We start from the raw sequence: 71,883 nt of genomic DNA, 5'->3' as shown, positions 1-71,883 counted from the left end.
GGTGTGCGAATTTTATTGTAATCGGTTGAGTGGTTTAGGAATCCATTGAGGACAAACATTGTGACACGAGATTTATATATATTAGATATATTCCCGTGCTCATTTTATTTTTACACCATTAGTACATATAAATATATTTGTGTCAGGTTTAAAGAAAAATATCTTATTGTCAGCCTCTTCCAGGTAATTTATTTCATTAATAGGATCTAAATATTTTGTGTTCCATATTGTTTTAAAATAATAAAAATTACTTTTCAGTGACGAGTATTCGCCTTGTTTTTGTTATGCAAAAACAAGAGCCCTCAGAGCGACGTTTGTAGTCGTGAATAGCCAACAATTTTTGTTGACGTGCGCATCTTTGCTTGGTGATGAATTCGATACTCCTCGCTAAAAACAGTTATAGCCAATTTATTATAAATTTTTGTGGGGCAGTGAGGACTGTTGACTGATGAACGGAACGAACTTTTTCAGGCACTACTAATAATTATTCTCGTTATTTTGGGAAGGTGAGGGGCTTACCAAGATCCCACGACCCAAAATCGACGAGCTTACGCCGGCATCCTGGTGCCTGAACATCGGATGCCCCTCCCTCGGCCTGAGTCCTTTCCCAGGACACAGGCACGAATACACCGACGTAACAATATGAAAGCGGATGGATTCCCTCCTTCGTTTTGGGACGCCTGAAACTGGCACACAAAATTGGCGTAATCATCCCGACCGCCTTGCAATGTCCTAGATTGCAAAAGGATCCGAGGGGCGTCAGAGGGTATAGCATCCTTCCTAGCTCGGTACTCTGTGCTACCAGCCGCCCGTTCTGGCAGGACACCTGGTTGGATCATTGTTGGGTACACATCCGCACCCAGCACAACTGATGTCCCGGACGGCCGGTGAAAAGTCGGGTTGGCCCAGATGATGTTGATGAACACCGTTCCTGCGGAGTCAGGCAGCTCACGGGCAGAAGTCCGCATCCGAAGCTGCTCCTCGAGGGGAAACATCACCTTAATCCGTGGCGTCTCCATATCGGCCAATGATCCGTCAATGCGGCTTAGGGTAGAGCATGTATCGACCATGGCCCGTACATCGAAGCGTTTAGCGCCGATGTCGAGCCGTAGGTTGACGGTGGGCAGATAGCCGTCGCGGTTGCTCGACGCTGGTACTCGGCTTTGGCGTCTCGTGGTTCCTGTCCGCTCTAGTGAACTGACGATGGAGATGCAGCAGGGTGTGATGTGCTTCCCCACTTACTCGGCAGCGACACACACTTCTGCACGACCCTTTGGAGTGTTGGTGTGCCAGACAATTTGGGCAGTACTTACTAATGAGTACCGCCCGGAGCCGCCGTTCGGTATCTAACCGGAGGAACCGCGAACAAGTCCGCAGAGGATGTATTCATGACAGACGCGGCATCGTGACGATCGAGTTCCTCGAGAACCGCATAGACCCTTTGTACGCGTCCTAGCCTCCACCCGTACGTTGGAACGTTGACTTCTTTCACGATGACCATATCGCCTTCGGCAAGACTCCAGGTTGGAATATGCCGCTTGCTCCTTAGAAACTCATCTAGGTATTTCCATCTCAAGGCGATAAGCTAGCTAACAGCTATGAGTCTCTGCCACCGGTTTAGGATAAAACTGGCTTCGTCAGAGATGGGAGGATCGGCGGGGACGAGTAGAGGTCCACCCAACATAAGAGTCCCGGAGAGAGCGCGATGATATCAGTGAATCCTTTGACATGGCGGGGATTGGGCTGGAGGTAAGACATGTCGCTATACGACACAGTAGAGTGGATAATTCTTCAAGGGTATATTTATAGTTACCCGTCGTCTTATAGAAGTGAGATGGAAAGGACACCCTCTTCTAGCCGCGTACCTTGAGAAGGCTCCGAGAAATTTCGACGTGGTCAAGTCAGAGGCCTCGAAATAAATGATCTTCGTGCGAAGACGCACACATAGATAATCTTGAATAGTTTGGAGTGATACGCAAAAATAATAGGACGACGTTCATTCTAGGATTACGACTCAGATGCAGTCAAGCGACCGCATGACCTCATAACGCCATCAGAATCCAGATATAACTGGACGTGGGAAGCTGTTTCTTGGATTGCAAAAAGTTAAATTCCTCTGAATAGTCGGAACGTTGAGTTTGCCTAATAACTACGAGTTAATTCTGTGCGATTTATTTACTGATCAAGTCGGTAGGATAGGACGTAGAGATACATCTTCACCGGTTGATAAACCATAACTCGCAGCATGCGATCTAAATTTGAAAACCGCTCTAGGAGGTCCCTAAATGGGCACGCTAAATGGCATCGCACAGATATTTTTTCGAGATCAAGGTCTGACACTGCTTCGGAAGACGCAGGCCAGGAGACTTGTGGCCTAGCAAGGCCATGCCGCCCCAGTTCACTCTTCAGCCTTTATTTCATGACTTGCTATATCTGCAGGGTTGTGCTCGGAACGCACATGCGACCTTTGGCTGAGCAATGTTAGTCACTCGATTTGCTACGAAGGTTGTCCATTGACAAGGTGGCTTGTTCAAACATGCCAGCACAATAGTGGAATCAGTCCAGAAAAACGATTCTTTTCGACCGAAAGGGATGTGGGGAAGTGTTTCAGTACGCAGGTCTGCAAGAACAGCACAAAACACTAAACGCGGGAGCGAGACGGTTTTGACACGGGCGACTTAGGTCTTTGACGTTAGAATTTTTGACGAAATGCTTATGTATTGGATGCGAACATAATTCGCCGCACCTTAGGCCTTCTGGGACGTGTCACAGAAGCCATATTTGAACTTACGCTCCCGGTCGAAATTGCACCCAACGTGGGACGCGAACTTTGTGGAGAGAACTATTGCTGCGAAGAAGGCTGCCAGCGTTGTAGTAGTTCTATAGGAAGAAACTCCCATCCTATCCAATGTTGGCCTCAACCACAAATACGGACAGCCATTCAGCGGAATCGAAAAGCTTTGCGATATTCACTCATTCGTACTCCCGCAAGCACATTATCAACGTACATATAATTCGAAATTATTTGGCGTTGACATTATCAGATAACTGCTGCAACGTACGTAAAGCCAGAAAAGGGTGGAAAAGTAGTGGATCCGCCAATATTCCAAAGTCTTCCGAGAACGCTGCGATCTATTATATTCGTCGGCAGATTCCCGTCTAGATTGGGCAGCACCTTCACACTCGTGTTGATCCTGAGAATTGGCTTCGCCGGAGTGCCCATCTGAATGTATCAAATTCTTTGCGAGACACCTGTTGACTTGGTTAAGCCCCGGGATTTTTTGAAATGGAAACTTGATTCGAGTCGCAAGCTTCTCGGAGATAAAGGTGCCTTGGGAGCCTGAGTCTGTCAGAGCACGTGAGGGAAAGTTTTCTCCCAGGTGACAGACTTGGACAATAGCCGTTCCTAAAAGGATCCCCTGCCGATTGGAGGTAAAATGAACAAAGGTGTTCGAGATGGGCTGTTCAGAATTGTGAGCCTCCGCTGCGCTAATGGAAGTATAAGCATTTTCTTTCTTTTGCTCATGCACTCCCGAAGATTATGTCCTCTAGCGAAACAATTGAGGCATATTCGCTTCTGCTCATATATGATGCTCTTTGTGGTTGAGGCTCTGAAGAAAACGGAGACAAAGCATGACTGGGTGAGGCTCTTTGGAGCAGAGATCACTGGAGCGGGAACGTGGGGCGTCATGCGTCTGAAACGAGTTAACCCTTTGCCGTTCTCCCCAAGAGGGGTATACCGACACCTAGGAAACGGCGAATGGACGATGTCTTCAAAAGCACTTTCACATGATGCACCTCACAACTATTCTGTAGACACCATACTACGGATGGCTTTCCTTGCGTCATTGAACCTAGATTTGCAGACGTCCAGGCTTGACGTGACACTAGATCGCTATGCAAGCCTCCTTGCGGCACTAGGCATCTACATGGGATTACTCACAACATACCGTAAAATTATTGCGATCAAGTGCTTAGAATTACGTGAGTACCTTGAGTTCTTCGTTATCTCTGATATGGCTGCAATAGCCACCGCACTAGGTAGAAGGGTGGCACGAAAAGTTGGACGTTGGAAATTTTGTTATGTTGGAAACTTGTGCAAAAGTTATTTCAGTTTTTTTTTAGGTTTTTTTTAAAACTTTTTTTAGGAACTTTGTCATAAGTTAGGCATTTATCAAATCAAGATCACCAAATAATAATATTGGGCAATCGCAGCCATATTTGTACCCCAGTTAAACGTAGTGTCAAATATTAGGTCAAGTAGTCAGTAGCACTAGATCGCGAACCAGTTACAGTTTTGGAGAACATTTGGAGCCTGCGAGCATACTGCATCCCGCGACAATGAGGTATACTCGATTCCATTACAACTCTCAGAGACCGGTAATCTGGTACAATATGATGGACCAGTTAAAGGAGGGTGTGATATGATATCCTCCGATAGATTAGAGGTGGAGACTCAACTCGTTTTAGGGAATAAAACACTTCAAGCAAAAAAGATGTGCACTTGCCCAGAATCAGCATCCAAATTCACTGGAGAGTTGATCAAGCGTACTACACATTTCGACATATTTAAATGCATGCAATAAACTTGCTTACTTTATGAAACATTTGGTATCGCAAAACAACCAATTATTTGGCATATCGATTTTAAAAAATACAATTACTTTGAAAAAGGGTCTTCTTCAGACGAACATGAATATATAAAAGGATTTACATAAGAAATGTATGTACAGCTTGTGAAACGCTGCATCAACGCCTTATCTAAAAATAAACAACGCCTGAGCGTTAGGATATAGATATCTGGGATAAGCAACGAACTCCTGCGTGGGTTTCATCCCTTAAATAAAGATGCAAGCGATCACGTAGCATTTCCTTGAAGATAAGGAATATCGTGCAGTGGAAAATTCCTGCACTTGATACAGTTTCCACATCTGGGGAACAGATGGCCACTGCGTTGGTCTAGTTAGAGATAAGATTAGAATATGTAAATTTCATGTTAGCTACCTAAGCTAGGACTTAGAAAATAAAGATTCAGTTTGAAATTATCAACTCACAAGTAAAGTCTTCTTATTCGGAACCTTTACATTTGGTCAATCGAGCATTCGAAGAAATTTAACTTCGTAAAACTCTGCAGTTTCCCCCTATATGGTAAGGGACTCAGAGAAAGGCCAGCACCTTTAAGCATTGCTAAGTTTAAGGTAGCGAAAATAATTAACTTTTGTTTCCCCCTATATGGTAAGGGACAGAGTATAAAAAAAACAAGAGAGAACGCTATAGTCGAGTTCCCCGACTATCTGATACCCGTTACTCAGCTAGTGGAAGTGCAAAAGATAGTCTTTAACACTGACAGTTTTTGGCGGCTGGTAGGCGTTAGTGGGCGTGGCAAAACGTTTTTTTGCAAGTCGATAGAAATTTACAAGTCTAATAGAAAAATGAAAAAATATCAAAACATTTTCCAAAAGTGTGGGCGTGGCAGTTTTGGGCGGTTTGTGGGCGTTATAGTGGGCGTGGCAAAAAGTTTTTTGGGAAATCGATAGAAACTTACAAGTCTAATACAAAAATGAAATAATATCAAAACCTTTTTCAAAAGTGTGGGCGTGGCAGTTTTAGGCGGTTTGTGGGCGTTAGAGTGGGCGTGGCAACATGAATCGACAAACTTGCGCTGCTTCTATGTCCCTGGAGTTAGTATGCTTAATCTCAACGTTCTAGCTTTTGTAGTTCCTGAGATCTCGACGTTCATACGGACAGACGGCCAGACGGACATGGCCAGATCGACTCGGCTACTGATCCTGATCAAGAATATATATACTTTATATGGTCGGAAACGCTTAATTCTGCCTGTTACATACTTTTCAACGAATCTAGTATACCCTTTAACTCTACGAGTAACGGGTATAAAAAGCAAAAAGATACAAAAGAATCTTTTATGTTTTAAATTAAAACAAACACCTTATAGTGTTTTAATAACTAAAGGTTGTTGTGTTTACCATAATAATTTGTGGTAAGGCGTGCTTGAGGCCATACATCAGCAACTGTGAAGATAAAAAGTGCATAAAAATAAAAAGAAAAAGTGCCAAATAAATGCCATAGAGCTTTATAAATGAACAGCTCAATAATTGAGTGCAGTGTAAATGCCATTAGAGCATTAGTGGAAAAAAAGAGTGCTAAATAAATGCCTCTTCTGACTGGACTACTAAAATAAAAAGTGCCAAAACCAAAATCATCGATTAACATCGACGAGAAGGAAGACCCGGAGCCTGTGAGAAGATCATCGCCAACAACAGCAGCAGTTAAAACGACAGCGGCGACGTCAGCTGCAGCAACAACAACAGCAGCAGCAACAACAACAGCAGCAGTTAAGACGGCAGCACCAACAACAGAGCAACGCACCAACATCAAAAAGGACGCAAAAAGATAAGCTCAACATTACTTATTTTAATTGTATTACTCCAAAGAATTTTTTTCTTATTAAAAAAAAAATCTTTATAAAAAATCATTATAATGATGTCGGAAAAAAGTATAAAATTTTTAAAGAAGCAGTCCGAAATTATTTTGGAAATTAGGAAGTTGGAAGCAAAACCAACATTGTCAGATTCCGATTTAGTAAGCTTAGAGGAGCTTCAAAAATGCTTTATTGCATTGCAATCATAGATGATGATAAAGATCGACGTTGTCGATCATGAATATTTTAATTCAAAGCAGTATGACATAATAATGATGGTTTAAGCACAAATTAAAATTAAAACTGAAAAAAGTAAAAAGAGTAGTAGTTCCGTTGAGCTCCCAGTCACCATTTCAAACCCAGTGAAGAAGGGTATTCAAAAAACAGAGGGTATGACAAAAGAGCCAAGTGAAAACAATTTAAAAATAGAGCACGTGTTCCGTACTGATAGAACAGGTTAATACTTATTTTGAAAGTTCGCTTTTTGATGAAGAAATTAGCGAACTTGAAAATAAAAGGAAAATTTTCTCAGAGCACATGAATAGGCTAATCGATATGTCAAGTTTAAATTTGGAATCGAATAAGCAAATTAAGACATTTATTGACACAATTAACGAGTCAATTTACATTGTCAAATTAAAGGCCCAGTTGCCAGAAGAAGTGGATGCAATTTTTGCTCACATAATTCTTCGAAAATTTAACAAAGAGTCGCTCAGTTTATTTGAAAGCCACGTCAAAAAAAAACTAAAGAAATCCAGGCACTTTCTGATGTCATGGACTTTTTAGAGCAAAGGTTCAATTCTATTTCGTCATTTTTACAGGAAGTTAAACCTGTAAAGAAAATTAGTAATACTAGCATGAATAAAAATGATAATTGTGCATATTGCAGACTAACAGGGCATTATTTAATTCAATGCCATAAATTTAAAATAATGAATCCAGCAGAGCAGTCAACACAATTAATGTTAATGATAAAATGATAAAATGGAATGGCTTTAATTACCCGACCCCGAATTTAATAAACCAGGTTGTATTGATTGTATCATTGGAACAGACGTATATACTCACATTTTGCAAAATGGAGTTAAAAAATAGACGGGCTCCTTGGAGAAAAAACTGATTTCGGGTGGATAGTTTCTGGATGTAAAAAATCCAAAGGAAAAGAAACCATTGTAGCCACAACAATAGAATTAAAAGATTTAGATCGCTACTGGGAAGTTGAAGAAGAGGAAAAAAATGATATCGAGTCTGAAATCTGTGAAAATAAATTTATTAAAACTACAAAAAAGGATTCAGATGGGCGATACATTGTGTCAATTCCATTCAAGGAGGATGTCACCTTAGGAGATTCAAAGAAACAAGCCATAGCTCGTTACATGAATCTGGAGAAAAATCTACAAAGAAATGAAAATGAAATGACTACACTAAATTCATAAAGGAATACATGGATTTAGGACACATGGTTGAGGTGAATAATGAAGGCAAATATTTCTTGCCTCACCAGGCTGTAATAAGAGATTCAAGCCTCACGTCCAAATTAAGAGTAGTTTTTGATGCTTCAGCAAAAACCACTAATAACAAAAGTTTGAACGACATAATGTGGGTTGGACCACGAGTTCAAAAGGATATTTTTGACATTATTGTTAAATGGAGAAAATGGGAATTTGTTGTTTCTGCGGACATTGAAAAAATGTACCGTCAGATTAAAATAAATGAAAATGACCAAAAATATCAATATATTTTATGGAGAAATTCTCCAGAAGAAAAAATTAAAAATTATAAACTAACAACAATCACTTATGGTACGGCATCTGCACCATACTTAGCTACTAGGGTTCTGGTGGACATAGCAGTTAAATGTCAAAAGTGAAGTGAAATAATAAGGAACGATTTTTACATGGACGACCTAATGACTGGAGCCGATTCTGTAGAAGACGCCAAAAATGTTGTCCAACTAGTTTCAAACGAATTACAAAAAGTAAGACAACATTTATGAAAATGGATATCTAATAATTCAAAAATAATATCAACAGTAGAGGATACTGGGGATAACAAGGTTGTTAGTATTATTGAAAATGAGAGTGTTAAAACACTTGGACTTCAATGGGAACCACAAAAGGATTTATTCAAGTTTAAAGTAAGCTGCGGGTCATCCAAATTGACAAACAAAAGGAAAGTACTATCGATATTACCTAAAATATATTGAAGACGTCGGGGGCCGGAAAAGCTGGTGTCGCAAATATTCCCAGAGTTAAATGAAACAAAAGGTGTTGGAGTTCGTCCTTCTCGTTCGGGGTTTTATTTTCAAGTTAAAATCTTCACAAAAAATAACGGCTTCGTGTCCAACTTCCGAAACATTCCGCCAACAGCGATGCTCCGCTGGCGGGATACCGGACTCAGCTGTTTGGCATGAACATTCTCCCCCCCTTGCAAGAGGAATACTTGCAAATTTAGGACATAGAACAGCGTCCCGAAAGGATCCATCCCAGCTTGGAATTTTGTGCCATGGGCAGGCCGTCCTGGCTCGCGATGATACCCGGCAGCATCAGGTCGGCGTAAACGTCGGCTCCAAGGACAGCCGAGACAAGCGCTGGGTGGAACCACCGGTCATCCGCTAGCGTCATGTTGTGGAACATGTCCTGCACCTTCGGATCCAGGGGCTGTGCCGGCGTCCGGCTCTGCATCTGCTCGTCCACCAGCATCAGCAGCTGTTTGCTCATCCGCGACGTTTTTGAGCGAATCTCGGTGGTGCACAGCCGTTCGTTGCCCACACCCGTGACGGCCAAGTTGAGGGCCTTCACCAGCGAGACGTGGATGCGACTCACGGGGCAGCACGGATCCACCAAGACTCGCACATCGAATGTCTTCTGCTCGGACCCAATGAGCACGGCAGCGGTCGGAAGGATGCTGACGCTCGTCCGCACCAAGCTAGGCGCGCCCGTCGGCGTTGACAAGGAGCTGCGGGGTGGGGAACTATCCATCGGCGAGGCTGAGCGTCGTGACCCGGTCGAACCCACCTCCTGACGCCGTTGAGGCTGAGGCGCTGCTTGTGGCTCGCGCTTCCGTTGAGGCCTCGAAGAGCCTGGCTGTTCACCGCGGATGTGCAGCAGAGTGTGGTGGGCCTCTCGGCAGATGCGGCACCTCGCTTTGCTGCGACACGACCGACCCGAATGCTCGTGGGCCAGACAGTTCGCGCAGTACTTGTTAATCAAGATTGCCCGGAGCCGCTTCACAGCCGGCAGTTGCAGGAATCGCTGGCAGCTCCTCAATGGGTGAACCCCCCTGCACACTCGACAGCGGTATACATCGTGGCGGATCGCTGGAGCCATTGTATAAGAAATGGGCAAAATAAAAAAATAGATGAGATAGATGCGGATGATCGGGACACATGGACGACGTAGAACGACACAAATTAGGACTCGTCAGTAGCAGGTTTTCAAAATACTTAAAGTATGGAGGAGTCATTCGACTCATTCGGGCTGTCCATTGGAAGGCGGATCATTTTTGCCACTGGTCTTCGGACGACCCCCCGTGCTGTGAGAGCGTCTGCCACTCTGACCTTGCCGTCCACGCCGGGACAGACCACTTGGATACGCCCAAGTCGCCACTCGTTGGATGGCAAGTTCTCCTCTTTGATCACCACCATGTCTCCCGCCTGGAGATCTCGCGTTGGGAACTTCCATTTATTCCTTTTGTGGAGTTCCTTTAGGTATTCCTCCTTCCAACGCAGGCAGAACTGCTGATTCAGGGCTTTCAACCTCCGCCACCGATTGATAATGGAGCTGGGACCTTCTTTAACCTCAGGTTCTGCTACCGCAAGTAATGGTCCACCGATTAGAAAATGCCCAGGGCTCAGAGCGATAAGGTCCGTGGGATCTTCGGACATTGGCGAGATGGGCCTGGAGTTCAAACAGGCCTCAATCTTCGCCAGGAGGGTAGTCAGTTCCTCGAACGTGTATTTCCCAGCGGCTGTGTACTTGTAAAAATGCGACTTGAAGCTCTTCACACCTGCCTCCCAAAGCCCTCCCATATGAGGTGCGCCAGGAGGGTTGAAATGCCAGGACACATTCTGAAGACTGTGCTGCGATAAAACCGATGTTCTGGTAGCTTCAATGAAATCCTTTGATAAGGACGTGGAAGCTCCGACAAACGTTTTCCCGTTGTCAGAGTAGACGTGTTGTGGACACCCACGCCGAGCGAAAAAACGGGAGAATGCGGCCAGGAACTTCTCTGTAGTCAAGTCCGAGGTCGCTTCGAGGTGGATAGCCCGGGTAGTAAAACACACAAAAACGCACACGTACCCCTTTGTGATTTTGCAGGCTCGACCGACATAACTCTTGACGTCAAATGGTCCTGCGAAGTCCACTCCCGTATGGGTGAACGGTCTGGAAATCGTGGACCTCGCACTGGGCAAATTCCCCATCAACTGCGTCTGCAGTCTCTTCTTGTGAATGACACACACTCGGCACGAATGTATTGTTCGTTTCACCAACATTTTAAGCTTGGGAATCCAGAATTTGGAACGGATCAGTCGGATCATTAATTGATTCCCCCCATGCAAGGATATGCGATGGATAAACAAGACTTGAAGTTCGGCAAACCTACACCGTGCAGGAAGGATGATCGGATGTTTTTCATCATAACTAAGCATTTCAGATGCTTGTAACCTGCCGCTTGCTCTCAAGACACCATTCCCGTCAAGAAAGGGGTTTAGGTTAGAATTTGCGCTTGCGGGTGGAACTGGTTGCTTGTTGCTCAAAACCTTATATTCGGCGGGAAACTCATTCTTCTGAGTGAGCACAATTAACCGCTCCTGCACCTCCGACAACTCCGCCGCAGTGAGTTCTGCCGATGAGGCTACACCTTCCCTCCGGCAACTTTTCACAAAACGAAACACATAAGCAAGAACTCGCAGAGCTCGGTCAAAGGCTGAGAACCTCTCTAGGATTTCAACTGCTGAGGGCACTGCGACCGTGTGACATTTGACGGGGCGCTGCTCAAGCTCAGTCTCCGGATGGACCAACAACTCACTCGGCCACTGCTCCTGTTTGAGGTGCAACCAAGCTGGCCCACGCCACCACAGTGCGCTGTCCTTCAGCTCTTGGGGTGAGACGCCACGGCTTGCCAGATCAGCTGGATTGTCTTCGGATCGTACATGTCCCCACTTGCTTCCTTTGGTACACTGTTCGATTTTTGCGACCCTGTTGGCAACGAATGTTGTCCAGGTGCACGCTGGCTTACTCAGCCATGCAAGAACGATCGTGGAGTCGGTCCAGTAAAAGGTCTCATAAACATCAGGAGGCATTTCAGAAATTACTAGAGCTGCCAGCTCCGTGAGCAGCACTGCTCCGCACAATTCCAAGCGTGGTATGGAGATGGATCTGACAGGAGCGACTCGGGTTTTGGATGTAAGTAGATGGGTACAACAGCCTTCCTTCGTTTCGATTCGGACGAAAATAGCAGCCCCATAGGCGTCCAGTGACGCGTCGCAAAACGCATGGTACTGAAGTTTCGCAGCTGGATGGAAACGTACCCATCTCGGAATACGAATCTCCTTCAGGGCAGGATACCCTTCTAGGAACTCCCGCCACTGGGTCGCGAGATCCCTGGGGAGTGGCTGATCCCAGCCCAGCTCCCGTAGCCAAATTTTCTGCATAAAAATCTTGGCTCGGACTACGAAAGGTGATAGCCATCCTGCAGGGTCGAACAGTTTGGCTATCTGAGATAAAACCTCTCGTTTTGTGTAAGCAGTTTGGAGGTGGATCACCATTGGAATAAAAAAGAAACTATCAGATGTAGCTTGCCAACGGATCCCAAGAGTTTTCGCCGTACTAGCCTCTTCAAGCTCAAGAAAGTCTGCACTAATCAAGTGCTCCTTTGGAACCTCTTGTAGGAGTTTTCTTTCGTTCGAGGTCCACTTCCGTAATGGAAAACCAGCACTCTCAAGAGCCAGCCGAAGCTCCTTGATGGCTAAAACTGCCGACTGCTTAGTGTGAGTGCCTGCGAGCACATCGTCGACGTACATGAAGTTCGAGATGATGTCACTTGCCAAAGGATATTGGCCTCGGATATCCTGAGCCAACTGTTGTAGTACGCGGATGGCTAGGAAAGGCGCACAGTTTACGCCGAAGGTGACTGTATCGAGTTCATAGTCACAGAGCTCACCATCCTTATTGCGAAAGAGGATTCTCTGAAAGCGCGTATGGGTTGAATTTACCCGAATTTGCCTGTACATTTTTGTGATGTCCGCATTGAACACATACTTGAAGAAACGCCATTTTAGAATCTGGATAGTAAGATCGGACTGCAGTACGGGCCCCGCATGAAGGATATCATTGAGGCTGTTCCCGTTTGATGAAGGATTGGAAGCATTAAACACAACGCGAACCTTCGTTGTGGTGCTGTCTGGTTTGAAGACAGCATGATGGGGCAATTAAAAATTATTAGAGTCGTTCGGAGAGACTTGGTGCATATGACCTAAATCTAAAAACTCTTGAATGACTGAGTCGTACTGCTTTTTTGACGCAACGTCTTTATTCAGTCGAATCTCGTTTCGGAGGAACTGAGCCAGTGCGATCGACCTGGAGTGCCCAAGGTTGATATTGTTAGGCTCTTTAAAGGGCAACGAAACCACATACCTCCCATCCTCGTTCCTTTTGGTAGATTGGACAAAGTTTTCCTCGCAAATCGAGGTGGATTCCCTAACCCGCTTCACTGGAACATCCTCCACCTCCCAAAATTTTGTGAGAATGTTGTCCAGTCTGGACTCGGTGACAGCTAGTCGGGACGAAAATGAGCATATTCTGCTTGTGGGATTCGTTGCGATCGGACCGCAAAGAATCCATCCGAATATGGTCTCCTGGCCAAGAAGCGTGCCACAGATATTGGGATGGGAGCCGCTGAGAATGATCGATGGCAGGATATCGGCACCGATCAGAACGTCGATCTGCGAACTCCGGTAGAAATTTGGGTCTGCTAGTTGCAAAGGCGGCAGATGCTTTAAAGAGTCCTCAGGTAAAGTAAAGGATGGGAGACTCCCGGCCAGTTGTGGTAGTACATATGCAGAAGTCTTAATTTGGATGTGGGGCTTGACCGGAGAACCTATGCTGAGTTGACAGCGCTTACGGGGCTGAGCCGCAACAGTGAGGTTGAGCCCTGAAACTTGAGCATGGATGGATTCATAAGGCAACTTAATCAAGATGAACAAGCGTTCTGAAATAAAGGTTGCCTCAGAACCCGAGTCAATAAGTGCCCGTGCTGAGTATTTGATGCCTAAATGGCAAATCTCTATTAAAGCTGTACTCAGGAGGACCCCTTGAGTGTTTACAGCCAGAATCGTTTGCACATTCGGTTGATTCGTTAATGGAGTGGACTGTATATCTTGCTGGTGGTTTAATGTGGATACGTGGGGCTGGTGGTCAGGATTGACCGCTGACTGGACTGGTGGAGTGCCGTTTCGGTGCAGGAGAGTGTTGTGGCGCCCTCTACAAGTATTGCAATTATGCGTGCTAGTGCAATCCCTAAGCAGATGCGTTCTAGCAAAACAGTTTAAGCACAATTTCTGCTGTTTTATATATTTCTCCCGCTCTCCGACTGGCATTCGTAAGAATAACGGACATACTCGGATAGGATGGTTCTCTTGCGAACAAAGTTTACAGGATTGTGGAGGTACCGTCACTCTATTCTCAAAGGTCTGGATCGCCCGCGGGCTATTGTCAGTCCGCAGTGCTCTGGATTGAGCGTTTGGCTTAAAATCTTCAATCGCCTCGAGCGTTCGATGACGATCTTGTAAGAAAGCCTGGAATTCAGCCCACAGTGGAATATCTGTCTTACTCATAAGGGATTGTTCCCATAGAGACAGCGTTAGCTTTGGCAACTTGGCAGAGCACAGAAAAACGAGCAGGCAATCCCAGTTAGAGGTGTCGATTTTTGCTATTTTTAAAGCTGTTAAACAACCTTGAATTGTGCTCTCTAACTGTTTCAAGGAATTGCCGCATTCAAGGGCAACAGAAGGTAAATTAAACAAAATCTTAAGCTGACTGTTGACCAGCAGCCTCTTGTTTTCGAAACGATTCTGCAAGTTTCTCCATGCTGATTCGAATCCATCATTTGTTAAGGGTGATAAGGCCACAATGGATTTAGCCTCACCACTAGTTTTAGCATTGAGATGGAACAACTTTTCAACTTCTGAATGCCGAGGGTTGTGTATGTAGATGGCTGAGAAAAGATCCCGAAACGTGGGCCAGTGAACATAGTCCCCACTGAAACTGTCGCACTCGACTGGGGGTAAGCGACACCCTCCCTGAGGAGGCGCCGGAATGGAGGCCTGAACGGCCTGTTGCGAGCGTGAACCTTCTTCAATGATCTCGTTGAGGCTCGCTGCGCACCGCTCGTAAACGGCATAACAGTAGTCATACTTGGACTGCATGACTGTTATTGTGTCTGTGGATCCCAGACCGGACAGAGCTTCGGAGCACGCCTCGTATTCCTTCTCCACCTTGACCCATAGGGCCCTGATCTGCTCGAGCCGCACCCTTCTTGTGTGGATTGACGGACTTGTGACTGCTGGGGTGTTGACTCTGGCCTCGAACTGACCTACTCTATCGGTTATGGTCATGAATTTCATCAAGGCCCTGTCTGCCTCAGCTTGCGCCATTTTTGCGGTTGCTCTAGTAATTTGGGGTGAGAAGTCTAAATTCGGTTTCGTGTTCGGTGCTGACCGTGGAACTTGGAGCGACGTGCTCGTTGATTTTCGTGGAGTTGTCGATGGGCTTTTGCTTCGAGTGGGACTTGGGCTTTTGAAGGGCACAGAGGACTCGCTCTTGGCTCTAACTCGTTGAGACGTTTTAGAAACAGTCAAACAAGTTTTTACCTCCTCACCGTGGCCAATTGGCATATTAAGCTCTCGGAGAAGCCGAGAACCGTGCGGGGGCGAAACAGTCTGTCCGCTTGGACAAATACGGGGACGCTGGATAAAGCGTGCAACCAATTGAAAAAACGCAACAACTTATGTATTTGGGACGCTTGATAAAGCGTGCAACCAAGATCAAAATAACTTATATATTGGGACGCTGGATTAAGCGTGCAACCAAGCTCGAAACAACTTCTATATTGGGACGCTGGAAAAAGCGTGCAACAAAGATCGAAACAACTTATATATTGGGACGCTGGATAAGCGTGCGACCAGTTGGATCGATCGGAATGTTCCGTATTTGGAAAAAAATAACTGGAGTCGCTAGATAAAGCGGACACCCAAAATAATCGAAAGCTAAGGATTGTTGATTTGGAGTTATACTGGGTCGCTCGATAAAGCGCACAAAAGTAATTAAAGAACCAAATTATCGCATCAATTTAGACAGGGTGTGGGGGCGCAGGACAACGCGTGAAAAAGATGTGACAATCGGAACAAAAAAAAAAACACCGGGGTCGCTGTATTGAGCGAGAGACAAAATCAAAGAAAAATGAATAATCGGAATTAATCGATTTAGACAAAGGTAAGGGGCGCCGGATTGCGCTTGAAAAACAAATGGTAATCGTTACAAATTATGTTATCGTTTTATATAAAACCTGGGGTCGCTGGATTAAGCGCGGAATACACAATAATCGGAATAAATGTTGCTATCGATTGAGAAAAAAAACAGATATGAGGGCACTGGATCACGCTGGACTATAATTATCGATGTGCGACGCTGGATAAGCGTGGATGTTCGGCCAATTTTTTGAGACGATATATGCGAATCGGATATGCGAATAAAATCAAGAACGGAGTTAAAAAAAGTATTAAAGAAACAAAAATAAACACAAATTGACACTTTCTATGGGAAACTAGAAAAAAAGTAGTGTCAGTTTGAACGGTCCCTTATTGGAATATGCCGTGTATGGCCCTAGAGTGGCTACCTTGACACATACGTACATGTGCTGGTACACATATATATATGCAATATGTAAATATTAGCGCCGATGGTTGCTTTTAAATTTGTTTTTTTTTTTTCTTACTGCGCTGGAGGTTGTGTTCGTGGATTTGTTCGTCGCTAGTGTTGGCTGCAGCCGGTTCTTATCTGCCGGTCCAACAAATCGTCTGTGCTTGTCGTGTGTGTGGAAGCTTTCGTGTATGTGAAAATAAACAATAACATTAATATATGTATGTACATATGTTGGATGATATTAATGTCTGTTTGAATGTTCTGGCAATTAATGAAACACCCTATGACCATGCAGATGTACGACGTTGCGTATGTGCCATGTACGCAATGTATGCAGATGCAATGGACATATGTATGTACATCGATCGGCCAACATACATGGAATGTCTGTATGTTTTTTTGTATGTGAAAGTTTGGGTGGCGAATTTTGATTTTTTATTTGGTGTTTTTATTGGAAAGTTGATGATTGTTTGATAACATAAAAGGGAAAGGATGCATACAGAATATACACACGAACATATATTATTGCGCAGGTTGCACTAGTTGATAGTGAGCGGATTTTGATCGCAGCAATATATATGCGTATGTATATACATATATGGTGGGGATTTTGGCACCGTACTTATCTCGGCAAAGCGCTGGATGATCCGGCTCGAAGGACCAAAAATGAAGACGTCGGGGGCCGGAAAAGCTGGTGTCGCAAATATTCCCAGAGTTAAATGAAACAAAAGGTGTTGGAGTTCGTCCTTCTCGTTCGGGGTTTTATTTTCAAGTAAAAATCTTCACAAAAAATAACGGCTTCGTGTCCAACTTCCGAAACATTCCGCCAACAGCGATGCTCCGCTGGCGGGATACCGGACTCAGCTGTTTGGCATGAACATATATAATCCCTTAGGATGGTTGGCTCCCGTGACTATTTTAGGAAAGCTTTTCATTCAAAAACTTTGGATAAGCAAAAGAAATGGGATCAGGAATTAGCAGCAGAAGATTTGAAATACTGGGAAGCATATAAGGAAAATTTATTATATTTAGAAAATATTCGAATCCAAAGCTGGATTAATTTTAGAAACGCTATAGTCGAGTTCCCCGACTATCTGATACCCGTTACTCAGCTATTCGAAGTGCGAAGAAGAGTCTTCAGCACATACATGTGGGCGTGGCAGCTTTGGGCGGTTTGTAGGCGTTAGAGAGGGCGTGGCAAAAAGTTTTTTGGTAAATCGTTAAAAATTTACAAGACTAACACAAAAATGAAAAAATATCGAAACATTTTTCAAAAGTGTGGACGTGGTAGTTTTGGGCGATTTGTGGGCGTGGCAACATGAATCGACAAACTTGCGCTGCGTCTATGTCCCTGGAGTCTGTATGCTTAATCTCAACTTTCTAGCTTTTGTAGTTCCTGAGATCTCGACGTTCATACGGACGGACAGACGGACATGGCCAAATCGACTCGGCTACTGATCCTGATCAATAATACATATACTTTATATGGTCGGAAACTTGGCTTCCTTTGGCTTTGGCTTCCTTCTGCCTGTTACATACTTTTCAACGAATCTAGTATACCCTTTTACTCTACGAGTAACGGGTATAACTATCCCTAAACTAGAACTGTGCGTCGCTCATTTGTAAAGTTTACTGATCCAAAGAATAAAAGAGTCATTAACCAGTAAGGTAGAAATTTATGCTTGGAGTGATTCTACTTTAGCATGGATCAAGAATGGCCAGAGGAAGGTTAAATTTATCAGACGAAGAACGGATGACATTAGGAAATTAAAAAATACTGAATGGAATCATGTGAAGTCAGAGGATAATCCAGCAGATTTAGCATCGAGGGGAATTGATTCAAAACAATTGACACACTGTGATCTTTGGCGGAAAGGTCCAAGATGGCTAGCTAACCCAAAGGAACTTTGGCCTCAGCAGCAATCTGTTGAAGAAACTGTACTGGTAAACACAATAATTAATGACGAAACAAATGATCCAATTAATAAATTAATAGAAAAGTATTCCAGTATGGAAAAACTCATACGTATAGTAGCACATATATACAGATTTATTCAAATAAAAACCAAAAAAAAATACTATCCATCTTATTTTTCAGTAAAGGAGTTAAAACTCGCTGAAAGGGTTGTTATTAAGAAACAACAAGAACATCAGTTCGGTCAGGAGATAAAGTGCCTGCAAAACAACAAAGAAATTAAGACAAATAATAAAATATTGTCATTGAATCCATTTTTGAAAAAGGATGGGATTCTGAGAGTAGGAGGAAGACTGCAAAACTCAAATGCAGAGTTTGAAGTTAAGCATCCGATTATTTTAGAAAAAGGTTAGGAAAAGGTACTTAACATAATTATTAATACAAAATGCTCATAGGGAAACATTGCATGGTGGGATAAACCTAATGCGAAATTACATCCAAAGATTTGGATTTTTGGTTTAAAAAATTCACTGAAAAAATATTTAAGAGAATGTGTGAAGTGCGCAAGGTACAGGCAAAACACAGCTCATCAAATATTGGGTAATTTGCCAAGATATAAGGTTACTATGTCATTTCCATTTTTAAATACGGGATTAGATTACGCAGGTCCTTATTATGTTAGGTGTTCAAAAAATCGCGGACAAAAAACATTTAAAGGATACGTTGCCGTATTTGTTTGTATGGCAACCAAAGCCATACATTTAGAAATGGTAAGCGATCTAACATCTGACGCATTTTTAGCTGCTCTCAGAAGGTTCATTGCAAGACGAGAGAAACGTGATAGTATCAATTCAGATAACGGAACAAATTTTGTAGGAGCTGCCAGAAAATTAGATCAGATTATTTTATGCAATTCAAGAAAATTTAGCAATTGCTGCGCAGCTGGAGAAGGATAGAATTGACTGGCATTTTATTCCCCCGGCAGGACCTCACTTCGGAGGTATTTGGGAAGCTGGGGTTAAGTCAATGAAATACCATTTAAAGCGTATAATTGGCGACACTAATTTGACATACGAGGAAATGTCAACTCTTTTATGTCAAATAGAAGCATGTTTAAACTCAAAACCATTATACACTATAGTTAATGAGATTGACCAACAAGAGGTTTTAACACCAGGTTATTTTTTGATTGGAAGACCCCCCTTAGAAATAGTCGAACCAATGGAAGATGAAAGAATCGGAAATTTGGATAGGGAGACTTATCCAAAAAATGAGGAAAGATTTCTGGGTAAAATGGAAGAATGAATATTTGCATACGCTCCAGCAAAGGAATAAATGGAAAAGATAAATTCCTAATATAGAAAAAGGGCAAATAGTTTTGTCGAAGGATGAGAATTGTCATCCAGCAAGATGGCCTTTAGGAATGGTGGAAAAAGTCCATAAAGGGAAGGATGATAAGGTCCGAGTGGCTAAAGTAAAAATTCAGGAGGGATTTATCACCAGACCCATTACAAAAATTTGTCCTTTAGAAGGTATAAGTTCTGTTGAAAAAAATGAGGCTGACCCTGAGCCAAAAAGACCTACTAGAGCGACATCAGGAATGTCCAAGATTGGGATTATCATGGCAATGTTGTTGTTTATATAAAGCTGCCAATTTTCTAGCGCAATACCTTAAAATATAACACCAAAATATTCAATAGAGAATATAAATAAGACCTCAGCAATATATTTAGATCCTCTAGGAGATGTTGAGATTGTCAGTACTTCTTGGAATTTGGGTATCTATTATAAAATATATCCATATTTTAGAATGATTACAAAAGGTAATGCGCTTATAAGAGAAATGAGAAAAGTTTGTAAAAGGCTTCATAGCTTTGAAGAACAATGTAGTCAAGTTTTAGATAATATGCAAGATCAGTTATCGGAACTTGAAGAAAACAATAAATTGTTTATGATGCAGTCTAGATCCAGAAGCGTGCCCCGTTCGAATTTATGGGATCTTTGTATCATATTTTATTTGGTATAATGGATGAGGATGACAGGGACCAATTAGAAGAAAACATGAAGAATTTATTAGATAATCAGAACAACCTTGATAAACTAATAAAAAAACAAACTACCAATTTATTAAAAAGAACCACCGAAGATGTTATCGCAAATTTTAGGAGTATGGAAATAAGAATTGAGAACATGACCGAAGTTCTAAAAGAAAATTATTATGTTTATAAGGAATCGATAAAATTCTTTATGGTTACGAAACAGCTGCACTCATTGATAGAAGGCGAAAAAGTTCAAGCAGGTATTATAAGCCTTTTGATTGATATTAATCACGGTAGGCTAAATACAAATATTCTTAGGCCAAATCAGCTCAAAAAGAAAATTGACAAAATTCAGCAGAGCCTTCGGAGAATTTAGTAATTCCAGGAAAACGGTCAGGTACGGAACTTAAGGAGGTGTATACGTTGATAACAGCCAGAGGTTTATTTATCGACGACAAATTAATAATTAGTGCAAAGGTGCCTCTGTTTAGTAGGCATCCATCTAAATTGTTTAGACTCATTCCGGTGCCAATACGTAATGAAGATCAGATAATAATGGTGCATACAACTGCCGAATATTTAATTTATAATTTTGAAATAGATTCCTATCACATAATGACGGACGCCACTCTAAATCAATGTCGGAAATGGCAACTAAATAAGAAAATATGTAAGGGAAGTTGGCCCTGGAATTCTGCGAATGATAATGCATGTGAGATCCAGCCTCTATAGCCAAATAGAGCGGCGAACTGTATCTATAAAACAGCAGTCGAATCTAAAAGTTACTGGGTAGAGTTGGAGAAGAAAAGCAGTTGGTTGTTTAAGGTTCCGGTAAATTCCAAAGTCCGACTGCAATGTACAGGCTCTCCAATTGAATTGTTTGATATGCCGCAGCAAGGAGTTCTAAGCATTGCGCCATATTGTACGGCTAGAACCGACGATAAATTTCTAGTTGCCCACCATAATATTCAATCGTCCGAAAGCGAAGAATCGCTATCAATGCCTTATATAGGGGAGGTTAGTGAAGTACCGAAAATTATTTGGGATCCGCTAAAATTATCATTATTAAATCATACTGCAGAATTTGAACGATTAAATAATGAAATTAAATATAAGAAGGAGCATCATCAGAAATTAAAGGACTTAGATTTCCATTATATTTCCGGACATGCTGGATTAATTATTGCTTTAATAATAATGGTAGTATTAATAATATATTTTATACGAAAATGTGCTATTCAACTAAGATTGCAAGCAATAACATTCGCAGGTCCATTGTCAGTAGTGTAAGCTGTTGATATAAACAATAAAATTATTAACAAAATATATATAGACAAAAATACAGTTCACTATATCGTTGATTCGAAAAGAAACAATTTGTAAGAGATTAAAGCAGAAATGTTTCAAATAAATTAAAATTTAATTAAATTTTTAATTTAAAATAAGAAAATAATAAACTAAAATTGTAAACAAAAGATAATAAGCCAAGTAACTCGGGCCTTTACAAAAATATTGGTTGCAAAATAAATTATATCGAATAAAATAAATACAGTCCACTATTTTTATAATGCAACTAATTTAAATATACATCTACTTTTGCTGGCCGTTGGCAGAATGTTCAGACGAACATGAATATATAAAAGGACTTACATAAGAAATGTATGTACAGCTAGTGAAACGCTGCAGCAACGCCTTATCTAAAAATAAACAACGCCTGAGCGTTAGGATATAGATATCTGGGATAAACAACGAACTCCTGCGTGGGTTTCATCCCTTAAATAAAGATGCAAGCGATCACGAAGCATTTCCTTGAAGATAAGGAATATCGTGCAGTGGAAAATTCCTGCACTTGATACAGTTTTCCACATCTGGGGAACAGATGGCCACTGCGTTGGTCTAGATAGAAATAAGATTAGAATATGTAAATTTCATGTTAGCTACCTAAGCTAGGACTTAGAAAATAAAGATTCAGTTTGAAATTATTAACTCACAAGTAAAGTCTTCTTATTTTGAACCTTTACAGGTCTATTATAAGACTCCTTTAACAATCCCCAATACAAAGCAGATATGATACTCATTTCCCGTAGGTACAGCAAGCAATAGAACAACAACCTACTTGAGCGTAGTAACGGCTGTGCGACACAGAGAGGTCGGAGAAAGAGTGTTGGAGAAAGAGAGTTTGGAGAAACGGAATACGTACAGAGTTTGGAGAAACGGAATCTGTAGAGAGTTTGGAGAAAATATGTTTTGAAATAGAGAATAAGAGAGGGAATATGAATAATAGAGAGCGAAAGTGAGCAGTACAACAGTAAGCGTCGGCGAGCCATATTAAGGAAAGCAACGGTACCAAGCTAAATAACGGTTAGAGGTGGCTGGAACGCTGGAAGCTGGACAGTCAAGAGGAATTGGAATACAAGGGAGCTACTGCCGTGAAAGTCAGCAAGGAGCAAGATCGCAACGTCGAAACGTACGGGACGAGGAAAGTCTTCGAAAAGAGACACATGTAGGTGAGACAAAGTGCGGCTAGGTTGAGACGCCCTGTTCCGGCGAGTCCGAAAGCGTTCGAACAGGCGGGCACAATCCTAGCAAGGACCCGAGTGCGCGACGGGACTGTGGTGGGGACCCGGTCGACTGTGTCGGAGATTGCTTACGTACACCAGGCGATTGCCTGGAGGCAGCCTTTAGCTACCGTGAGTCCGCATACGACAGAAATTTCTAGCCCAAGTGTCGAGCACCCAGCAACGCAATCCGCTTCATCTGGGACGACGAGAGCGGCAGGACAGCAGAAACGAGGCCGTCGAGAAGACCCGTCCTGGTCCTTTCGCAACAACTTGAGGAAAACGTTAGGGTAGAACGTTCGTCTTTCACTAGGCGTCTTGCTACAGAAGTCAGGCAAAAGGCCCTGAATATTCCTCCGAAATGAAAAACGACCGAAAGCTCGCAGCTATTTGGACAGAATTGGAAGCAGCATATTCAATTAGACCAGGTCCAAGCATAATGCTGACGAACCCCGAGGGCGAAGACCTCATCGCAAGTCTGAGCATGAAAAATGCAGCAGGAAGGTCAACGAACACAGTCGAGCAGGGAATGAACACCAAGTCAAGAAAGATGCAGGCCATGCCAACCGGATTACGTGAAAATCGCGAAACAAGTCTGAGAATGGTCTTTCAGTTTTGACGGAGGAGAAAAAACCTCAAACACGCACGGCTTGGACCTAAACATATAATCGCAAAGCAATGTCGGAATTGATGCAGGGGAAAAGCACTGAAAATTTTCAACAACAGACACTGAAGGTCTTCGGCCGAGTTCGTAGACAGTTACCAGACATACTTCCTGCCCAGGGAATACTTTGCGAAACTTGCAGATAAGGTAACGCAAAGAAAGCTGGGGTTTAGGGAACCATTCAAGGACTACATGGTCGAGATATAGACCCTAATAAGGCCTCTGGGATACGAAAATAAGGAAACGCTAGAGATTGTCAAGGAGAACTGCACGCCAGTCCTACCAATAGCGTTGAGATCCTACCACATGATTAACCAGAAAAACCTGGCAGACAAGTACGAGGAGCTGCACAAGGAACGGGAAGCTTTTCCGGAAGAACACAAATTTATCAGAAACAAAGCCCCAGCCCCAACACAGGTTCTTGTGTTAGGCTAAATGTGCCGAAGAGTAGGATTTAGAAGTATGGAATGCTGTCAAAGAGCGGGAAATGGCCAGCGATCTCTGCCGCGGAGAGGGGAGCGGTAGTCGCAAGGACCCGCCACTCCAAACTAATTGGCAAGTTTATCGAAGAGAAGCAGTAGTTGTCCGCAGCGGTGACGATTGGTGGGGACACATACAAGGCCACGGTCGACACCGGGGCGACAGAAAGCTTCGTAAGCAAAGAACTGGCGGGCAAGCTGGCTGCCCGTGGAACGATTACAAGCATAAGACGGCAAATAATGTTTGCAGATGGAAGGTGCAGCGAGATTAATGCACAGCTCGAGGTAGGCGTCGAATTCGGCAACAGACGACAATACATGAGCCTCCTGATACTACCAGATGTAGTGAATGCTCTGGTGCTGGAATTTCCAAACGCAAGTCGGGGCCGAAATCAGGCACAACTAGTGACTCGATAAGAATTTGTCGGTCGCAGTGGTCCAAAAAGACGACGAAAAAGACAACGTGGATAAATACCTGGCTCGACGAATTTCGTTCTATAGCCGAAACACCATGCATAGGCGAAGACAATAACCATGAAGGTTATGACAAACAGATAAAGCAGCGACACTATGCAAAGGTAGACGAACGTCTGAAAATGGGAATTATATAGCATTCGTACAGCTCGCCCATAGTCATGGTGAAAAAGAAAACGAGAAAATGGAGACTGCGCGTGCGCATAAGCAGTCTGGACCTTAAGAATGAGTATTAGCAAATACCTGAAAAAAGCAAGTCGACGGTTAACGGCATTCACTTTTCAGTGGCAAGTGATTACATTTGCATTGCAATCCGCATCGGCAACTGGCACTGGTCCAGATGACTGGACATCTTCGTAGGCACGGACCCAGACAAGGTAGCAGCTATAGCCCAGTTAGAACCACCCTCGTCGGTCCGCGAGCTAAGGCAGTATCTGGGAGTTGAGCCTCGGTACCGGCGTTTCGTGTCTAACTTCTCACGCATTGATAGGCCACTCAACAACCTCCTTTGCAAACGTACTAAGTGGAACGTGGTCACAGGACCACCAGCAAGCCTTTGAGGAAGTGAAAGCTAGACTGGTCACAGATCCATTCATGGCGGGCCCCAACTTCGGAAATATGTTCATCCTGCAAACGGACGCCAGCGACTACGGGATAGGCGTACTTCTCCCTCGGGATACAGAAGAGAGAGAATTATTATTTTATACTCTTGCCGGACCCCAAACGGAGCCAAGAAAAACTACTCAACAACAGAGAGCTCAGGACTACTGGCCAGGAATGCAGAGAGAATGCAAAGGCGTACGTGCGCAAATGCGAAGACTGCGCAAGGAATGCGCAACAAATGGTGTTTGCCGACTTCGTCTACCCGTTACCGAGGTCGTAGCATGGAAACAATATGTTGTTGGTGCTGATCGACAGATATTCAAAATGGATGAAGTTGATACCTTTTGCAGAAACGTTGCAAAAAGCATTTAGGAAAAGGGTGATCACAGACAATGGTGTTCAGTTTACGAGCCGGAAGATATCGGAAGGTGGCAACAATCGATCAAGAAAACGTAGTTGACGGAAGAATAGAAAGTACGGATTGCAGAATGAAGAGCGATGGTGAACCAAGGAGTGGCTTCACGGAAACAAGAATTGTTATTTGTCAAACTGAGAAGTAATAAAGAAAATCTTGAATTGAATCTGCAGTTCATTATTTTATTGAAAGAAGTTGACAATATCCAGCAGGCAAAAGACAGATCATCATCCATTCAGCAGTTTATTCGTGCGGTAGGTACTTCGAATAAGTTTTCCTGTGTACTGGGCTCTGTCGTTTCTTCCACAACAGATTTTGTGAGATTGCCGAAACAGAGGTACGGGATGGGTACATTGCTGATGACTTTCTCTTGTGCTGTGGTTAGCAGAGGTAGTGTATTTTGATTAATGCATGATCGGTGGTTGTGGTGCAATGAATGAATCTGTATACCTGAATTACATCGGAAGGGGCGTTCAGAGCTCATTACTAAGAGAATGCCCTGCAACGTTGTATGATATTGGCATGATTAGTTAGGAATTGAGGATTACCTCGGTTTTAAGGGGATTTTAATCGAAAGGTATATTGCTCGAGAATATATAGTCAAAGTTACAAAGTTTTTCGAAGTGACTGGCGCCAAGCATGCCGAGCGAGTATTTTTTTCTTGACCGTAAACTAAAACGGCATTTTCTCAAAACTACGTTTTTGAAAATTCAAAAGCTAGCGAACCGATTTTTATTATCTATCATTAATTTATTATATGGTATAGAGATGCTAAAAACAAAACTTTTTTGATTGCAGAAACAATAAAATTTGTTGTGAAAATCTAAATTTGTTTATTCCGAGACTGTTTTTTACAGGGTTTATTTTAGTTCATCGATTATAAAAAACTCTCGAGTAAGAAAATAATTGGTGTGTATATCAGACTAAAATTGTGGCCTACACAAAAATTTCATTGTTCTTGTACATGTCTCTTATTTAATCTGCTGTCCCGTACGCTCGTTCGGATGCATCAACGAATGGGTGAGTGTTTTGAGTGAGTGAAACCTTTTCATTAAATATGTGCCAAGGAATTTAAAGCTTGAAGATCAGCGGGGAAGGATCACTCATTTTAAAAGGTTTTGAGGGAGCTAGTCGTCACAACCCATACCGTCTGCATTATTATCTTATCCTTAAGCAAATATTTGTGCTGATTTGGAGCTTTCCACGCGTTTGGTTTGGGCTGGTGCTTAACTTTTTTGGGAACTTCCACATACCTAACCCTTTGTGGCATCCAGATTTTTTATGTCCGCTGGAAACACATATTTGTGGGTTCGGAAGTGAAGCAAGATCGCACACCGCTAATTTTGGACAGTGGGTCCAGCAGGCAATATTTCATTTAATAATTTGTTGGTCGCCGTTTTACATGATGCACAACCCATATCTTTGTAGTACTGTTTTTAGGCTAAATCACACAATAATGTGGAAATAAACAGGGATCAGCAGTAAATTGTCTTGGTTTCAAGTGCTACGAGAACAGCCTTCCGCCGACAAGCCATCCTAGTTGTGTGTTTTGAAGCATAGGGCCTCCTGCGTTGAGTTGAGTCTGTTTTGGCAGCAGCAAATAATGGAAAAGCATGCTTCGATAAGCAAGTTAATTCTTCCTGGCTTATCGAAGAAGAACAGCCAGATCAGCTCAGGACTTTAAGATTAGTCAAATTTTGATTGATGAGCCGGCTGATTAGCTATGGTATATTGTAACTTGTTGAGCAAGTAATTATTAATACCTTCAAAGTGCTGTACGGCGGAGTTTTAACGACATTTACACACACATCCAGAAGGGCTCTAGAGGTAAAAACTTTACCATTGTTGACTGTGGTGAGTAGGTTATAACTGTTGTGTAAACTGTTGTAGTAAACTTCGGTAATGTGATTTCAAGATGCTAATGTGTGATGTTTTTTGCTTAACTTCTAGAGCGGTTGTCACACATTCTTTGTTTTGTACCCAGTTAAAGCACTCGGGTATCGTTTTGTGTCGCCGGAAATCATTGCATTTGGACAGACAATTACTTCTTTTGCAAAATGAACGACTCCGGCTCTTTACAGTGCAAACTGAAGTGCACATTTGTCAACTCCGGCTTTTTACAGCGCTAACTGAAGTGCACATTTATCGTTTCTGCTCTTTTCTTGAATGTTGGCTTTTCTTCCCTGTGCCAAGGACTTAAACTCGTTAATCCAGAAAGTTAAGAAGTGTGTCGAGACTCTGGATCTCTCTACACACATTTAAAGACTGCTCCTAAAGGGCTTTGCTTGCCAAATCGAACTTTTGCTTTTGGCAATTTATATTGTATTGCGTATAGACGTCAACTATGCCGGGTTTGTGTCATGGTTTAGAATTGATCGAAAAATTACCCTGACTCTGGGATAGGATAGATCTGCGATGCTTGAAATGACTGCATATCCTCCATTGGCTGGGTCATCAAATTCTTCATGAACGAAGAAATTAATTTCCTGTATTGAGGGCTTCTTGAATCTCAGATGGGGCGACGTCAGGTTCGTTTCCTTTTAATACAACTTGCTGTCCCTTGCTGCTTTTTAGTTGGTAGGTGTAGAAGTTCTTTTTTGTTTTCTCCAGGTACTTAAACACAGCTCGGAAGTGTTCTTCCGACTTCGTTTGAACTTTGGTTTCGTGGATGTTCCCTTTAATAGGCGGGACAACATGGAAATAATCGTCCCCTACCAGCGCGACAATTTTGTTGACCAAGATGTTGGCACCGAATTCGCCATAATGTTAGTTGGTTTAGTGGTTGGTGGTGCTTTTGCTGCGACTGCAGTAATTGGAGCACTGCTAGTTGTTGGGACTTCATCCATCGAGGCCGGCGGTGGTGCTGTTTGACTTTGGTACCTCCATGATGTAGGAGTTGGAGTGAGCAGAGTGGGTGAGCAAGAGCTCGCTCTCATGCTATCGACGGTCAGTAGAACCGGGTTGCTCTTTGATGACTTGCTTACTTCGTCAATATCGCGTGTTGAGAAGTAAGAGAAACAGGCGTTTTTTGGATTTACAGAGCTTCTAACGCTGCTCTTTTATCGAGCTTTTACGCGTGGCACTTATTAATTTAAGACAAATATGCACATGTCTTAGTCATAACACTAGTTATGGATGTAAGATTCGTTGAGGAATGTATTTTTAGCGTCTTTTCGCAAGAGATTTTAAATTTGTGTTCATATTTGAATTTTAACGATTCGCCCCAAACGGACAGAATCTGGCAACGCCACTCGGTTTGTTCGATCGGATTGGCAGCACTATCAGCTGGGCCACCCCCGCGTTTTCCGCGATCGGTTGGTAGCTCTATCAGCTGTTTAGTCAGCTGGGCCTATTATAATTTGCCGAAAACAAGTGTGGAATTCACGTTTTTCCGCCTGTGATCGTGCAGCAAGTACGGGGTGCGACTTCAGTACGACTTGGCTCGTTAGAAATAGCTACATTTCGCGCAGCGTTTAAATGATGTCCGATTAACTCTATAGATCGGTGCCGAATTGAGAAATAGCTTCTTTTATTTACCTTACAGTGGTTTAATTCGTAAATGTGTAGCCAGATGTAGCCTGCTGATGATAAAATACGTTACCCACCGTAAATGAAGGATCGTTGAAAGTGCCACGGAGTGAAGACTCTCCATTAGTAAATCAAAGGAGACAAACCCAGATTTCGTCTGTTTCGTTGAAGCAATACATAATTTTTGGGCCACTTTTTTTATAGTCTGCAAATATATTTTTTATGAGCATGACCCCTTTTATTATTAATATAATGATTGACACTTCGTTGCAACCATAATGTTATGTTTATTTCAATATTTTTTTTTTTTTTTATTTTTCCTTCTTTCTCTTATTTATTGAATCTTCCCTTTTACTTAAGAGACTAACAAGAAGTTTTCAAATCTTATTCTAAGCTAGCTAATTATCATTTTATGAGATGATTTGTGCTATGTGGCCTAACAAATTTAACGCTGGGCTGGTTGATCGTTGCGGTGCAGTCGACTTTGGCTGCATACTCGAAGAAGTTTTCTTGGAAGGGGATTTGGATGTGAGCCTAGTTTTTCCTTGTATTTTACTTTTCTCACTGTTATTGTCTCAATGACAGGTTTTATTTCTAGGTCTTTGTGTATATTCTCGTTCCGAAGATACCATGGAGCTCCAGTTATGATTCTCAGAATCCTAGACTGTGCTCGCTGAATGATGTCGATGTTGCTTCTCGATGCATTGCCCCATAGCTCGGAGCCATAGGTCCATATGGGTTTAAGAACGGAGTTATACAAAAGGACTTTGTACTCCAGGCTTAGGGGAGACCGAACGTTTATAAGCCAGTGTAGATCCTTTGCTTTTAGTCTCAGGTGCGTCGTCTTGGCCTCTATGTGTTTCCGCCAGGTGAGCCGCTTGTCCAGATGAATACCTAAGTATGTTACGTCATCGGCTTGTGGGATACGCGTGTGGTTCATAACCAAGGGCGGGCAGCTTTGTTTGTTAAGGGTAAATGTAACTTGTTTGCATTTTTGTTCGTTTACTCGTATGCGCCAATCTGCAAGCCAATTCTCTACACATGTTAAATAGCGTGCTAGTTGCATCGTATCTTTTACTGGGCATCTGGATCGACTCAGTATTGCAGTGTCATCAGCGAATGTGAATATTGTTAGCTGGTAGTCTGTTGGGATGTCCGCCGTGTATAGGGTGTATAGAATTGGACCTAATACACTTCCTTGGGGCACTCCAGCTTCTATAGTACAATCGCTTGAAGTGCTTGAACTACATCTAACCGCGAACACTCTTTTGTATAAGTAAGACTTTAGAAGCTTATGTAAGTTTTAAGGCAGCAGTTTGGTTATTTTAAACATAAGTCCATCCAACCATACTCTATCGAATGCTTGTGCAACGTCTAAGAATAAAGCTGTACAATATTCACGATGCTCAAAAGCAGTGCGAATTTCCGTTGTGATGCGGTTAACCTGCTCAACAGTTCCATGTTTTGCCCGAAAACCAAATTGGTGCGATGGGAGTGTGTCGTGTGTTTTAAGGTGGGGACTGATTCGTACAAATAACTTGGAGAGACAAGTAAGTAGGCTTATTGGCCTGTATGATGATGGCTGTGTTTTGTCTTTTTGATTTCTTCCACTTTTGAGGAAAGTATCCAATTTTGGTAATAGAGTTGAAGAGTAGGCAGATTTGTAGAACTGCACACATTGGAAGCTCTATGATCATTTTCGGTGTTATTAAATCGAAGCCAGGCGATTTTCCAGTCTTCAGTTGGTCTCTAATGACTTTCGTTATTTCGCTTGGCCGAAATTCTATAGGATCTTGTGGTGCTAAGTCAGATGCAGTTAAGGGTGGGAGAGTAAATGAGTTAGTGGCTGGATTGGGTTGGAATACCTTTTTGAGATGATCAGCGAAGACTCTTGCTCTGTCCATGTCACTACGAGACCAGTTTCCGGTAGAGTTACGGAGGGGTACGACAGTTTCTGCTGGTGCCTGCAGATTCCTGTGGGCTTTCCACAATGAGTTTTTTGTGCTGGTGGGCGTGAGATTTTCGATGTAACGCAGTTGTGCGTCCGCTTCTTTTTTCTTAAGCGCTTTGGTAAGTCTGCGAGAAGCTGCTTTTAGTCTACTCTTTGCGCCAGGTGATCTGTGCTCCTGCCACTCCCTTCGAAGTCGTCGTTTTTCAAGCACAAGGAGTTCGGTATCTCGACTTGTCATGTTGAACTTTTTACTGCATCCGTGGGTATCTTGTGGAGTTGACGCTTTTGCTGCTGCAACTAGTGTGGATTCTAGGCTACCAGCAAACTGATCGATGTCTTGATCGGTTTCCAATGAGCTAGAGAAGTCGGTATGTGAACAAACATATTTTTTGTACCTCTCCCAGTTGGTCCTGTTGCTTGTGAGTCTATACGGCCGCTCGATGTGTTGCAGTTGGTACAAAAGATTAAAGAGCACCGGGCAGTGATCAGATGAAAGTTCTGAAAGTGCCTCAGCTGTAATCATTGATTGGGACATCCTTTTGGTGATGGCAAAGTCAATCAAGTCTGGAAGCTTTTTAGGATCTGCTGGCCAGTATGTAGGCGTGTCCGGAGAAACATAATTAAGCTTGTTTTGCGGTTTAATAATTGCGTTGTATAGCTGTTTTCCTTTAGGGGTCGCTATCCGAGATCCCCAGTACATGTGCTTGGCATTCCAATCACCAGCTGCAACAAACCTTTCACCGAGCGAGTCGAAGAGTGTTGTGAATTTGTCCTCTGATAGTGTGAAGCGGGGTGGGCAATAGACAGCAGCCAGAGTGAGAGCACCGTTATAGCATTGGAGGCTTAGAGAGGTAGATTGTAGGCAATCTTCTTGCCAATTACTAACAAAGTGGTGTTTGATTCGCGATCGTATGCCAGTGCCTCCATGGGCCTTGCCATCCGGGTGATTTGTAAAGTAAAATTTGTATCCTGGTATTTGAAAATTGTACTTCTCAGTGAGGTGAGTCTCTGAGAGTAGCATAACATCAATGTTTCTGTCGGCTAAGAACTGAGCAAGTTCTAGCTTGTGCCGCGAAACGCCATTAGCGTTCCAGGTTGCTATTATTAGGGGAGTCATTATACTGTTTTAGAAGAAACGAGCATTTGAATAAGGATGTTTTGGTTCCTCATAAGCTCTTGCATAGTTGTTTGCATGAAGGCCATAAAGTCTTTCATGCTTTGCTGCATCGAAAGCATAATCGCTTCAACGCCAATTGGCTGCTGTTGCATGTTATCGTGAGTGTTTGTTTGATGAATGGGGGTGTCCGCTGCTGGTGTTTGGATCCCTGATTTTAGTGCACTTGCAAAGGAAATATTTGGCGCTGTTCGGTAGCTGGTAGACAAAGGGATGTTAGTTGTACTCGGTTCCATTGCTTTGTGAATTGCTGGTGTGGTACGATCACGAACTGAAGTCACTCGTTTGTTTAGGCGACACTTAAGTTCCTTGTAAACAATGCATCCTCGCCAGTTGGCTGTGTGGTTTTCGCCACAGTTGCTGCATAATTTAATTGAGCTGTCGTCCTTGTTGTTGGGACAGTTTGCGGTACTGTGAGCATCGCTGCAAACGACGCAGATAGAGTTTAGGGTGCAGTACGCTTTGGTGTGGCCATATTCTTGGCAGTTAGTGCACTGCACAGGCTGCTTGCGCTTGTGTGGCTATTCGACGGTTATTCTCCGGTGCAGTAGAAGCTGTAGTTTATAAATAGGATGTACTTCATTTTTACTGATTTTTTGACTCGATGGCTCCAGTTCGACTTTGAAGAGTGGCTGCGGCTCTTTCTTCCTGTTAAGAATGTTGATCACCGTTTTTGCCTTAAAGTTTTTCTCCTTTAGAGTCCTCGATAATTTCGGTTTATTTCAATATGATATGATTTATATGATCATCTTTCAATTTAAATTGCCTTCCTTTAATTTAAAAACCCTGTTGAGTATAAGTTTCTTAACCTTTCAGAGTATATTCCAATATCATTATTTATTATACCACTTGAAAGATTGGTTAAAATGTATTTAATAGGTAGAAGGAAACGTTTTCGAACCTATGCCGTATACATATTCTTGGGTCAATAGACAAGTCGATCTTGCCATGTCCGACTGTCTGTAAGAGCTTTCAGATCTCGGGAAAATTAGAAATATATGTAAGATTAATATTATGCGTGGAATGCCGAAATTGTACAGAACTATCATGCAAGACTACATGGGCCAACTGAAAAGCCATGTCGCGGCAAATGTGGACCCCGCGAGAATGCACAGGCCTGTATTGCATTCGGAAAACTCAAATCAAATGGCCGCAAAGGGCTATACCCGAAGCCATTAATCGCCCCCTAAAAGAGTTTACTGAGATGGGAACTCAGTTACAAGTTATTTGTTAAATCACTGTGTGCTCCAATACAGGAAATTAATTTCTTCGTTCATGAAGAATTTGATGACCCAGCCAATGGAGGATATGCAGTCATTTCAAGCATCGCAGATCTATCCTATCCCAGAGTCAGGGTAATTTTTCGATCAATTCTAAACCATGACACAAACCCGGCATAGTTGACGTCTATACGCAATACAATATAAATTGCCAAAAGCAAAAGTTCGATTTGGCAAGCAAAGCCCTTTAGGAGCAGTCTTTAAATGTGTGTAGAGAGATCCAGAGTCTCGACACACTTCTTAACTTTCTGGATTAACGAGTTTAAGTCCTTGGCACAGGGAAGAAAAGCCAACATTCAAGAAAAGAGCAGAAACGATAAATGTGCACTTCAGTTAGCGCTGTAAAAAGCCGGAGTTGACAAATGTGCACTTCAGTTTGCACTGTAAAGAGCCGGAGTCGTTCATTTTGCAAAAGAAGTAATTGTCTGTCCAAATGCAATGATTTCCGGCGACACAAAACGATACCCGAGTGCTTTAACTTGGGGGCGGTTTGTGGGTGTTAGAGTGGGCGTGGCAAAAAGATTTTTGGTATATAGAGTTGAATTTACAAGACGAACAAAAATGTGAAAAAATTTCAAAACGTTTTTCTAAAGTATGGGCGTGGCAGTTTTGGGCGGTTTGTGGGCGTTACCGTGGGCGTGGCAAATAGTTTTTCTGCAGATCAATAGAAATTGACAAAACTAATAAGAAATTGAAAAATATCAAAACATTTTTCAAAAGTGTGGCCGTGGCAGTTTTGAGCGGTTTGTGGGCGTTAGAGTGGGCGTGGCAACATGAACCGACAAACTTGCGCTGCGGGTATGTCTCTGGAGTCTGTATGCTTATTCTCAACTTTCTAGCTTTTATAGTTCTGGAGATCTCGACGTTCATACGGACGGACAGACAGACGGACGGACAGACGGACATGGCCAGATCGACTCGGCTATTGATCCTGATCAAGAATATATATACTTTATATGGTTTTTATGGAAACCTTATACTTTATACTTTTCAACGAATCTAATATACCCTTTTACTCTACGAGTAACGGGTATAAAAATGAAGAATAAGAAACTTTTATATTTTTATTATGGGGAAACAAAATTTTATTTGAAAAAAGAAATCAAAAATATCAAATATGTCGATATATTTTTGTGATATTTTAAATATTATCATAATTTTGTTTTGATAAAAAAAGAATCATCGATACGATATTTTTTTAATATTACGACATCCCTATTATGCACCAGGCGAAAGCGTGAACAAATTTGGTCAGCCACTATTTTGTTGGCGCCAGAAACGAGCTACTGTTCGCTAGCAGTGATCACCAGATGTCGGTGCTAGATTTTTTTTCTATCTGAAACTATCGATTGGCATTTCATCCCTCCGCGTTCGTACCATTTTGGTGTGCTTTGGAAAGCAGCGGTGATAACGGCCTAGAACCATTTTTATCATGCTGTGGGTCTTTCAGTCCTGGCGCCAGAGATGGTGTCATTGATCTCGAGTTGCCGTTGAAAACATCATCAGGGGAGACAAGACGTGCAGTGAACAATTTGTGACTGCTGACCCTCCGTAGAAAGCCTGACTTCTAACGGGAGGAGCATATCGGGTCACGCAGCCTCCACCATTAAAAAAGACCAATTGAAATAGTTAAGATTACGTAAATCAATTATTGTTTTCCTCTTCCTCATTTTTTTAATATTTGATCTCAGTTGTCTACATACTCCATCTGCATAAAAACGTGTTTATGTGAGGGGCCACTGTATGGCCTCTGCCCACAGAGCTTTCGCTCTCGCCCTTCTTGTCCGCACTTACGCTCTCATCCGAGCTCGCACTCTCCAAGCTTACCCAATCACCCGAGCCCGCTTTAGCGATGTAAAGCGGGTAAGAGCGCCGCTCTAGTTTTAAGCTACAATCATTTTCATGTATGCACCCGAATAAATCACACATATGCCCACGGCGGCCACGCTTCTTGTGCTTCTTCTTCGGTCGTTCCTTTTCAACTTTTCGTTTTGCGCCGTGGGAATTTTTCCCAACTTCGACAAGCAAGCTCAACTTATCTCTGGAGGACGACGCCCCCCTACAAACATTTTTAACTTATATAACTTATATTTATCAAATGTAGCCTTATATATATTTGACGAACGGAACTATATATACATTCTCCACGTAAAACTGCTCATATCTGTAACGTGTAACCTTTAAAATAATTTGTGGAATTTAAAGTGAAGTATTCTTATCTCCCTATTGGAATTGAAAGAAAAGCATTCTTTTTCGTCATACTCCTCATAATTCCGTAAACATTGTTTACGTAGACAGAGGCAGTTATGGCATATCCTAGTTCCCAAATATCCCGTGGGTTTTTCGGGTATAGCTGTGAAAATATTAAATCATCCTCTTGGATGCGTTGATGTTCTGGGTAAACTGCCTTGTACTATTCGAATTGGTCGATTGTCTGGAGCTATTTACATTGTTATGCTGTCTGGAACCGTCAGATGTTCTGAACATTCTAGACTGGCCTCTGCCGGCAATCGCGAATAGACCTCTTTCATTGCTACCATTCTTATTGTAATAAATATTAGTATGGACCCACTGTCTAACCTTAGTTCCATTTAGAGTTTCAGTTCGGATAGTTTTGATATGGTCCTCTCATATAACCAGTTGTGTCAAAACCAGATGCCTGTTCTCTCGTGTGTCCCTGCTGTCCGGGATTAATCCCCTGTTTGACTATGCACTAAAAAGTTTTTAACCCCTAAAGTTTCGACCCATGATCTGCTTCTTCGAGAGTATACATGTTGTTTCCTTGCGTGCAGGTCATTTTATAAGCCTTTGCTATGTTCGGCAAGCCTATCCCCCATTTTTATGCCACTTCGTTTTTCTTATTTACTGGAGTACAATGTGGGGTTGATGTGGTTCCATTTCATGAAAAGGTCTTTTTCCTATCTTTAATCTTTAAGACTGAAAACTAATACTTTTTTTTCTGATCCCTGTTTAGGGCTACCTCGCCTAATTCTAACGGTTGTGCCGTTGGACTTTCTCTTTTTTCAGTAAATCTGGCTGAAGATCACCAGATAATTCAGATTGATACAGATAATCTGCCACTCGATTTAAATCTTGAGCCCATATGTTTTTATAATGGGGGTGTACGTAAAAACTTATTCATCGCTTACGTCTAGTTATTCATCCACCAATCCGCAATTACTCAAGCATTCTAGCTGTAATATTTCGCCTCTCATTAGTGAACTGTTGTCCAACAACAATCCAACCGATGCCATTTTTACTGATATTTGCAAGGCATTTGACTGAGTAAATTATACGTTATGCTAGAAAATAGTTACCGTTTTAGTTTTCCAACAATGCTTACTATGTTGTTGTTGTTATCTAAAAATTAACCTTAAAATTCGGTTCAGGTCACTTTTTGTGCTAGCAAGTTACCAAGAATGCTAACTACGCGGTTATTCAAAAACAATATTTTTAAACTCTCATAAATGCAATTCCAGGCCTGCAAGCAAGGAATTTTACGTGCCGTGTGCTCTTTGTTCCTTTCCCCACCGACTCACCTCGCCCTTAGAACGGACGCCTCCGATACAGCGATCGGTGCTGCTCTTGAACAACTAGTCGGCAACGTTTGGCGTCCAATCGGGTTTTTCTCGCGGAAACTTTTTCCTCCAACAGAGCAAGGCTACAGCACGTATGATCGCGAGCTCCCGGCTATTTTCGCTGGTATCATCCATTTCAAGAACATTCTAGAGGGTCGTCCATTCATAATCCAAACCGACTATAAATCGCTACAATACGCTTTCAGGCAGAAAGCAAGCAAAGCATCGCCTCGAAAACTCCGCCAACTGGATTTTATCTCCCAATTCTCAACGGATATTGTACAATCCCGGGGAAAGCAACGCAGTGGCAGACGCCCTCTCACGCATCAACACCATAAACATGCCGTCTAGCTTCAGTGCTCAAGCGATATTCGGGGCCCAACAAACCGACGATGAAATGGCTGAGCTTCCTCGAACCATGTCCCTTGTTCTACAAGTTAGGAACATCGACAACCTAGACATATTTACCCAAAAGTCTGAGACGCCAAGCTTTTGATGCAGTACATGGATTGGCGCAACCCAGTCCTCATTGTTTACTGAGCTGGCTAAACTAATTGGAGCCGAAAGGATACGTACAACCGCATATCACCCTTAGTCAAACGGCATCGTGGGGAGATGGCACCGTACCCTCAACGAATTGTTTGAGTCGCACACTCCAACCGCCTTCAGCAAGGATCACCGACTCACCGAGCAACTACGTCAACATATCATGGCAGCCCGGCCTACTCCTGCAGCGCATCGCGCTAAACCACCTGTTCTCATTTGTAAGGACCTGAGAACTTGTACGCACGTCTTCAAGCGAGTGGCATTTGTTAAAAAACAACTCGTACCGCCTTACATGGGACCTCATCGGGTAATACGCCGGGTTGATGACAAGTTCTACATCATCAGCATTCATGGACAAGAGAAGGCCATATCAGACGACCCCCTCAAGCCTGCCTTCTTAGCCACCGAGCCGTGCACCGGCAGCTCCAGAATTTATACCTTCACCTTCTGGCGAAGTCACTGGAGGGGGAGTAGATGTGGCGCCCAGACTAAAGCCCAGTCTGGCAACACGGCGTAAACAAGTACTAACGCTAAGACCTTTCCTGGAGGACGATATCTTCTGATATCGTCAGACTGGCCACTCTCGACTTGAGCTCCGCCACGCAACAAGCTGACGGCATCAAATTAACATTATATTGTATTTCTTACGCGTGACGTAAATACGTTACTATATATGGGTGCAAAGACTATAGCAGTATACATTCTAGCTATTAATAGGTGTGTTCTTGATAAAGTAACGGTGTTTTCCAAAGTAGTAAAACAAATACCGATCTGTTAACAGAAAAAACATTTTGGGATTTAAAAATAACGTATTGTGTAGATAAACAAACCAAACATTTTCCTTTCTTAAAAATTCCCAAATTTTGATTTGGGAGCCTCGGAAGATATCAAATGATCTGTCAATAAGAATATTTATGAGCATATACCCCCGTCCGCACCCATTTCTTAACATTGTACTTTTAATAGGTTTTAGCTTTTTTCGCTTTCGATTGTTGTATCTCTTTAGGAACAATCAAAACAGATTATCTATGCGTATATATATGTGAATGTCTCAGTATATGTTCTAGGAAAACCAATTAGTTTGTTGTCTCTGCGAGGCTTGGCATTTAAGGTCAATGTGGCATGAATGGTACGTAACATCTTCGGTTGGAAAAATAACTTAAATAGTTCGAGTTCCCCGACTATCTGATACCCGCCACTCAGATAGGGACAGGTTGACACCTTGATGGACATGGTCAGATCGACTCGACTATTGATCAGTGTTGCCAACTTTCCAAGACCTGAAATAGCTAAATCACGGTTCAGAAAAAGCTAGAAACCGCTAAAAACAATTTAATATAGCTTAAAAAAAGCTAAACCCTTATATTAAAGTTTAGTCTTTATTAAAATTACTTGTGTGGTTACTAGTGGTTTCATCTATATCTGCATAGTTTGCATCTTCATTTCTATAGCTTTGGTCAGTTCCAATAAGTTTTATGTAATTTGGAGGAACTATATAATTGTGGCACCATTTATTTTCTCTGCGCAAACCATATTTGTAAAAATTTCAAAATTATATTACATAATTATCCATTTATAAATAAAGTGTACAGCATACAAATTACCTTATGTGCAATAATGAGCTTAAGGTACCAATATGAATTCTGTTCCTCAGTTTTGTTTTAACTATATTCATTTGGCTAAATACACGCTCAACCTCTGCATTGGACCATGGCAATGTCAATAGCTTTATCGCAAAAGATGCCAATTGCAGAAATCTGTAATTGCCTGCTGATTCCTTGTAATTTAAAACTTCAGCCCAAAAGCTTACGTTATCTTCATTATCATTAAAATAGCCAGAATTCCCGCTAGCCGCTAGATTGCAATTTTTCCCGCATTTCGCAATTGAAAAACGCCAGAACTAACGGGAAAATAGCTAAATTGACAATACTGCTATTGAACCTGATCAAGAATATAAATACTTTAAATGGTCGGAAACGCAGAGGGGACTCTGCCTTTTACATACTTTTACAACGAATCTAGTATACTCTAGTATTACTCTACGAGTAACGGGTATAATAGGTAAAAAAAATTGAATATGTAAAAAAAATGGGGGCAGATGTGAGCTGTTTTGCGGGCGGGCAATCTTGTAAAACTACATTGCGCAGTTTCTACGTCTCTACAATCTGCATGCTTATTTCTAACATTCCAGCTTATATAGTTCCCCAGTTAACAGCATACATACGGACATGGCCAGATCAATTCGGAAAGTAATTATGTTCAAGAATATGTGTACATCTTAGGGTGGGGAAAAATCCATTACAAATGTTAAGCAGTGGATTCAAAAAATATATTGGTCCGCTGCGTTGATCCTAAATCAAAACAAATCAAACCCAACCAAATTCGACTTGCATGAACAGAGTTGGATTTTTTCTTGATTAAATACTGCTTTGGTTCACTTCCCACTAATAGTAATTATAGATTTACTCTAGTATTGGCCTATCTCTGCCGCACACCGCCACATTGACAGGTTTACGAAATAAGTCTCCCAAATAATGGCTGGTGTCATTACAACTGTTTATTTATTTTTACACCAATCTCAACTGAAGCGTGTGACGACCACTTTTATGCCTCAGTTTCAGACTGGAGCTTGGCAACATAAGCTGCCTTATGAGCTGCAATCTTAGTCTTCCGTTGCTCGTTTGTGAGTTTCTTAGCATTCCACCTCTTCTTCGTAACGGCAGAAGACTTCTTAGCAGTGACCTTGTGTGTAGGGTCGTTACGAATTGCCTGGTGGGCTTTTTTATAGATATCCTCAAGCTGCAAAACCAAAGTAATTAATTAGACTTTAAATATTTGAAACAAGAGAGAACGCTATTACTTAATGATAAAATTGTTGAAATAAGTATTCTTCTAACAAATTGATATATTTTGTTACTCGCAGAAGTAAAGGGGTATACAAGGTTTGTTAAAAAGTATGTATTAGGTGGAGAATGAGAATTTCGGAACTCTAATAGCAGAGATTCAAAATACTGAAGCACTGAGCATAAAAAGAGCAGCCTTAAAGGAAATTGCATGTGACCCTGACTTCGACGTGGTTAATTTATTCTGCCAGTATTTGGTTTATAAATTGCGTGGAATGTGTAAACATAACAGGAAGTTTGATCTATTGAGAGAAAAACTTCGAACACAGCTTACAGCTTTTATGTTGTCCACTTATGGCACAGTTAGCGTTGGGTGCGTTACGCAGCTGTAATTTTGTAAGTGGACGTCGTAAAAAACTATGTTGTACTTACATCATCAGCACGAATGCCCAACTTAATGTATCGGCTAAACTGGCGTTTAAAGCTCTCCTCATCCTCTTCCTCCAATGAGCGCATATAGTCTGCAACATGCTGGCCAAATATATGAGCGCGATGGACATCAGCATTAAAACTCTTGGTCTCCGCAGAGTATCCAGGAAAGCGCTTTACAGAGTGGGGTATGTTTAGACCTCCATCAACGGCTCCCTTCATAGCGCCGAACACACGTGCACCAGTTGTGGTACGCGCGAGTCCAACATCCAAGAAGCAACGGAATGCGCCAGGGCCTTCATCAACAGGCTCTACGTTAAATTCCTCACCGGTCACTTCAGTGCATCCTGCATATAGAGAGTCCAGACCCAACTTGTTAAGCACACGGCGGGCGACCAGCAAGCCTGTGCAGTAAGCAGCAGCGTAGTTTGTCAAACCAACCTTAAATAAATATAATGGGCCATTAAGTAGAGTGGGCAGAACGCAGTGCTTAAACTTACCTGGATCCCGTACTTCGGAAGCTCGTGGGAATAAGCCGCGCAAACCACGCGATCACCTTCGATGCGAGCATAGGCGATCTGGACTGTGATGTCCTTGTTGGATAAACGTACGATCAAACGGTACTTAGGAGTGTTGTACTTGTTCTTGTCCTGAAATGTCAGGCGCTTCCTGGCATAGTAATCGGTCTTTCCTTCGCGACGCCTTCGGAACTTAACTTGGTACCTCTTAAAGTACTGCTTGTTCTTGACTACCTTAACGAAACCCTGCAAATATGAAAAAGAAATCCAACCAATAAGGCATAACCATTATGTTCTCTGCGTGTCGAACACATATAGTTTAACATTCATATTGAATGATTAAGATCCATCCTTTTCTTAAGAACTTACCATTTTGAAATTTAGTAACAATATAACCGCTGCAATAAAATAAATTTTTTAATAAAATCACGTGGAGAAACAAGAATATAAGCATACCTCGCCGGAAATTGCTAGCAAAAAGAAGGAAAATAGTGTGGCATTATTGGCTCCAGCCTTTAAGGTACTAAAAATACCTCTTAATAATATAATAGAAGCACATACAAGACAAGGCACCAACATAGACATAGCATGAATTATGGAACACCTGAATATTTTGTCCACGTAAGATTTATTTATTTACGAAATTGTCAAATACTTTATTTGAACGACAGATAAATTGTTTGTAATCATTCTATTTCCACTGAGAAACGTATCCACGTTTCATCTTAAGGATGTGCAAACAGCTTTAAAGTGTCATATACTACAACATTTTTATAATTTTTATAGTTGTGTGAAACAGTACAAACATTGGATTATTTCCACTTCTAAACCAATTTACTTTCAAATATTTACAGAATTAGTATAACTTTTAAGAACGTATTGGTAACGACCATATATATTACTTGAAGAAAGGAATAAAAAAGTAATTGAAAACTATGCAACAGGCAGAAAGAAGCGTTTCCAACCATTTAAAGTATTTATAGTCTTGATTAGGATCTAAAGCCACTTCGAACTGGGAATTCCGTCTGTCCTTATGAAGGCCTCCATTTCAGATATAGACGCAGCACATATATGTTGACCCATGCTGCCACGCCCACTCTAAAGTCCACAAACCGCCCAAAGCTCCACGACCACACTTTAAAAACTTATTTTTTCATTTAATTTTTTTTTAGTTTTAACCATTAATCCAGAAATTGTTGAACATTCTCGTTCGCTGAGAATATATAAATAGAACTACTAAACACCTTAGAAGCGCAAAGTTGTTTACTTCAAAACGTGCAAAATTAATGAAAATTAAAAAAAAAAGATCTTTTGGATTATTTTTTTATTGTAACGCATTAATTGTATCTATAACTGGCTTTAAGGAATAGTTAAGCATAGTAGGAACTTTCCTTATAAATAAATAATATATTCCTGCTAGGGTTGTTATTATATGTAAAAATATCTTATTGATGATCATTTTTTAAAAAATTATCAAAATGATAAAATACATACCACCCAGAAATCATTTCTCATATTTCAAAAGATACATATTTGAACGACTAGTTTAGTCGGCTTCTAAAAGTATATATATTTATATATATAGTATATAGTATAAGTATATAAGTATATATATTAATCAAAAATTAATCAATTTAAATTTCTAATCAAACAGACTTTTAACATGTATTTTAAAATGTACAGTGTCTACAGCTTATTTTAACATAAAACTCAATAAAACATTTCTGAATCGGAACCAATTCAGGTAAACGCACTACTTTTGAAGTAAAACTATAATAAGTATTATCATAATAATTCTGTTCGTTAGCAAAATAATTAAGTTGCTTGTATGGTTACAATGTATACCTAAACTTTTTTGCCGCTCATTTCTGCAAGTATTGCAATTTGCGCTGTTGTTAATTACTTAAGTAAAGTAGGTTTTGGCTGCGCTCTCGTTCCATTTGTTTTCCTTACGTCTTTCTTTTACCTTCACTTAAGTATATTAGTTTGGCTAATAAGAAATATTAAAAATTTATTTTACTGAAAAAGCGATATTTAATATATTATGTGAAAAATATAACGATATGTGTAAATATTTTTTTTTCAAAAATATCGATATATTGATATTTTGATATGTTTTTCACATATCTAATTCCCGCCTTATACAAATATAGTTGAATTTATTATAAGACTAACCATGAATCCCCACAAGAAATCCGAATATATTGTTTTAAAGCATTGGCTAGTCAGGGATGACTTACTTTTCCAAGCATGTGGGTTTTGTCTAGTTGCGGCATCTGACGATCAGTTTGTGTTTATCACTTGGGACAAGTATTATTTGCTAAACATACGCTTTAAGATGCCGATGGATTGCTGCAGGATAAAAATGACTGCTGTGCGTATTCCTCTGCCCAAAAGTGGAGGAGGCTATATTAGGAGCGTGCATTCCCTAAGGTACAACACGATTCTGCATATGTCGAATGGAGAGTTATACTGCTTTACTTCATTTAAGGAGCTGAATCTAATAAAAAGTCTCAGTGAAGTTCGTTGTTTTGCTATTGTCGACCAAGGATTCAGCGTGATTCGAATAGAAAATCGACGACTGCTGCTACAGACATATTTTGATCTTCCGGATTTAGAAAAGGACAAGTGTACACTGCAAGAAACCTTTGACATAACTTTCGACCAGCAAAATATATTTCACTGCGACTGGCAACATAATAAGTACACTCTGACAACTTTAAAAGTTAACAAAAATGAAGAACAGTTCGTGCGAAGTCTTCTTGTTACCAACGCGGTAGAACAAAATTACGTTCACATATTTAGCATAGGTGGACATGTATTTGCGTTGGCTTATAATCAAAAAAGATCAAAAAGTACCGGTCCAGACTATTATATCGAACTTCTATGCGTATATGCAGCGCACGTTAAATTCATCAAACTTCTGCCAATCTACAACCTTTGTTTGGTTTTTCTTAGCTCTGGCAGTGTGGACATCTGGTACCTGTCTAGGCTTCTTTCTATAAAACAGAGCCAAATTTATCACACAGGTTCTGAATGGCTGGACTTTGATGCAACAAGTGACAATGGCGACTTCTATTACACGGACGGAAATGAGCTGGTGCGACTGAGATTCAAGTACAACGTTCAGCTTGACGAGTGTTTTGTCTACACCTTGACAAAGCCAGTGTCCGGGATTTACGGATGTAGTTGGATAAACCAAAAAGAAGAACTGTTTTGCCTTAGCGAAAACAACATTCTTTATTGCATTGGTTTTGATATGTCCGAAATGGACGGTCAAACGTCAACGTCAAACTTTACACCCTCAGCTTTCAAGAGACTGCAGCACAATGCCAAAGCCTTGCAGGTATATAAAAAAAAACCAGATTTTCTTAGACAAAAATTATATAAGGAGTATAAGCAACAGCAGCTTATTTCTGTAATTAAACATAATCAGAGATTAAATGCGCCAATTCAAATGTCACTGGAATACCACCTTCAAATACCCAGCTTTGACGGGGATAATGTTCTTATACAGGCAGCGCAGAATCTTGATGCTCGGACAAGTTGTATATATGCTGTTCTTAACGTCAGACTTATCGATAGCCGGCCACTGTTGCAGAGGAGATTTTGGAAGCTTTTGACATTCTTTGACAACCGCATCAATGTCCTCTTTTTGCCCACAGAAATACTTGTCAATAAAAAATGTAACATGGTTGTAACGTTAAGTAAAATGAAAAACGAACGTCTGCCTCATTTTAAAATGTATCTTCTGGAATTTGTTAAACTTAATAATCAAACATGTGGTGTACTTTTTCACGTACCGGTTGAAAGTTGTGGAAATACATTTCGTGCTATTTTTAGTGGAAGAAAAGACCCTGGAAAATTTACTCTGAGCAATAAGCAATTGCTAAAAAAGGAACTATGTATAGCAAAAATCAGGCAGGCCAGCAGTCTAGGAAGTCAACTTACTCTTTTCAATATAGCGGATCTATTTTGTAATGCCATTTGCATTCACAATGACTATTTGGAATTCTCTTTTATAGACGAAACGTTGCACTTCCTATGCAATAGAAATAAAAGAGTAAACTATTTAAATGGAATGTTGGAAAGTAAAGATGCTTCAGCGATTTACTATTTTAAGCAACATGTTCTTCTAAACTCGGAACAACTCGAATCTGTATCACAAAAATATGACTTAACCTTAATTAAAACAATGGTAAGTAAATAAATTATTTACAACCTAAGATTTATCTTACAACTAGATTTCAGAGCGACATTGACCGATTTCGGTACCGACAGTGTTTCAACAGCCTGGCCTGCGAAACCAATTTTGCAATATTTTTGAAGTCAAAATATAATATTATTAGAAATGACACTCATTAAGAAGACATACACGAATATCCACACCATTTAATAACATCTTAAACTAACTTTTTTCTCTTTCTAGATTTAAATAAACTAAATATTACGCTAAACAATTTCAAAACAGTTTACGTGAGATTTTTTAGAAACCAAGCCCACGTCTAAGTGTTGTCTATAGTTGACTATTCGACAAGAATTATTATTTATGTTATCGTGTTATCATCCATTCTGTATTTGTAAAAAATTTTAAATTTGTGTATCATCCCATCAGAGCTAAACGAAGTGATTTTTTAAGTTAAGGCCGAAACGTTATTGTTGGAAGCTAATATGATAAAACAATCGCTCAGCTACAAAAGTATTTTTATAAGAAACAATAATGCGGTCCTTTTCCTGTGACCTTTCCTTGCAAATACTTCTGTTTATCAGAAGTGAAGGCCTGGTTGGCCAGGATGGATTAAACAACTGGAGGTGTAGATTATAGGTTTCGCATTCCGCTACTACCGCCTGGACCGTTCAGAAACCCTACCGATAGTTTTTTCATACATCAAGATCAATATCATCAAGACCCATAGCCAGATGCACCGATTAGGCGTGCACAGACGAACAAAAACTCCGCAACATAGACCTCCGCAATGCATTAAATCTGAGACCAGTCACCAAAACTAAACCGGAGTTCGACTGGACAAATGGAATTTAAAACACGATGAACCCGGTCGCGGCCCGTTGAGATTTTTCTATTCCGCGTGGAACTGGACCAAGATGTAAAAATTCCGTACACGACATGGCTACGTAGTTCATTTTTACTGTCAACATTCCTAAAATAAGACTCCAGACTTAGGGGAGAGCGAACGTTTATAAGCCAGTGTAGATCCCTTGCTTTAAGTTTCAGGTGCGTCGTCTTGGCCTGTATATGTTTCCGCCAGGTGAGTCGCTTGTCCAGATGAATACCTAGGTATTGTAACGAACTGTTTTCTTAGTTCCTGCTCGCTACGAATTGCAACGGCTAGCTCAGAGAGTTTGTTTGTTCGTCCCACCAAATTTATGATTTGTGTGATTGCCCGACCAAGAAGAAGACAGAGTTTCAGATTTAAATCACCTTTATTCAGTGACACTCGCTGAAGAGAATCCTGCGACCCTCGCCGTCGGATGCGCGTCGTTGCTCCTTTGCCGTCCTTCCTTCGTCGTCCTGCGTCGCTTTTGATGGCGGATCCGTACCGGCTCGCCTGGGGCTTAGGATGTTATGGTGACAGGGTGTATCGTCCGTGAGGCAAGCTATTGCTCCTCCCCGAACCACCTTTGCGACCACTGACTCCACCGTCCCTTTCTGACCACGCTAGGTCCTGGTGTTCACTTGTCCTCCGCTGGTCCTTGCTTGCGGAGATCCTCTTTGGATGCTCGCTTCGACGCACTTACACTTTCGCTTGTTCGCTTCGCTGTGTAGCTCTCCACGCACTTTCTCGTTGACTGTCTGCCCGTGTGGCGTTCTTTCTCGCTGACTGTCCGTGTACTCCGCTACTTTCCGTACTTTTCCCGATCGACTGTGTGGGTGTATGGCTCTCCGCGCACTTTCTTATTAACTGTCCGCCTGTATGGCACTCCGCGTGCTCTTCCGATCGACTGTCCCACACTTCCTGACTCTGCTCCGACCGTCTGGTCGCACGCCCGGGTCCAGACTGTGCGCCTCGCGCCCGTACTCCGCGCTTGCACGTATGACCTACGCGTGTTCAAATGACTGACTGTCCCAAGCTGCGCCTGCGCAGCCTTCTTATAGGCGAGTGTGGTTCATGACCGAAGGCGGGCAGCTTTGCTTTTTTAGGGTAAACGTAACCTGTTTGCATTTTTGTTTGTTTACTCGTATGCGCCAGTCTGCAAGGCAATGCTCTACACATGTTAAATGGTGTGCTGGTTGCATCGTAGCTTTTACTGGACATCTGGATCGAACCAGTATTGCAGTATCGTCAGCGAATGTGGATGTTGTCAACTGGTGGTCTGTTGGGATGTCTGCCGTGTGCAGGGTATATAGAATTGGGCCCAGAACACTTCCTTGGGGCACTCCAGCTTCTATGGTACAATCGCTTGAAGTGCTTGAACTGCATCTGACCGCGAACACTCGTTGGTATAGGTAAGAATTTAGAAGCTTATGTAAGTTTTGAGGTAGTAGTTTAATTATCTTAAACATAAGGCCATCCAACCATACCCTATCGAATGCTTGTACAACGTCTAAGAATAAAGCTGTGCAATATTCTCGATGTTCAAAGGCAGAGCGAATTTCCGTTGTGATGCGGTTAACCTGCTCAATAGCTCCATGTTTTGCCCGAAAACCAAATTGATGCGATGGGAGTGTATTGAGTGTTTTGAGGTGGGGACTGATACGTACAAGCAGCGTTTTTTCAAATAACTGGGAAAGACAGCTAAGTAAACTTATTGGCCTGTATGATGATGGCTGTGTTTTGTCTTTCCCAGACTTAGGGATCATAATTATGATTGATTTCTTCCACTTCTGAGGGAAGTATCCAATTTTAGTGATTGCGTTGAGGAGCAAGCAAATTTGTAGAACTGCACACATTGGGAGCTTGATGATCATTTTCGGGGTTATTAAGTCGAAGCCAGGTAATTTTCCAGTCTTCAGTTGCTCTTTAATGACTTTCGTTATTTCGCTGGGCTGAAATTCTTTGGGATCTTGTGGTGTCAAGTCAGATGCAGTTGAGGGTGGGAGAGTGAAGGCCCTTGCTCTGTCCGTGTTACTGCTCCTGCCACTCCCTTCGAAGTCGTCGTTTTTTAAGCACTTGCAGTTCAGTATTTCGACTTGTCATGTTAAACTTTATATTGCGTGCGTGGGTGACTTGCGGAGAGTACTCTTTTGCTGCAGCGACTAGTGTTGATTCCGGGTCACCAGTAAACTGATCAATGTCTTGCTCGTTTTCCAAAGGTCGGTATGGGAAGAAACATATTTTTTGTACCTCTCCCAGTTGGTCCTCTTGCTTGTAAGCCTATACGGCCGCTCGATGTGTTGCAGTTGGTGCAAAAGATGAAAGAGTACCGGACAGTGATCAGAGGAACGTTCTGGAAGTGCCTCAGCTGTAATCATTGATTGGGATATCCTTTTGGTGATGGCGAAGTCAATCAGATCTGGAAGCTTCTTAGGATCTGCTGGCCAGTATGTAGGCGATCCCGGGGAAACAAAATTAAGCTTGCTTTGCGGTTTAATGATTGCGTTGTACAGCTGTTTTCCTTTAGGGGTCGCTATCCGAGATCCCCAGTACATGTGCTTGGCATTCCAGTCGCCAGTTGCAACAAACTTTTCACCAAGCGAGTCGAAAAGTGTTGAGAATTTGTCCTCAGAGATTGTGAAGCGTGGTGGGGAATAGAAAGTTGCCAGAGTGAGAGCACCGATATCGCATTCGAGGCTTATAGCGGTAGATTGTAGGCAATCTTCTTGCCAGTTACTGAAAAAGTGGTGCTTAATTTTCAATCGTATAAGTATGCCGGTACCTCCATCGGTTTTGCCATCCGGGTGATTTGTGAAGTAGAATTTATATTCTGTTATTTGGAAATTATACTTTTCAGTAAGGTGAGTCTCTGAGAATAGCATAACATCAATCTTTATGTAGGCTAAGAACTGAGCAAGCTCTAGCTTGTGCCGCGAGACGCCATTAGCGTTCCAGGTAGCTATTATTAAGGGAGTCAATTTCCTGTTGAATAAGGATGTTTTGGTTCCTCATAAGCTGCATGAAGGTCATGCATTTTTTCATGCTTTGCTGCATCGAGAGCACAATTGCGTTAACGCCAATTGGCTGCTGTTCAATGTTCTCGTAAGTGTGGTTAGTCATTTGAACGCTGGGAGTGTCTGCTGTTGGTGCATGGGTTTCTGATTTCTGCACTTTCGTTTCTTATATGTTGCCCTTAGTAAGAGGTATAACATAGAACTTGTTTTCTCCGATAATTGCAGCTAGTTTGTTAACCAGCACACTTGAGGATTTCTCCCGTATGTATATAGGTGGCGGCTTAAAATTCTTCGGCACTTCGCAGTCATCAAGTAGTGCAAACATATTCGAGCTTGTTTTGCTATTGGCAGCGTTGGTGCAATTTATTTTCGGCTGATTGCCAGTCTGCTTGTGTTGAGGGCTCAACTTTCGCTTGATTTCGATGTAGCGATCCAGACCTGTTTGACACAGTTTTTTGTTTTGTTTTGGATCTTGTCCGTTTTGGCTTTCCAATGTCGCGGTGAGTGCGCTTTTTGTTGTTGCCGCTTGTTCAGCAGAACTGTAGACCTCTGTCGTTTTTGAGCATAGAGTTGATGTTGTTGTCGTTGTTGATATGGGTGCAGTTGCTGTAGATATTGAATTTACCGTACTGGTAGCTACAGAGATTTCCCGCATTCGGAAGCATTGGTGAGCAAGACCGCGATCGCTACCTTTGGGCAGGTTTAAGGTCATTGCCCGGGTGGATTGTTTAACGCAATCGGGCGTTAGATATGACGGAGAAGTATGCAAATTAAACCAAATACGTTTGTATTGAATGGTTCTTTTTATTAGAGCCAACTGCTCTGAATTCTGGTATCTTACGAACTAAATGCAAATCAAATTTATTAAGGCCGCCAAGTCTTCGGTTGGAGGCAGCGGACCCAGCAGAGCGCTTAGTCAGCGCCTCGTGCCGTCTGGAGTTTCGTGCCTTCGACGGTCACCCAGCGCGCACATGCCCGCCTCGCATTACGCTGACCCTTGCACATCGCTTTCGCTAAAGCGAAATGCGGTACTGGGCTGGCTCAGCGTCGCCGATGTTATTGTTGGTCCATCCGGTCTTGGATGGCATTTCGGCGGGTCGTCGCACCCCTCTGACTTGCTCGTGTTAACTCCTCCTTGTCTTAAGATGAAGTCGTCCCCGGATTCAATGGTCTTAGATGGTTGTTGACGTTTGGCTTTCAGACGGTAGATAAGAAAGATGATGACCAGGGTTATTGAGGCTGTGGAGGAGACAGAGCAAAAGATCCAGGTGTTGCCTGATGGCAGTCGGGATTGGAGGTGGTTGATGTGCTGCAGATTTTTAACGCTCATTCCGTGAATTGATGACAGACTAAGGCGCTCTAGGTGCCTCAGAACGTTTACTTGAGCCATGGCTGAAACTGCGGCTTTCTTCTTTGATGTTCCGATATTGTTGACGTAAAGGGTGCCGTTTATTTTAATTTTTTCGGTATATGATACCAGGTAAGTTCCTGATATCATCCGGCTTATTCCCTTTTCGTCGGTGATATTTATCGTTACATCGTTGGTGATGAGCATTCCCTCGTCGATCATGGTGATTGGGTCCAAGTGTCCAGGCTGGGTGTTGCAATGGGCGACCATGCCAGAGATGAGTTGTTGTGCGCAGGTTGGCGCTTTCGATCTCCTGCAGAAGGATGTGCCCGCTGATACATTGCAGTCCTTGACCGCGAAGGTCTCCGTACCGCAATCCGCGACCGTGCTACCGTCCTCGAAATCTAAGATTCTATTTTCATGCTGTACTGGGAATATTCTTATTTTTCTACAAGTTAACAAAGGCTTCGGAAATTTTATTAAAAAGTACAATAGGTCTCGATTTTGAAAAGTTTTTATGCTAGCTACCTCTAAAATATCTGACACGCTAACGTTTGTGGGATGTTTACTTTCAATCTCCTTTACGTCAACGTCATTCAGGATTATTGGACTTATTACGTTTAATTTGGAAAGGGTGATTGCAAGTATTAAATTTTCAAGTTCTTGAATTACAACACGGTTTTTTGCCAAAATTGTCTCGTACAAATGTTCTGTGTCTAAGTTGTCCGATTTTAAAATATAGTTCATGGATGAGGTCAGTGTGTTTAATTGCAATTGTATTTTGTCGTTTATTTCTATCTGTCCATTTACCGAGTCCGTTAGCTGTCCCTGTCTAAGCCTCACCTGGTCCCAGTCGTCAGAGTCAGGTGTCCCCGCTATTGCTTTCAAAGCAGACCCTATGAAATTAAGACTACGGGCATGTCGGTGACGTACCTTTAGTGTGTCCAGAAGAGTCTCTATTCGTTCCAAGTCCGTTTCAAGTACCCGTCTCATGTGCTCCTTCACGAAGAAGTCCATCGCGTGTTTCGTCTCGTCTGCGTAAGTCTCGTACGATGTAACGTTCGTTGTATGTCCCATGTAACCGTACTCGTCCCATAAAGTAATATCTCCGTCCATTATTGGTATGTGGTTAGCGTGTGAGTATTCGTTTAGTTTTATGGTCCAAGAGGGAGTTGTCAGTAGGACTAACGGGAGTAGCAAGTTTCCTAACCTAAGTGCGAAAAATATAAAATATAGAGAGTAACATACGTCACTAAAGTATAAAAAAGTGATAATATAAAAAAATGTAAAAAAATTTTAAATTAAATTGGGCACCCTCTTAACGAAGGTTGTCCTTATGGACCACCCTATATTCTATTGTTGCAAATAGAATGAGGTCGGTCGTCTCGGTTATGTTTTGATCTATCTTGATGCACCGTGGGATTTCCGCTAGGGTGCTATGAAATCTCTCAACTTGGCCATTAGACGTGCTGTGCAAGGGGGGCGCATTTGAGACCTGTATACCATACCTATTTTCTAGGATGGTTCGTATGGTTTGTGAGTTGATAGACCTTTCATTGTCGCAGTAAACTGTTTTTATTTTAGGGAACAGATTTATTAGTTGTAGTATCGGAGTTTTGATATCTACGATTGCTCTTGAATCGATTGGTTGGACTATAGCGAATTTTGAAAATTTGTCGATACAAGTTAGAAAATGCTTTTGATCAGTTGAAAATATATCTGCGGTCTGTAAATCGCACAATGTGACGCGTTTTTGATTTAAAAAGGATGATTGACTTTATAGACGGGAAATCTGCCTGTTCGATCACTATTTGGTTCCTGAAACAGTTTACAGGTTTTTCCGTTGACTCTATAGTGTAGGTCAACGACTCCTCGCTGTGGATAGTAGCGATGTCGGAGTGTGTATCGTTATCTAAAGCATTTACGTTTTGCCGCGACAAGGCGTCGGCTACGTGGTTTTCTTTACCCGGCTTGTAGAACACTTGTGCGTTATGTTCATCAACAAACGCTTTCCACCTTTTGAGCCTGGGATTCGGATTTTTATCCGACATTGAACCGGTCAGTGGTTGATGGTCGGTGAAGATGTTTAACTTCTTTACGCCATATAAATAGCTTCTGAGATTTTGGAGTGCCCATACTATTGCTAGTAGTTCTCGTTCATTTGTTGCCATTGAAATCTCGGTTCCGCGTAACGTGCGAGAGATCATGGTGATTGGACGACCTTTCTGTGAAAGAACAGCCCCTAGGCCGCTTCCAGAGGCGTCAGTGGTCAAGTCAAATGGCTGAGTGAAATCTGGGTATGCCAACATGACATCCTCAGACTCCAGGATGTTTCTAAGTTTTTCAAATGATTTTCGCTGCTCGTTGGTCAGCTCTAGTTTGACTTTCTTTGAGTGGTTTGCACCAATTTTTCCATTGTCACCTTTTAGAATATTCGTCAGAGGTCTTGCGATGCTAGCAAACCCCTTTATGAAACATCTATAATAACTGGCCAGTCCCAGAAATGACCTGAGACTGAACAGTGTTGATGGAGGTTGAAATTCTTTTATAGCCTTAACCTTTTCAGGCGAAGTTTTAATTCCCCCTCGGGACACGTTGAATCCCAAATATTCTACGTTCTCCTTAAAGAACATAGATTTTTCTACAGACACTCTCATGCCTGCATCGTACAAAGTTTTTAGGACCGTGTTTATATCGTTGACATGACTCTCCATTGTTTGGGAGAAAATGATTACGTCATCGAAAAAGCTGTCTTTTCTCGATCGCGCTCCGCGAGCTCAATTTGATGGAAGCCCGACTTCAGATCAAGAGTCGTGAAGTACTGAGCTTTTCCAATGTTCGACAGTATGGTCGATATGGATGGTATAGGATACTTGTCATCAATTGTTTTCTGATTCAGTTTTCTGAAGTCAATAACGAGACGTTTCTTCCTATGACCTTCTTCGTCAAAACCCTTCTTATCAACAACCCAAATTGGGTTATTGTAAGGCGACCGGGATGGTCTTATTATTCCGTCTGCTAGAAGTTGTTTAACTTCCGAATTGACGAAATCGGCTACACCCATCGGATATGGGTAAAGTTTTGAATATACAGGTTCCCCGTCAGTGCGGATCGTGGCGACCGTATTTATATTAAAGGGGAGGGACTCGTTTGGGTCCGCAAAGGCTTTTGATCTGTTTTTGATCATCTTTTTAAAATCTTCGTTGACGGCGTTTGGCACGTCCACGTCATTGATGTTAATAAAGTTTACATTTCTGCATTTTGAGTAAAAAATCTGCTCTGTACCATGATCATGCTCAATGATGTTTTTTGTTAGATCAATTTTTGCATTGACCCTTTTTAGTAACATTTTTAGTTACATCTAGTCCAACAATTCCGTCATATCCGTTCAGGTTGTTTAACAAGAAAAAGTATGACTTAACATTGAATAGATGATTCAGACACTTTTGTTTTATTTTTGTGTGCCCATGGATTGATGTAACTTCAAATGGTGTTTCCACCGGTTTGAAGTGTTTTAATTCAGATAAAGGTTTTATGTAATTTTTGGAGGCTCCTGTATCTAACAGTAACCTGATTTCCCGCCCCGCTATCGTACGAATTATGTACGGGAGCAGGGACGTTCCCCTAAAAAATTACATGATTCGGAATCGGACGTGTTATCTGCCTCGATTTCCGCTGCTTCGTAGGATGACGTTACCCTATAGTCCTGGTCATTTGACTGCTCTTGGGTCGTATGGTTCAACCATTGACGACTGCGAGTTGTCTGCTCGCCCCTAAATTTAGAACGTGATGTGGGATCAACGTCCATTGGTTCAGGACCTAGATTTTGAGAATAGCTTTTACGAGGATTATTTGATTCACTGTTCTGTTGCGTTTGGCCTTTATGTCCTTGGTTTTTAGAAAACTGAGAGCCTCTAGTTTGGTAACTAGTGCCCGGTGCATTATTGTTTTGGTTTCTCTGGAAAACACCCTGGGAGTTGTTGTGGTTATTACCTTGTGGGGTGTTATGAAAACGGTTACCCTGGCGACGGTTTTCTGAATTGTAAGATTTGTCCTCTAAATTTGTATTAAAGCTTGCAACGAACCAGGCTCGTTCATTGCAAGACTCTGTCCGTTGAGCCACAGCCAATGCTGATGGCAAATCTTTGGGCGCAGCTGAGAGAACTACATGTCGGACTGATTTTTTTAACCCGGTCACAAAAGCGGTCAAAGCGTCCTGCCGTGATCTATTATTTAAGATAGCGGCAGTATTTGTGTCATAAGACAACAAAGTCTTACTAATAATAAGAGTTAGCTTTCTCTCAATCTCATTATAAAAAGTCATTAGGGGAAGTTCTCCTTGACGCATAGTAACCATTTGTTGTTGCGTTACCTCGATTGGAGCTTGTTCTGCATAAGCGCAGTCCATTCTAGCTATTATAGCATCAAAATTTAGTACTGTATTATGTGACGTAAGCATTACTCCCGCGGGGCCTATTACCTTGTTACGTATGATTCCTACGGCCTGGTAGGTTCTAGAGCTACCCAAATATGGTTTGTAGATTTCGTAGGCGTTAACTGCTGCGGTTCGCCATGCAACATACTCATCTTGTTTTCCGTCAAAACTTGGTATGGACTTTACTAAGTCTAGCGGTTCATTACAAGAGATAGCTGAGTTATGTGGTATTTGCTCGTATACCACTAGGGGTCCACCCTCATTTACTCTCTGCCTATTCTCAACCTCTTTAAGCTTTTCTGAAAATATTTTTTGTTGATGCTCTAGTGCGCCATTTACGGCCGCTTCCATGAGTCTAATTACATCTTTATTACTAATGGTACCTGAGGTTTTCGCCTGTTCTTGTGTTGCTGTTGCCTCTTGTTGAAGGTCCTGATGTTGATTTTGAAATTCCTGGTCGTTAACCATTTTTACTTTGTCTGTAAAGCCGTCAATTAAGTTACTTAATTCTATATCTTCGTCGGTCTGAGTACCGTCAATGTAACCCCCTTGATGGCTATTATTTCTTATGTCTTTATAGCTCTGTATTAAGTCTTCGTCACTGTCGTTGTTTTCGTTACTGTTTCTATACATCGGACAATGATACTTTTTAATTTTTTTTTTTATAATTTGTATGAGAAAGAGCTTAATTTTCCTTCTTCATCATTTGTTTTTTTTTTTAAATTTGTAAATGAAAATCGCTATACCTGAACTTTTAATTGCAATCACTCTTTTTTTGTTTTATTTCGTTACTTATTATGTGTATTTTTTTCAAAAATTGGCACACATGTCTGGTTGACGTTAAAAGAGGTAAATTGAAAATAAAGATCTCACTTACATGTTATATTGGTATACTGGTATAATAAAAATGCATCGAAGACGGTAGCTGGTTGATCCGTTTATCCTCTGGCTGTCGTTGATTTAGCTGATTACTGTTGATATGCAGCGGTTTTCACTGTTGCTTGTGCAGCGTTGTTTTGTTTTTGTATTAGATAATTTTGTTTGTTTGTTGCTGTTCACTATTATTGTGCAGCGCGCGAGTCCGAAGTGTTTTCAAAGAAAACCCGATTACGAGACCTTGATTTCTAGATCTTTTTACTACGGATTTTACGGTTTTACGACACTTAAGCGCGTTGGGCGTCAATTAAACCAAATACGTTTGTATTGAATGGTTCTTTTTATTAGAGCCAACTGCTCTGAATTCTGGTATCTTACGAACTAAATGCAAATCAAATTTATTAAGGCCGCCAAGTCTTCGGTTGGAGGCAGCGGACCCAGCAGAGCGCTTAGTCAGCGCCTCGTGCCGTCTGGAGTTCCGTGCCTTCGACGGTCACCCAGCGCGCACATGCCCGCCTCGCATTACGCTGACCCTTGCACATCGCTTTCGCTAAAGCGAAATGCGGTACTGGGCTGGCTCAGCGTCGCCGATGTTATTGTTGGTCCATCCGGTCTTGGATGGCATTTCGGCGGGTCGTCGCACCCCTCTGACTTGCTCGTGTTAACTTGCATTATTCCGCTGCAGAGAGAGACGGCGTTCTTGCTTGCTCTTTTTGCCGCTGAGCGCGCAAATCGCGTTGGCTCATTTTAGAATTTTCGTTTTCCTCGTTTCTTTTATTTTATCTTTATTTTATGTTTCCACACACAAGAAAAATATTCTAATTTAGCAATTTAGCATCACTAAAGCGTTCCTTCGCTTATATTTATATTCTTTGTTAATTGTTTGTTTTTCTTCCTTTCTTAACCACTAGCACAATCAAAACATCAATCTGTATCCGCTTCACGACTGTATCAACAAAGATCGTAAAAAGGAATTTATATTATTTTAAAAGGCAGTTAAGGCGTTTGAAACCTTAAAAGACAACATTGCAACGGCACCAGTGCGTGTCCCCCTGATTTCTTTAGGTGGTTTGCTATTGATTGTGATGCGTGGGATCAGTCTTGTTTCAGACTGATGTCTCAGGTTGTAACACCCATTCGCTAAACAAGGCAGAAAGGAATTACAGCATAACCGAACTCGAATGCTATTCTCAGCATCACAAAATTCCGGGTTTATGTGAATGGAATGCCCTTTAAAGTAATTATTGACCACTTTAATCTAAAATGGCTTATTGGAAAAAAAGATCGGTCCGGTCTGAAAGTTAAGATTCAGCATGCAGACTCCAGAGACATAGACGCAAACGCATGTTGCCTCGCCTACTCTAACGTCTACAAACCGTCTAAAACTTTCACGCCCACACTTTTGGAAAATGATTTTAATATTTATTCACTTTTTATGTCTTGTAAATTTCTATTGATTTGAGAATTAAAATTTTTTTTTTCTTTATTTCTACCGATATATTAAAAAATGTCTAAATTTCTCGTTCGCACTTCCACTAGCTAAGTAACGGGTATCTTATAGTCGCGGAACTCGACTAGCATTCTGTCTTGTTGATATAGTGCTGGTGTTTCTAGCGATACTGAAACTGGAGAGGATGTGCAAGAGATCATGCATTAGAAACGATCTTGTCCACCACCCGCAATAAGTCTATAACGTGAAAGCAGCACTAAGAGAAGGAGTCTTTTTAACATACATAAGCAGTGCAGTGACATAAATATAAACCGAGAAATTAAACTCAAATAATTACAGCCGAGAATAAACAAACAAGATAGTGAACCTATGCATTTTTAAATGTCATTTCCTTTGCGACACGAACGATGTTGTCCGATTCTGCGAAGCAACTGTTGTGGGGGAAGATTATCTTTGTGAACGATGACCATTTCGTTTACAGCTAGATTTTATTCAGTCTTCGTCCAGGTTGTGCAAACTTGAAGCTCACTTATATACTCAGCCCACCAGTAATGCTTTATGGTGGTTTACTCGTCGACCACTAAGAAGTGGCCAGGCGTAAGAGCGATTAGTCTGGTGCCTAGAAGAGTGCGATTGAGTAGTCCTTTGACGCTTTTGACTGCAACTTAAAGTGGAAGTTAATGAACGGCCCAGACGGTATGATACGCTCCTTGGGCGGTTGCCCCACTAACTAGCGCGATCGATGAGCTACAAAGTAGCGCTAAGTCTCTTGCGTTTACTAGCCAGAACTGTTGTAGAATTAAAGCGCAAGCGTTCTTTACTCAGTGATCTTGGCGTAGATACTTAGATCTCTCGAACCATATAAATTGTTCGAACTCGGCGATAGTGCAGCCTCTGGACAGGATTTCAGCCGGCTTACAGTGGGTAAGAACATCTCTCCAACCTGACGTAATTTTTATGAATTTTATAAATTTGATGGCCGACAAAGGTTGATAATTTGGTCGAGTGTTGGCGATTCCAATGTAGGACAATTTAAGAGTCGCACCATAATTATGAGGTTGGCATTCTGTCTGCGAAGATTTTAATGATTCTTAGATAGAGTTGTGCGAAAAAATTAGCTCCATAAAGTTTTAGTTTTGGCAGAAATATCTTCTTAGTGGGAGCAACACTGGACATCGATGTGATCAGTTGCACATTGGTTAGCCCATCTGATCCGAGTAGGCGAGCGTAGATGCAGCATCCATACGATCTGATGAAGGCGCCACAGACACTGTGTGTCTGTAGAGTGAGTATCGCCGGCTGGAGACAATATCTTAGTATTGCTACAGACACCAACGACGTATTAATGCTGATTCGTTCCAGTGTAGTTTTAGTAGCTACAGCTCCTGTACAGTGATTTTTGCCTACTAGTCAACGTTTCGTTGTCCAACTGCAAATGTTTGATTGTATCGTCATCGACAAAACTTGCAGTGACTTGAATGCCAGTTTACAAGTTCATCCTGTCGCTATAACTTTCCTTTTTATTTGATGTAGCTCCTCTACCGGGTTCGCTCCACCATGGAAGTCATCCACATAAAACATAGCACTCTAAGCTTTGTTGACGTGCTGTTAGACTTGAGCACTTAGTGGTGCTCAACCTTTCGCCGGCAAAAGTTGAGTGCTACGGAAGAGTGATACGGAAGATGTGTGATGTCACGCAAAAATCAAGGAGGAACTCGAATTCATTATGTCATTCAATGGTGGTTGCATGGTGTTTGATTAGCATTTGTGTCTCACCAAAGCTACGACTCTCTAGGCTACGCGTGGCAGTTGAAGCCCTTGGGCGAACTCCTTGCGTATAAAATTCTCCTGAGAACAAGAGCGCTGTTCCCATTTTCTAGCTTCCAGGTACATCCTTGACCACAATCGGACCGAGTGAGTATGTGGGACTGCGTCCGAAACTTGTAGAGAATCCGTTTAAGGTTGTTGAGGCCACTTACGCACAGATGCGGCATCTCTGCGTCGATGGGCTACAAAATTACCCTTGCCAAGGCAAATGAGTGCATAGCCGATAGCGTTTTACTGCAATAAGACCATTTATTAGTTCTGGGCATCTAAACGTCTTGTGGTTTGTTTTTGAACAGATGTTTCAAGTTTGTGTGGTACTATTGAAGGAGAGGTTTGTCTGGCTCCTCTGCGAGTGGGCCCTATTGCGACCTGGTTGGCTCATAGGGGCTTCAGCAGTGGGCTTCCTATCCGATTTCAAATATTGACAATGACGTTCGACGTCCACACCTTTGCCCCACGAAGGCATCCAGCGAAATCAGTAACGAGTTCAAAAATGCGGATGCATTAGCGATTAGGCTGCTCAACTGCTGGCCTCTAGAATCGGACCCGTCTTACACGGCACCTCCTTCTACACATCGCACCAATCCTAGCGTTTCCTTTTCTAGTGCCTTAAAATCGGGAATTTAATCAATGACTTCGTCAACACAAAAGTCGACTTCTACGCGGGAAGAACCGCTTCTTGTGTCATCCACATCAATTCAATGTATTTACTTCAAATATCTATGTAGAACGCGAACGGAGTTTAACGGTATAAGCTCGAACTTGCCCAGTTCTTATCCGAAAAAAATATTGACGTCATGCTCGTCTCCGATACACATCTAACACACATGCACAATTTCTATATTCCAGGATACCTAATCTGCGCCATCCGGACGCATTGGCAAAGCCCATGGCGGCATTTATCAGAAGTCGCATCAAACACCACCTTTGTAATAGAACTGAAACGGGGGAACGTAGTTTCTAGTGTATCTGCTTGGAACAGAGCAGTTTAGCCGACTAACCAAGTCAACTTGACCACGAATAAGCTTACAAAGACTGTTCCAAGCATCGTTCTACGGTTATCTAGAGAAGGTACATTTATTAACATTAGTCAACTGGAATAAGGAGATAATATAAGGTTTGCATTCCAATTTGGGTGTCGTAAGGCAAACAGAAGGAAGTTCATTTGAACCGATTCAATGCGGTCCGAGTGTACTACGTATTTTGGACTCCAAACAGATGATCCATACTCAAAAATCGGCCGGACCAGAGAAATGAATAAGGTTTTGGTCATGTAAGGATCATTAAATTCCTTTGACCACCATTTTATATAACCAAGCACCTCGCCTTACTGACTATAGACGAAATATGGTTAACAAATTTTAGTTTAATGTCCAGAAGAGCACCAAGATCATAAACATATATAAACGCGCGAGTCCCACGGCCACACCTCCCGCCCAACCGACCGAGGTGCGCTGCCGTGTATCGTACGGCTCGAATCGCGGGAAGATAGACGCGATATAGAAGACAGTAAAGGACGAGGAAATATATGTATACTAGTAGTAAGATCTAAGAATTTGTTAAATACGTTAGTATTGATCGCTTTAAGAACGGCAGAGAGTCTGAATTAGACTGTTCCAAGCATCGTTCTACGGTTAGCTAAGGAGGGTAAGTTAATTAACATTAATCTACTTGAATAAGGAGGTAATCTAAGGTTTGCATCTTAGTTAAGGCGCCGTAAGGCAAAAAGTAAGAAGTTCTTTTGAACCGATTCAATGCGGTCCGAGTAAACTTAATATTGTGGACTCCAAACAGGTGATCCATACTCGAGGATCGGACGGAGTAGAGAAATAAATAAGGTTTTGGTCATGTAAGGATCATCAAATTCCTTTGACCACCATTTTATATCACCAAGCACCTCGCCTTACTGACTATAGACGAAATATGGTTTACAAATTTTAGTTTAATGTCCAAAAGAGCACCAAGATCATAAACATATATAAACGTGCGAGTCCCACGGCCACACCTCCCGCCCAACCGACCGAGGGGCTCTGCCGTGTATTGTACGGCTCGAATCGCGGGAAGATAGATCTAAGGTTTGCATCCCAATTAAGGCGCCGTAAGGCAAAAAGTAAGAAGTTCTTTTGAACCGATTCAATGCGGTCCGAGTAAACTTCATATTGTGGACTCCAAACAGGTGATCCAAACTCGAGGATCGGACGGAGTAGAGACGGACAGAGTAAGTCAATATGGCGAGAAGCGTCCTTATATTGCATAATTTTACATCATCAGCGAATGATTTATTATTAAGGGAAGGTCGTTAATAAAAAAGGTAAAAAGGAGCGGACCTAGGTGGCTCCCTTGTGGGACACTGGATGTGACTCGGAAAATACAAGAAAGAGAATTTTTAAAGAGGACCCGTTCCGTCCTGCCATTCAGATAACTTAGAATCCAAATTAGGAGATCAACAGGGAAACCTAATAAATCAAGTTTTTTTTTAATAAAAGTGAATGATTAACAGGTTCGAAGGAGGTTAGACCCAGAAGGTTAGTAGTTGTTGATCTGCGTTTCATGAACCCATGCTGACATGGTGATATAATTGACCTACAAAAGTGTTGCAAATGAGGAGTGATAACGTTTTCAAAAAGCTTAGGGATAGCGGACAATTTGGAGATTCCTCTGTAATTGCTTGCATCCGATTTGCTGCCTTTTTTATGGAGAGGGATCACAAAGGACTCCTTCCATATATGGGGGGAACTGTATAGATTCCAGAGATAAGTTAAACAGTTTTAGTAGAGGTTAGCACAAGGCTTCCGCACAGAATCTAAGCACACAGCCAGGAATTCCGTCGGGACCTGGCGAATAGACAGGCTTAACTCGCTGAAGATCATAAAGCAGTGGGCTTTCGTTTAAAGTGGGACAGAATATTAAATTCGACTTTGATACCGCGTAAGCGTAAGGCCGTCCGTAATGAGATAACGTGGGATAAGTGGTTTGAAAAAACTTGGCGAATAGACCGGCTATTGCCTGATCCGATGTTACCGTAGTATTTTCAAAAAATAGCGAGGAAGGGTAACTGGTTGTTTTGCGCTTAGTGTTATCGAAATTATAAAACTGTTTGGGATCCTGTGCGAACTGGAACTTTCGAATATAATTAACTTGCGACAACGATATGTCGAGCATTTGAATACAAATTAGTTAGCTTACTACACAAGCCTCTTACATTTTGATAACAGGTAGTGAGACTAGATTTTAGTGTTTTGAAGATAAAGAAGTAGAAGTAGTAGAGGAGGATGGGGCAGTAATCTGGCCACGTGTGGAAAGTTTAATTCTTTTTTAGCCCGTGTTAGTCTGTCCAAAGAGCACACATTTAGGGTGAAGAACACATTAGACGGTCATAACTTCACCCTTCGAGCCATTTAAGTGTCTTTCTTGTGGGACACCGGATGTGACTCAGGGAATACAAGAAAGAGAATATTTAGATAGCCATTAATTATTCTGTAGCATATCACGGGTGAATAATACTAGGGTATTCGGACCACCTGATGGACGTAATACAGCACGCGCTGCTTCCGGCACTGCTCCTTATCGGGACTATGGCGTCGTATGCAAAAGAATTATTAAAATTCGCGTGCTATGGGAAATAAAGAAAAAGTGCACTCAAATCTAAAAGAACAAAACCACTGCGCAGCTGCACAGAACCTTCTGTCCCAGACAGCGTTAGAGCGCAATGTTGAATTACATTGCATTACATGTTCTAATTACATTCAGCGCCCGCACGTCGTGCATCACACAACGACAGGCAAGGAGTACTCTTGGGCAAGCATGGGACATCAGAAAGCTGGACAAGGACATGCTGGCTTTCAACATTGAGCAAATGGAGCTAACAAACGGACAGGCAGAAGCCATGGTGGCGGCGCTCTTGAAAATGCTGGAAGCTGCATGCGATGCCGCGAAAGAAGAAAAAGTGCAAACGCAAACCTACGGTCTACTGGTGGAACGACTCCCTCAGTCAGCTACGCTCGGAATGCTTCAGGGCAAGGAGACAGGCGCAACGAGCCAGAGGACATCCTCAGCACGCAGAATTACACGAGGCGTACAGATCGAAACGTGCGGAGCTTAGAAAAGGCATAGCTGCTGCTAAAGCAAATGCTTTTAAAGAGTTGCTGGCGAGTGTAGACGAAAATCCATGGGGTATCGCCTACAAAAAGGTTAGTAATAAACTGAAAGCCCCTGAAGGAGGTACTCCACAGGACCCAGTTCTATTATCAAACAGCAGCTGGAGCAGCTGTCCCACAAGGGTCGGTACTTGGACCAATCCTGTGGAACATAATGTATGACGGGATATTGTCCATCAGCAAGCCCACTGGAGTGAAGCTACTCTGCTCTGCTGACGACGTGGCAGTAGCAGCGGTTGCCAAAACAATACCGGAGCTACAGGACAGGAGCAATGCAGCGATTAGCACAACTATTAGCTGGCTGGAGAAGGCGGGTCTAAGCATCGCTGCGCACAAGTACGAAGTGGTGTTGTTGAGCAGCAAAAAGAGAGAGTATACGGGTCTCGGTCAAAGACGCCCAAATAGAATCAGCTGGATTCCTGAAGTACCTGGGAGTTCTAATTGACCACAGACTGTCATTCAAGAAGCATGGGAGATACGACAGCAGGAAGGCAGCGATGACAGCAGCAGTATTGGCAAGACTCATGCCAAGTATAGGTGGACCCAGGATGCCGGCCAGGAGGCTTTTTGTGGCGGTCGCGAAATCATCGCTTCTATACGCTGCCCCCATCTGGAGAAGTGTCACGAATAAAGTGACTTACTTGGACAACGCGCGTGCAGTATCACGGACCCTGGCCCTTAGATTGATCAGAGGATTCAGATAAAAATCGGAAGATGCAGCTCATGTTCTTGCGGGCATCCCCCCGATCGACCTAGAGATAGTGGCCCAATACCTAACTCGGGAAGGTGTTTCCGGGAAAGAGATCAGTGACTGCCTTTATGGAGTGCCTCAGACTAGGTGGCATGCCTTACAAGGGAGATGGACCTACCAGCTGGTCCCATATTTAGCTGACTCGGCAGGGTGCAAACACAAAATGGTGGACTATCACTTGTCCCAGTTACTCACCGATCATGGTTGCTTCCGGGTTTACCTCTTCAGGTTTCGTCATGTGGACTCAGCCCTGTGCCTGTTCTGCAGCGACTCAGTCGAAACTGCGGAACGTATACTTCTGCACTGGGTTTCGTACAGAGAGAAAGATACTGGAGACTCTTGCTGGAATTCCGCTCAGCCCGAGAGGTTTAATGCTATGAGTTATGAATCGTGCATGCCGGGAGAAGGATATTCGATTTTTCTTCTGGGTACCACATAGTGCCAGGTATATTAAAATCACCTAGAATTACCAATTGGTTCCTATCGGACAGTGTATTTGGAACGGATTCGATAGCAGACAAATGATTTATATATTCTGAGAATTTAGAAGACGGCGGAATGTAAGAACACGTAAAATAAACAGAGCTCTCAGAAAATGACAGCTTTACGCATATGAATTTAACGTTACGGCAGTCGTCGAGAAGTACCTCCTCTGACGTGAGGGTAGATCTAATCGCTCAACCTGCCCGTCTGGAGGGATACAATTTATTTAGCTTGCTACGCAAGCCTTTTGTCTCTCCAGTTGCTGTCTTTGGCCTTACAGAGCGCAGGAGTTCATCTGGTCCAAGATAAGCCTAGGTGAGGCTTGCTAAGAGCCTAGCGGCTGGTGGCTGATTAGAATCCTTGACCAGTACCAGGTTGTTTGCAGATATATTGGCTTTCTTTATATTCCATTTGTGATGTTGCAATGTTGTTAAATATTCTTGGGAGCCATCTTTTCCGAAATCCTTGGTACGCGGATTGTAAATACGGTAAATGACTTAGATCTCCTTATGGAACGCTAGTGAATGGTCGACCGATTAAAAAATGGGCTGGAGACAGGTATGTTATGTCAGTGACTGCGCCTATCTGAGCCAGAAGAGTGTGCATTTGTTCAATGGTTAGGGTCGTATTTCCTACGACTCGACGAAGATGCAGTTTGAAAGAGCGTTCAGATAACTTTCATTATCCTCCCCAAAGTTTTGAATGAATTAGCCAAGGACTGTGCAACGGTGTGTTAATGGTGCTGCGACTGGAAAAGGTGATGAATTTCATCTAAAACGCGTTTTGCCATTGTCACTGAAGATTTAAAAGCATTTCCTTCGAAGAGCCATAAAACGACGAAGGCATACTAGAAAAGTGTGTGTTCTGGGATCCTTGGCCAATTCTAGATGTATGGCTTATGTGACAAGGCAGACAAACAGGCATATGTATCCCTTTGACTTACGGGTGTTGCATCCTTTTTCTTTCTTTAGCATAAATTCTTAAGCATAATTACATCCTGAGTTTTGAAATGGCAGGGCCTCTGCAATTCGAATGCTCGGTAAATCAGCCATGAATTTCTGTGTTGTATGTGTGCGTTTCCAAAAGCATTTTATGCAGTCGTGGACCAGTTTTCTTATTAGATAGCGTGCGCCAAAGGTCCAATATTTTTCCCGTACAATGACAAACAGTGCAGAAACTCCTGGACACAGTGTTCATAAGCTACGATGCAAACTAGTGCTGAACCGGACGAGATACGCAGAAACAGGGATTCTAGTGGGGTATCCAATGGTTCTTATTGTGTGACCAAAGACAAAGGGAAGAAAAGAACTTTGAGGATTTCAGCTTTACCGCAAGCCTTTCGGCAGGATTTTCCTTGGTGTTGACATGTTGCCATGTATTGCGTGGAATAGCATCGAGAGTTTCTGATGTTTTATTTGGCTCGATGGTTCTATGCTATCACAGCAACATAGAACTATTGTTGAGTCGCACCAATCGTGAACTTCGATCTTTTCAAACTGCAGAGCAGCCTTAATCGACACGATGGGTCGTCATAGAAGCAAAGCGCCGCATAGCTGGGTGCTATTTGCATTTGATGCAAGGCAAACTGTAGTCAGAAGTCATCTTTTGCATACCAATGAACGCCAACAATCTTAGCTGACGAAGCATTACCCTTGCCTTGGCCGTCTTCATTAATTTTGGCACATTCTGTGCGATTGCATGATGAGTCGCCTGCGCGTTTCAGCAGTTGTATCTATTATTGAGATGTTCTTCTCCCGTGTATGCTCCAGTGAGTACGTCATCTACGTAAAACTACTCCTTGAGTATACTGGCAGCTGTAGGAAACTCGTGTTGACGGTCGTGAGCTAGCTGATCCAGTACCCTTACTACTGAGAAGGGTGCGCTAGATGCTCTGTATGTTACTGTATGCACCGTTCCGAGATGCTTGACAGTTCCGAGCCACTGTTAAAAAGCACTCTACATATAGTGCGCGCTGCGAACTAACACCAATGCTTTTGGCAATGCACTTTTCCTTAGCCCTTGTTGCCGTGTAGGAGATGTTGCATTGCTCATAAGCCCAGGAGCGTCTTGCGAACGTGCAACGTGGCTGATGGTCACTGTTTCATTTTCAGGAGCGGCCAAATTGCGCTAATCAACCTTTTCATGGCATTGGTTTAACCAAATAAACCAGTGTGTGGTGACGACCGTAACAATGTTAACATGCGAACAGAAGTCAAGCAAAAGGCCCTGGATGAATATTACTCCGTAACGAAAAACGACCCAAAGCTTGCAGCTATTTGGACAGAATTGGAAGCTGCATACTCAGATAGACCAGGTCAAAGCATAAAGCTGACGAACGCCGAGGGCGAAGACTTCATCGCAAGTTTGAGCATGGAGGAAATGCAGGAGTAAGGTCAACGAACAGAGTCGAGCATGGATAGAAGGCTAGGTTAAGAAAGCTCCAGGCCCAGTCAACCGGATTACGCGAAAATCGCAAAACAAGTCAGAGAATGGTCTTTCAGTTTTGGACTCGGAGAATACAAGAAAAAGAATATTTAAATAGCCATTAATAAATCTGTAGCAACAATAATGCACGCAAAGAAGAACCAAAACAAAAGCAGAAGACGATTTCGACTGTGCACACTGGCATGGATCACTACATCCAAATCAAGAGAAAACACAGCCCGCAAAACAATAAGGCGGGTAATCAACCCAAAATCAATCGAGTCTACCACGGCAATGAAAACTCTGCAGTAAACAACTCAAACCGATATCTTGGCTGATTCTACGATCGAACAACCCAACGAAACAACGGTAGGGGAACCAAAAAAGACAAAAAAAAAAGAAAAAGAGCATTGAAGCAACAGTGACACCTGCCGAAATTATTGAGGCTCTGAAGGTACTTGCTACATCGGAGGATCACCGTGGATGAGCCCAACAAACGTATCAATCCAGTTCAATGTACTAATTGCCAAAAATACGGCCACACCAAGGCATACTGAACTTCATGAATGAAAAAAACATCTACGTAATGCTATTATCAGAAACGCACCTCACAAATAAATACAATTTTCATATACCAGGATACTTGTTCTATGGTATAAATCATCCAGATGGTAAACTCATAGAGGCCCAGTGCCTCATCAGAAACCGCATAAAACACAATTAATTAAACAATTTTGACAAAAACCACTTACAAGTAGAAGTATGAAGTATGGAATGCTGCCAAAGAGCGCGAAGTGACCCCAGCCGCAACACAGGTCATCTGTGGAAGGTGTGGGGACGCAGACGAACTAGGCTCACAGGCCCAGAAACAGTGGTCACAATCTAACCCGATCTAGTCCAGGCGATGGAAAACAACCCTATGGAGACCGCCAGACACTGCCCAGAGACACAATGGAACGTCACCCGGGGGCAACTCGGGTCAAAACCAAGACCACGTTGCTAAACCGCAGGAAGAAATGCTGTTGAAACCAGAGGCTGTAGGAGAAACCAGAGAGTAGGATTTAGAAGTATGGAATGCTGCCAAAGAGCGCGAAATGGCCAGCGATCTCAGCCGCAGAGAGGCAAGCGGGGATCGCAAGGTGCTGCCTCTCCAAACTAACTGGCAAGTTAACCGAAGAGGAGCAGCAGTTGTCAACAGCGGTGACATTGGTGGGGACACATACAAGGCCACGATCGACACTGTGGCAACAACAAGCTTCGTGAGCAAAGAACTGCCGGACAAGCTGGCTGCCCGTGGAACGATTACAAGGATAAGACGGCAAGTAAGGTTGGCAGATGGAAGGTCCGGCGAGATCAATGCACAGCTCGAGGTAGGAGTCGAATTCTTCAACAGACGACAATACATGAGCCTCCTGATACAACCAGGCCAAAATCAGGCGCCGGTCACGCAATCCGGATACCGGCCAGAAAGAGACACAACGGGTAACTCGATAAGAATTTGTCGGTTGCAGTGGTCGCAACAGAGGCACACTTCATAAGCAATCTGGACCTTAAGAATGAGTATTGGCAAATACCTCTGGAAGAAGCAAGTCGATGGTTAACGGCCTTCACGTTTTGAGGGAAATGGCTGTTCCAGTGGCAAGTGACTACATTTGGATTACACTCCGCATAGGCCACATTTCTACTGGCACTTGACCAGGTGACTTGACAGGAATTAAGGCCACATGTCTTTGCGTACCAAGATTACATCATCGTAGGTACGAACCCAGACAAGGTAACATCCATAGCCCAGTAAGAACCACCCTCGTCGGTCCACGAGTTGCGCCTTGGTACCGTCGTTTCGTGTCTGACTTCGCACGGATACAGAAAAGGGAGAATAGTTATTTCGTACTTTTGCCGGACGCTAAACGGAGCCGAGAAAAACTACTCAACAACAGAGAGCCCGGTACTACTGGCCAGGAATGCAGAGAGAATGCGAGGACGTACGTGCGCAAATTCGAAGACTGCGCAAGGTTCAAACCAAATCAGCGGCAGGCAGCGGGAAAAATGGGCTACAGTGTTTGCCGACTTCTTCTACCCGTTACTGAGGTCGAAGCATGAACTCAATATGTTGTTGGTGCTGATCGACAGATTTTCAAAATGGATGAAGTTGGTACCTTTGCAAACAGCCACGTCGGAAACGTTGCATTAAGAAAGAAGCATTAAGAAAAGTGGTGACCACAGACAACGGCATGTAGTTTAGGAGCCGGCAACGATATGGGAATACAGCAGCAGTTACGGCACCATACACCCCGCAGGAGATTCCGACGTAGAGAACGAACAGCATATAACCAGATGAAAGGGATGAAAGATCCGAAATTATGGTGGCTGTAAATTCCAGTGTATCAGAGTCTACGGGCTACTCACCGGCGTTTTTGACACAAGGCCGCTAGGCGAGGCTACCGAACTAGACGACAGAAAAACGCTAGGTACAGGAAGGCAGCCAGAGTCTCCGGAAGGAAACGCCGAGAAGATGAAGGAGATCTTTGAAATAGTCCGAAGAAACCTGAAGAGAGTTTCCAAAGGCCAGGCAAGACACTACAATCTGCGAAATGGCAATGGAAGCCAAGGATTGGTGCTGTTGCGTGGACCCTTTTGTCGAAAGCGGACAAGGGATTTTAGGCCAAACGGGCGCCGTGGATCGATAGGCCGTAGATTTTTGGATTGTGGATTTCGAATCGCCAGTGATCTGTAAGATCCGCCAACCGAAGGCCAGCAAGGAACGCACGGTGCACATCAGCAACCTGAAGCACTTCGCAATTAAGTGGGGTACGGAGAAGTAACACACTTACCGAACCCAAGGCATGCAGAATGATGTAGGGGAAGAAATTTCAGGAATAAACGGAGATGCAACATTTTTCAAAATCAAACTTACCGGAAAATTTTTTGTTTATAGTCATCATCATTCGCCTTTCAACGTCGGCGTTGGCTATAGTAATTATTTACTAATATAAATTATTCCATATTGTTCTGGTTATATTTGGACTTAGAACAATAAATAAAAACGACAATGCACAGTGGTTGCGCCCATAGGCCAAAAATCAAAAAAAAAATGTTTCCAAATATTTACGAAAAGTAACCAGATTGTCTCTAAAATGTCCAAATATGTGTATGCCAAGACCGTTTTGTCTTAACTCTAACGGGACATTTTAAAAATAGAGTGTAAAGGGAGAACAATTGTTCATTTTTGCAGTACAGCGGAGTTTTGATTGCTTTTCGTCGCAACAAAAGTGAATTTCAAAGTGGTCAGACGTGCGATTGATAGGTCCAATTTTAATTAATTAACCAATAGGTTAATTTTAATTTCAGGTATTTACTTTAAGAAATTCTAATTGTGAAATTCACTGAATTGATTTATCATATTTGGTGAATTTTTGATGGATTATACCTTTTTTGTGTATTATGTGAACGTCATTTTCCTAGTTTAGGTAAACTTTTAGATCCCCCCTTAATGAGTGCTATCACGGGATTTGTCAATGTTTTAGGGAAATAAAAATCGTAAGTCTAGCTGCAAATATTTGCAAACATTCGTGTAAACAATAATAAACTCAAGCTGTCTTGCAATCTTCAAGGTTAAGTTTTCGCCGTATTTTGCTGAATGTCCTATGTTTTTGTGATGTTTCTTTTGTAATCATCATTTGTGTTTGTCAATTATGTTTGTGTCAACAATTTTGCTTATTATATTTCTCCCCATTCCACAGTGGTTGCACTTGTAGGGGACCGCGGCCATAAATAGTTCCCGTTGAGATATCGTTATGAAATTTTTACTGTAAGTTCTTTGAAAAATAAGAATTGGAAAAATCTAAAAAATGGGCGTGGTCGTTAGTATTTACGCCCACTAAAATGCAAAAACCAAAAAATGCACCTAAAAGTATGCTTCAATTTTGTTAATATGAAAGAATATTGTGAAGAATATTAAGACAAAAACAGGGCGGCAGCATTCTTTTGTGTAAGATAACTCAGCCGTCTGCAAAGTTCTACAGCTGAATTTTTTTTAAATATATCTATAAACACAGACCAATATTTTAAAATTAATTTCATCGTGCTATCAGGTGCCCATAACTTTTGAAAAATGAGTTTTTTTAACATTTAATGCTTAAAAAGACACAGGAAAAAGTGCAGTTACAAGAAGCGTCTGTAGAAAACGGTAAGAAAAGAATGGGGAGAAATATAATAAGCAAAATTGTTGACACAAACATAATTGACAAACACAAATGATGATTACAAAAGAAACATCACAAAAACATAGGACATTCAGCAAAATACGGCGAAAACTTAACCTTGAAGATTGCAAGACAGCTTGAGTTTATTATTGTTTACACGAATGTTTGCAAATATTTGCAGCTAGACTTACGATTTTTATTTCCTTAAAACGTGGACAAATCCAGTGATAGCACTCATTAAGGGGGGATCAGGGGGCAATATATCTAAAAGTTTACCTAAACTAGGAAAATGACGTTCACATAATACACAAAAAAGGTATAATCCATCAAAAATTCACCAAATATGATAAATCAATTCAATGATTTTCACATTTAGAATTTATTAAAGTAAATACCTGAAACTTTAAAATTCATTTTAAATAATTAAAATTGGACCTATCAATCGCACGTTTGACCACTTTGAAATTCACTTTTGTTGCGACGAAAAGCAATCAAAACTCCGC

The 71,883-nt window shown here is 42.1% G+C and overlaps 4 protein-coding genes across 9 annotated transcripts; 1 reads left to right on the top strand and 3 right to left on the bottom strand.

Moving 5' to 3' along the window:
* Positions 1-9,887: 9,887 nt before the first annotated feature.
* On the bottom strand, positions 9,888-15,098 carry LOC122612520. Its single transcript, XM_043786199.1, has 4 exons — positions 14,740-15,098; positions 13,081-13,926; positions 12,920-13,023; positions 9,888-12,847 (listed from the first exon to the last, which is right to left on the bottom strand). Exons 1-4 carry the CDS (start codon positions 15,096-15,098, stop codon positions 9,888-9,890), a joined length of 4,269 nt encoding a protein of 1,422 aa, XP_043642134.1.
* A 25,006-nt stretch (positions 15,099-40,104) lies between these two features.
* On the bottom strand, positions 40,105-41,892 carry LOC122614999 (60S ribosomal protein L5). Its single transcript, XM_043789825.1, has 5 exons — positions 41,816-41,892; positions 41,729-41,757; positions 41,342-41,605; positions 40,845-41,282; positions 40,105-40,368 (listed from the first exon to the last, which is right to left on the bottom strand). Exons 2-5 carry the CDS (start codon positions 41,729-41,731, stop codon positions 40,174-40,176), a joined length of 900 nt encoding a protein of 299 aa, XP_043645760.1. The 5' UTR covers positions 41,732-41,757; positions 41,816-41,892; the 3' UTR covers positions 40,105-40,173.
* Positions 41,893-43,501: 1,609 nt separating this feature from the next.
* LOC122613307 lies at positions 43,502-45,837 on the top strand. 6 transcript variants are annotated; one of them, XM_043787420.1, is made up of 3 exons: positions 43,502-44,705; positions 44,766-45,557; positions 45,611-45,837. In XM_043787420.1, exons 1-3 carry the CDS (start codon positions 43,536-43,538, stop codon positions 45,722-45,724), a joined length of 2,076 nt encoding a protein of 691 aa, XP_043643355.1. In that variant the 5' UTR covers positions 43,502-43,535; the 3' UTR covers positions 45,725-45,837. The 6 variants fall into 6 exon arrangements, with proteins under 6 accessions (XP_043643355.1, XP_043643357.1, XP_043643354.1 ...); XM_043787422.1 differs by having other exon boundaries at positions 43,502-45,045; positions 45,385-45,557; positions 45,611-45,836; XM_043787419.1 differs by having other exon boundaries at positions 43,502-45,557; positions 45,611-45,836.
* Positions 45,838-49,593: 3,756 nt separating this feature from the next.
* LOC122612511 lies at positions 49,594-50,139 on the bottom strand. Its single transcript, XM_043786188.1, has one exon. The coding sequence runs from the start codon at positions 50,137-50,139 to the stop codon at positions 49,594-49,596; it is 546 nt and encodes a 181-aa protein (XP_043642123.1).
* Positions 50,140-71,883: the final 21,744 nt, after the last annotated feature.

The sequence above is a fragment of the Drosophila teissieri genome, chromosome 2R (genome assembly GCF_016746235.2).
Source record: "Drosophila teissieri strain GT53w chromosome 2R, Prin_Dtei_1.1, whole genome shotgun sequence".
Taxonomy (NCBI): Eukaryota; Metazoa; Arthropoda; class Insecta; order Diptera; family Drosophilidae; genus Drosophila; species Drosophila teissieri.
The sequence above is the reverse complement of the archived record's forward strand: the minus strand, read 5'-3'. Positions and strand labels throughout refer to the sequence as shown.

Coding starts and splice junctions, on each gene's coding strand:
- LOC122614999 (XM_043789825.1), bottom strand. Junction 41,283..41,341: donor TTCCGAAGTACGGGATCCAG/GTAAGTTTAAGC, acceptor TATTTATTTAAG/GTTGGTTTGACAAACTACGC. Junction 40,369..40,844: donor TGGGCATTCGTGCTGATGAT/GTAAGTACAACA, acceptor TTGGTTTTGCAG/CTTGAGGATATCTATAAAAA.
- LOC122612520 (XM_043786199.1), bottom strand. CDS start 15,098: ATGGCGCAAGCTGAGGCAGACAGGGCCTTGATGAAATTCATGACCATA. Junction 13,927..14,739: donor CCGGCGCCTCCTCAGGGAGG/GTGTCGCTTACC, acceptor CAATACTTGTAG/AGGGCGCCACAACACTCTCC. Junction 13,024..13,080: donor AAAAGGAACGAGGATGGGAG/GTATGTGGTTTC, acceptor TGGGCACTCCAG/GTCGATCGCACTGGCTCAGT.
- LOC122612511 (XM_043786188.1), bottom strand. CDS start 50,139: ATGACCTTAAACCTGCCCAAAGGTAGCGATCGCGGTCTTGCTCACCAA.
- LOC122613307 (XM_043787419.1), top strand. CDS start 43,536: ATGAATCCCCACAAGAAATCCGAATATATTGTTTTAAAGCATTGGCTA. Junction 45,558..45,610: donor TAACCTTAATTAAAACAATG/GTAAGTAAATAA, acceptor ACTAGATTTCAG/AGCGACATTGACCGATTTCG.